The sequence below is a fragment of the Acartia tonsa genome, chromosome 3, assembly GCF_053477335.1.
Source record: "Acartia tonsa isolate MP-2025a chromosome 3, ASM5347733v1, whole genome shotgun sequence".
Lineage (NCBI taxonomy): Eukaryota > Metazoa > Arthropoda > Copepoda > Calanoida > Acartiidae > Acartia > Acartia tonsa.
Window position 1 is genome coordinate 17,770,630 of NC_137262.1, and position 67,723 is coordinate 17,838,352.

Genomic DNA, 67,723 nt, shown 5'->3' on the forward strand with positions numbered 1-67,723 from the left:
CCATCCTCCACCACATAGGTCTCCTCCTTGACCAGCAGCCGTCGCTCCTGGAGCACTAATTCGTTGCGGTATAGCTGGCCCTCGAAGTGGACGTCCTCCCCTTCACAACCCACCCCCTCGGGGCTGTTGACGAGGGCGCCCACCATATCGATGGTGAAGAACAGGGGATGGTTCAGCTGGAACGTCAGTGGCTGGGTCTTGCCTGGCAACGTGTAGACTCGGTTCCTGGCCAGGTCTCGGCACGCTTCTGGGTCTATCTTGGTTGGCCTCATGAGGGTGGGGACCGAGGTCACCTTGAGGTGACCCCATACTCCACACCTGAACGTCCACTGGGACACGGTGAGCTGACAACTGTACCCGGTGGTTTCCCTCACCTTGACTTGCTGCAGGACGTGTACTTCATGGCCCAGGGGCACCTCTTGGTGTAGGGGCTCCGTGTTACACATCTTTTCTTTATTGTAGGATGTGACATGGGTGGGGTTGGCACAGTCCCATCCCACCAGGACGTAGCTGGTTGTAGGCCACACGGCTGCCAGCAGGAGGCCCCACAGGACCATCCACCAATGGGAGAGGCTTCCAGGCAACCATCTTCCTCGTACACGCGGCTGGGGATCTTCAGCTCTGGTCACGGCTGCTTCTTGGGACTGGACACGGCTGGGCTGCTCCTGGCTAGATACAAGTTTCCATTGAGCGTTATCTGTATGCGGCCGGGGCACCCCGATACCCTCCCCAATGACAGACTGGCAAGCGACTGGCACTTGCCTGGGTGTCGGCTCCCCTAGCCCCAAGTGCTCCCTTCCCTTGTCCAAAGCATGCCCAGTGGCATGGGGCTGAAGTGCATGTGGCACAGGCTCGCCCTTACTCACTTCCCTCCCCTGCCCTAGGAACTCAGGTGCATGTGGCACAGGCAAGTCCTTATTTTCCCAAATTTCAATCTCCCCAGCCTCTGGTGCAGGGGGCTCAGGCAAGGCTGGGTTTTTACAATATCTTGGATAAAACACATTTAACAAATTCAACTTATCCTGATGTTGAGCAGCTGGGTTCCCTTGGCTGGCAGGGGGCTCTGGATGGCATGTAGCTGGGCTCTCCCTGCAGGCTGGTGGCGCTGGCTGACTGGGGGTGACGGGTGTCACCCCTTCCTCTGGGACCGCTGGCTCGTTCCAGGACTCAGGTCTCTCGGTGGCGGCGACAGTTGTCGCCCCAGACATCAGGTTGGAGGCTGGCTCGTTCCAGGATCCAGGTATCTCGGTGGCGGCGACGGTTGTCGCCCCAGGCACCAGGTGGGAGGCGCTGGATAGCACCCCCCCATCATCCCAGGTGGCGACGCCGGGTGGCGTCCCATACATCGATGCAGAGGCGCTGGCTAGCACCTCCTGCCTCTCTCGTTCGGCGGCTGCCAGGGCCTCCCCGTACACCGTCTCAGGGACGCTGGGCAGCGCCCCTCCACTCTTGCTGGGTAGGCTCAGTCGGGCAGGTTCCATCATGTTGAGGCTAAAAGGCTGGGGCCTCAGAATCTCTGGCTCGGCGACATTGTTGGGTTGTATCAGCTCTGGCCCCAGATGGTTGAGGCTGAAGCCTAGGCCAACCCGGTTGGGTTCAGCCGCGCCGCCCAGTACGTTGATCCTAGCTGGGACAGTCCCAAACTGCGGCATCCCATCGGCTCGGTCCACAGCTTTGGGCACGGCTGCTTGCTGCGGTGGTGCTGGTGGCGCGCTCCCTTCCATGTGGGCCACTCTGCTGGGCTTCCCTGGAGGGGCGCCCTTGTCGGCGGTGCGCCTGCGGCTGGCTACCTGGGCCCAGTCAGCTCTACAGTCGGCCGCCGTGTGACCGTCATAGTGACAACGCTCACACTTGGCAGAACGGTCACGGCGTGGCTGGGTACGTCTCTCCTCTAGGCTAACTTCCACAGGCGTTGGGCAGTCTCGAGCTCGGTGGCCTCTCCCCTGGCAGCGGAAGCAGCGTCCTGGAACCTTGTCATCTGGAGTGACCTTCCCCATCTGGTGGAGACCCGGAGCCAATGCGCCAATCTCCATTGGCTCCGAATCATCATACTGGGGCAACTGGATGCTGGCGGATCCAGTCAGCCCGTCGGTAGAGTCCACTAGGCACACACCTTCCTTCAGCTGCTTTGTGATCATGGTGACGGTAAACATGGCCTTACGAGTGTACTCAGGTACACTCGTAATTTCATGACCCATCATGATGCGTTTTACATTGGCGTTACGAATTCCACGATTTAATTCGTCCACCAACAACTCAAGATCCTCATGGCTATAGGCGTCCCGATACAGGGCACATTTAGTGGATATGTACGCCTGTATCGGTTCTGTCGAGTGTTGCTTGTAATCCCTAAACGCTTGTTTAAGCGTTTGGGATTCAAAAGCAGGACGAAATAACATTTCACACTCGGCCTTGACCTGCTCGTAGGTCAAGGCTTGGCCTGCCTCGCCAAACAGATGGGACGCCATTTCCGCCGCTTGCCCTACCAGTGACAGTAGGAGGGCGTTGCGGCGGTTGAGGGAATCATGAGGTGGCACGCGGTAAGCCGCCCATGACATCTCGAGTCTGCGGATATGTGACGACCAGGATTGCTTGGGCGGCCCTCTATACTCCGGCAGATTGCTCAGCATCAGCTTGCGGTACTCGGCTGGGGCCGGCTGAGGGTCATCCTGGAGCCATCCTGGGGCTTGGTCACCTCCTGGGGCTTGCGGCTGGTCCATTGGGTCAACGGTTCAACGGCGGGGCACAAAGTTATACAGTACTAAGATGAATGGTTTGTCACTGGAGGCTTTCTAGCCTAACAGCCAACACTGTTTGTATCACTAGGTTGGTAGTTTAGTTGCAAAGATATAACTTAGCTGTACTTATCACTAGTTAGGTGCTGAGGTTGTAGGGTAGGCTGGTAGGGGTAGATAGATGTTGAGGGTCTGAACTGCTGTCAGGAACTGATTGGGTTTTCCTTTATCACACTAGAGCTAGAAGGAGAGAAGCTTGTAATTTCTTTATTTGCTAAAAATACCCCTGTTAAATGCTATGGAGTAGCTCCGCTCCGGTGTGTGTGTGTGTGCGTGTGTGTGCGTGAAATCTCCTGTCCTTGCAACGCGCGTCCGCACCGTCAAATCCGCGCACACGGGGAAAACGCGCTCTCACCCCTCAACTCGCTCTCTCATTGGTCCGCTTCGTCCGTTGAATTTATGATATTTTCCGCACTCTGTTGCGCTACCCGTGAATGGCGCTCTGTGTGTCCGATCGCTAGCCCCACACTACAGACGGACTTAGTCTAGTGTGGGTAGGAAGGGGGAAGCGCGTGAGGGGACGGGGGTAACTCCGTCCGTTTCCCCTGTGAGGGAGGGAGGTAACTGTGTGCTGGTGTAATAGTGCCTTTTCTTCTTAATCCTAGGCTTATCTATTATATCACCCTGATTGTATTTGCCTTCAATGGAGAGGGGCTCCTCCCTTTCCCTTGGAATAAGGGGTGTATTGTTGTTGTGCTGTGGGCTTGAGGTGTTTTGATTGTATATCAGGGTCTTTATTATATTACATCTAGCTTCTATTTTTGTCCTTATCACAATTGCATAACAGATTTGTTTACCAACCCTGTTCTATTTTTAGCTGTTATCACAATACACAATAAATCCAAGCCTGTTCTATTCTTAGATTTATCACAACACAACAATTTGTTTGCCAAGCTTTGCTCATAAATCTATTGTTTAGCCATCACACCAGGGTGGTAATCCCTGCAATGTAACATAATATCTGTTTTTCTAGATGGGTGGCTGCGTTGTAGCCTCTCAGGATACTTGGAGTTGACGTAGTTTTTCTCTGTTCTGGTGCACTACACTCGTATGTTGGCTCGCAGCTTGCAGCTATGTGGCATGTTTCAGCCTATCGGCGGCAGGGAATGTCCCGTCCTGCTAGCGCCGCTGATCCAAATCCGGCTGATGGCGGCAGGGAATGTCCCGTCCTGCTAGCGCCACTGGTTCGGATCCTGCTATTTCTTGCAGTAAAGTTGGCCTATTTCCAGCCGTTTACACTTATTTTGCTTGTTTCAGCCGGTCCGCAGGCCTGTTTCAGCCCTTTGAGCGCTCAATTCTCCGTTAGATATCGGCGCTGCTCGCGGTTATTCGTCAAATTTCGCTGTCTCGCTTCCACAACTGCCGGATGCAGAGTTAAACTTTGCTGTCCAGGGTGGGTAATTCAGGTTGCTTGCGTCAGTTTTGCCAGTTTCACTGCTGGGAGTACCTTAGCCTCAGATGCGCGTCTGCTCTACACTTGTGGTTCGCCGTAATCTCACACAGCTGTCACCATAAGTTGTGGTATCCGCCGAGGATAAATGGCAGACACCGGAGTTCAATTAGATTACGGCAGTGTGACAGACGTGGACACCTTACTATAGAGAAGCTACGCTTCTCTAGCATTCACTAGATAATGATCAACATCTATTTCAGTTGTCACTTTATTGAAGGTTTAAAGGATACTAAAGCTATATACAACAAACAATAATTACATGGATAGGAATAAATAATCATAACATAAAAGCAGCATAATACATATACAATGGTCAGTTTGGGCAATAATGATCCCCCATCCCTGAAAAGGGTGGGGGAGAATTAAGAATACAGTTAACCATAATAAACATGACAGATTCAATCATTAATTTTAAGCACAGGGAGGGGGTCGCTAGACCCCTTCCCCAGGACTCGGGGGAGGGCCATTGACCCTCCACCGAACCCTAGATCAGGGGTGCCATAGGCATGGCTCACGGTTGCCGAATACCACATTAGAAGAAGAAACAAGGATGAAAGCATTTATAAACGCGAATTAGGACAAACGATCATTAACACCTGCTTAAATACACATGAGATTTTAAAACTTGATTATAGAGATGCTTCACTTAAAATATTTTACCTTGTTGTCCTAGGAATCATGGCTCCAAAAATCAGATGAAATTGTTTTAAAATCAGCATATGTTAGATGGACGTACAGAGTTGCCGTGGTTTCTAAATCGTACCCATCTGTTAAAGGAATCATCTTGAAATTACAAAGTTTAAAACGACCGAACAATTCTAACATGCCTAGATTTATGTACGAACGGACTTGCCTTTTTGTTCACTTCTGTCTTTCGTAATGCATATTCAATACTACATAAAAAGAGCATTTTTAAAGATGGCTTACTATGCATTTTTAATGTACGTTGTCTAATGTAATTCTAATCTAAATGTTAATCAATAAAATAATTGTTTTAAAAAAACTATTACGATTACGATCAATAGTAGCGAAGCAATTGCCAAATATATAAGCATGTTTTTGTAAAGTCAGAACTAGTACTTCTTTGGGGAAAATTCTAAAAGTTGCAAGATTTTTTAAAAAGGGTTGACCATGACGATGCAATGTAAGAAGGAGGAAAAAAATGGCCATATTAAAAGAAAAAAGTTAACGGTATGTTATATGTATAGACACGGGTTTAAATAAATAAATCTTTAAGCCAAACAAGCCAACTTATTCATTGACTTATAGAGTAGCGTTGCTCTAAATAATCAAATAATTTTTCCATACTAAAATGGGTGCAGTAAACAACGATATTTTTCTTGTTAATTTCTAATCCCTTTCAGTAAAAGATTAAAATGAATATTGAATAAATGAGAACAAATATATCCAAGGAAATCAATTAATGAAAATAAATATTTTTAAAGCTTTTTTAGAAAGCTTTCTTAAACAGTAAAATTTACCAGTTTCATAGATATGTGAAATTAAAGGTTGTCTTGAGGTCTGTATGTGTGTACCGATGGATCTCGCAAGCTACTAGACCGATATGGTTCTCCTTTGCAGTGAAGCTACTTAGGTCCTGGGAAGGTGTATAACTATTTTGGAGGAGGGTACCTCCACATTTCCAATCGCCCAAATATAAAAATAAAGCATATGGTCGACCCCCTTCCTCTCAAGTAACTGATAGTTAATAGTTATAGAGTAATTATAGAATTTATAGAGTAGCTGCTTATGAAAGAATTAAAATAAAATTGAATAAATATGATATAAAATAAAATTGATCAAAGAACGCGGATTTTGATAACAGTGTCATGAAGCAAGATTTAAAAGCTGTTTGAAATTCAGAGAAAACTCTCCTTAATTCAGTAGAATAGTGCCATGACTTATAAATTGCACCATTTTTAAGCAATTCTTTAAACAGTCTTTAGAGTTTTTTTGGATGAAATAATGTTTTAGGATTTTTGATAGGGTTGGTATTATTGAATAAAACATTTACGATATTTTCATGTTTAGCGCTTCAATGACAAGCAGAAGTAAAATGAAGAATTTTGCTAAATTTCTGGCGAACGTACGGGCATAAGCTTTTTATAGAGTAGCTGATCTTCTAACTACAGATAAGATTTATTTATTAAAACTTTAAATAAAAAAAAATAAAAAATCTTCAAAACTTTATAAATATATCCCAATTTTTAGCTAAAATATAAAAAAAATGGACATCTATTATACCTTGTAAATGTCTTATTTTGGACTAAATTTTATTCAATCTTATTCCACAAAGAAAGATAAGTTACAAGCTTTGCGAATTCAAACAAGTCAAATTTGCATAGATAAGGGTCAATCATGGCTAGGCGGGGGTTAGGGACAAAATTATATAACAATGATATTTTTTGCACATTAGTGGCAAATTAAAAACACGCTATAGATATCTTATTTTAGAAAAAAAACAGTAAATTGTATTCACTGATAATATACCCCCTACTGAGAGATCCCCTAACTCTTATCTTGAAGAATCTGGCAACCTATTTAACATTCCCCCAATCACACCTGCAATTATAACTGAAATTGTTAATAATTTTGACCTAAAAAAATCCTGTGACTACCTTGGAATATCATCTTTTTTATTGAAAAAAGTCGTTTCACAAATTCTAGATCCTTTAGTCATATTTTCAATAAATCAATTGAACTTGGCTCTGTACCTGAACAATTCAAAATGGCTAAAGTAACAGCTGTCTTCAAAAAAGGCGGAGATCCTTTCAATCTTAATGATTACAGGCCAATTTCTCTACTTCTTATTTTTTCAAAAATTCTAGAAAAGTTCATTGCCATTAATTTGCAAGCTTATCTTTCTGATAATAATCTTATTGATGAACTTCAATTTGGATTCCAGGCAAATAATTCAACATATCATTTTATGATTCATTTACTCAATCATGTAAGTAAAGCTATGAATAATAAGGAGTATACTATTGGAATTTTTTGTGATATTCGCAAAGCATTTGATTGTGTGCCTAAAAATACTCTTCTTATGAAGCTACAGAAATTTGGTATTAATGGGAACTTGCTTAATTGGTTTGAATCATATTTAACAGATAAAAATCAATTTGTTAAATTTGGCCTTTTTGACTCTGATCCATTAGAGATAGATAGTGGAGTGCCTCAAGGTAGCATATTAGGTCCTATTTTGTTTCTTATATTTTTTAATGACTTGCCTAAGTCAACACTTTTAAAAGTCCTACTTTTCTGTGATGACACTACTATATTAGCCTCTGGTAAAAACCTAAATGAGCTTGTTGAATTTGTTAATGCAGAACTCAAAAATATTTCCCAGTGGTTTAGGGCTAATCAAATGTCTTTACATCCCAACAAAACAAAATTCACTATATTTTATCCTACTCCCTCCCTTATTCCATGGAATGAAATCAATCTATATTTTGATGATAATGATCCAAATACCCTTAACCCTAACCCTTTACTTAGACATAGAATTGACTTTGTCAACCATGAAAGTGATATTCCAGCTATAAAATTCTTGGGTATTTATTTGGATCCAGCCTTGAATTTTAAGGTTCATATAAATGAATTAAACAAAAAGCTCTCTAAATCATTATTTTGTCTCCGAAAATGTCAAGGTCTACTTACTGAAAAAGCTCTCAAAGCTCTATATTACTCTATTTTTCATTGTCATTTAGTTTATGGAATCCTTATCTACTCATGTGCATCACCCACAAATCTTACTGGCATAATCACTAAACAAAAAATGGCTGTGAGATGTATTAAGCAAGCAACCTACTATAGCCATTCTAGTCCTTTATTTAAAAATCTCAATATTTTACCCTTTGAATCTCTAGCTCATTACTTCAAACTAAAATTTATGTATGAGTACAAAAATAATTTGTTGCCAAGGTCTTTTAATAATATGTGGCCTAGACGAGGTGAATTAAATGGTAACTTCGTTTTGAGAAACAATAATAATTTAACTATCCCCTTTTCTCGAATTAACTTAGTAGAGAGGCTTCCTATTTGTTCATTTCCAAAGATATGGAACAGTTTTGACGACCGTGATAATATAAAAAATGCCTTAAACCTAAATCAATTTAAGAGTAAGCTAAAAAAAATGCCTTCTAGCAAAAATAGACATAACATGTTATAGACTTCTTTGCCGTTCTTGCCACCTAAGAATGTAAAACATTTATTCTGTCTGTTCTACAAGTCTTCACTGATTTACCCCTCATATTAATTATAAATGTTTTTAGTCAATATTACAAACACACATCATTTTACTTTCCCCTCCAATTCCCTTCCTTACAATTCCACATTATAATCCCCATCATATATAATGCGTAAGTTCTTATTTTAAATAATTAAGCTTCATGTTATCTAATATATTTTTTTATCATTTTTTTCTTATCTGCAAAGGCTACTTAATATTACCTCGAGAGAGATTAATTAGTCCTTTGACACGAATTTTGAATGTGAATACTATTATCTTTATTATTAAACTATAAGTAATCATGATCAATTTTATTGTTTGTTTGTGATTATACCATGTAATGTATATATATTTTTTTGTATGTGTCATAAAATAAATATTTCATTTCATTTCATTTCATATAAATGGTGGATGGTGGAACATAAGAGTCTAGTCTATTTAGATACATTATTACTAACAATTATTTCAACCAATGCAATTTTTTGATTGTAAACCTTTGTCTTAGTGTCTTCATCTGACAAACCCAATCCTGACGTGGAGTGGAACGTGGAAAAATCCTGGCTAACACCTACAGGTAGGATAAACCTTAAGGTTTTTTTGTGGGCCTCCTATCTTGAACTGTATATGTTGGTGAGTGTCCAGGTGTCATGTCATTCCCCCTTACTTAAACTAACAACGTTATGCTCATGCCATAGCAGCAATGGGAACCATTTTGAATGCTGTGGAATTTAAAACTTAAAACTTTTTTTCAGAGTCCATATCCCTGACAGTGAACAGGTTAGGCTGAAATTCTGAATAATGCACAACAAAAATAGAACCATTCATATCTAGAGAAAAAAGTTGAAATTCTAGAAAACAACACAATAAGAATAAATTTGGTCAACTATATTCAAAGAAAGTTGCATAAAATCATTACTTTTAACAGCTTAGCGTATACATACACAGTATCGTTTTATATTTGCCTTTTAAATCAAACTTAAAATAATATGATTTTTAGTTTTATTGCTTATAATAGCCTCATTTTGAACATTTGTTAAAAGTATTAACAATGAAAAATCGTCGAATCTCTATATTAAATGCTAATACAACAAGGAATAAACGGATTGTCAAAAATTAATTAAGGGGTGGTTTTCCTCAAAATTTCAAGTCGAGCACAATCAGATTAGTTTATATTGTGTACTGGGTAGCCTCCTTTTTTAAAATGTATTTAAGAAATAATGAGAGGTTTCAATTTTCGACAGACACTTGGAGGAAAAGCACCAGGACTTTAATGTATATGCATATATGAATGGCAATAAATGATTTTTAGATTTTAAAATAGATAGAGTTTTCTATCTTCTGGAGTATCCCTTTACCCCTAAAAACCGCATAAGGGGCCAGGGCACCTGTCCTAGGTTTTATAATATTGTTTTCTTTTCAAATAGGGAACACATTTTAATGAAATTGAGGAATATGTAATTACAAAATTTTTTGATGAATAGTTTTAAAACTTAGTTACTAAATGTCCTAACTTTTAAAGAAATAGATTAATAAATAAACTTAAATTCAAGCTAATTTGTTTTCTAGATTTTACTTTATCGTTACAGGAACATCTATACATGAATAAATGACAACTGTTACATTTTTCTTAGAGAGCCAACCAATTAGCTAAATGATAACTAACAACAGACGGTCACGTGCTAAATCTAAAAAAATTAAATATTAAAATTTATATTTTGAATCTATTTACTTATCTATTTCTCCCCAGTAATTTAAAAGCTTACAGACACCAATTAAACGCCATATTCACACTAAGAAAATATTAAAATATTCAATATAAAAATTATAAAGAGGGAAATTGCACTCGAAGAAAAAATACTTCCATTGTGTTTAGATTTTTATCAATTCTCTATAAAAGTAACAGGTTCTGTGCTGTTTGTCTGTGGGGGAGGATACCACCACACTCCCAAAAAGAAATTGCTACTAGAACAAAAATACCCCATTTTCATTTTTTTCTAACTAAAATTAAAAGGGGGGGGGGGTTCTTCTTTCCCTTCACCCCGCCTCAGGTGCTAGTAAATATTAAGAATTGAAGAAACGAGAATGTTTTCTTTTTCAAGTACCATATCCCTACTTAACTAGTACTTGCGTATAGACAAACAGTCAGACAAAATTGAGAATTTAAACAATTTTTCTGTCATCGAATTACATACTTATTGATGTAAATTACATCATTCTGATCGTCTAAATTTATAGATTTAAAGGCCAAATATGATTTATAATGCTTAGCCTCCCTCAGTTAATTTACGTTATACTATTATTGATTTAGGGGATCTATTCATTTTGAGAGGAAGAAAAGTCTAGAAATATAGCCTGAAATCATATCAAGACTTGAAACTAAAAATAAAGTATCCCAACACTACCCTGGGACCTGTGTAAAGTTACAATTAAATGGAAAACTCAATCGGATCGGTAGTAATCGGAATCTTAAGCTACAGACAAAAAACGGGTATTGTGCCTTTCGTAACATCGCACCTTATATGGGGCGATTCTTCGTATTTTTCACAGTAGCTTTTCTCCTATTTCTAGCCCCTGCAGGGGGCTCTAACCCTGCGGGGCCAATTACCTAACCCTGTGGGGCAATCACCTAACCCAAAATAACCTAATATAACCTAAACTAACCTATAAAAAGCCATTTTAAAAATATGACGAATCGCCCCTTATGTTATGAAAGGGACTATTCCAAAAAAAAACTTATCAAGAACCGACTTGTGCACACAACTGGATTTAATTTATGCGTGTATAAAGAGTAGAAATATGTTTGCAAATTTTTATCAGCAATATCAAATCTATGCTAATTTTTAAAACTTTCAAACTTTGATTCAAAGGACTTTCCAAAATAATTTTTTTACTTACAAATATTTAATGAATTATATAAAGATAAGTATCATTATATGAAAGAAATAGGATGACCTCCCACCCAACCTCAAATCGTCCTTCAGGCCTCTAGGGGCTTAGTGTATGAAAACAGAGAGCTAACATCTATAAATAACGGAGATTAATAATTAAACAGCCAGGTAAAATTATTATATTATTTTATTATCTTATATTAAATTATCATAAGTTATGAAAATCTGACATATATCTTTAATAGCAACAGAGAAAATAACATTTCCCCCATATCGCTTCGCTGTACTTTAAATCAGTTTAACCTTAATCTCAAGCACTCTCGGCTAGAAATTTGGGGTCAACTAGTAAATTTAGATTTATTCAAAGTTCTCTTGAAAATTTTAAGTTGACTGTCTTTTTACAGAAACGAAATATTTATACATTTATGATATCTTAATGAACAACACTTTATTTAAAATTTACGTCAAAGTCAGCTTTCAAAACTTTTATATCACTTTTTATTGTTTGGTCTATTGCCCTAAAAAAAACTAAGAGGTTCCACTGTCCACACATCTATGGAAAACCCAATTTTTTATCCGTTTAAAATATGCTAAATTAAATAACAACAAATAACAATTATAAAATGAGAAAAAAAATTCTGTATTATTTTTTGGCTGTCAGATTTGCAGGCAGATATGTACATATTTACTGATTTACATACAATAAACATTAGATTGGATCAAAAAAAAATTTAATTTCAAAGATTGTTTCCTCTCATTTTTTTGAATTGTTATTAAATCTAGTTTTCATTATAGTAACGTCAAGTCGATACTCGATAATAAGTAAGTAAAGAAAACTTATTGAAAGTTTCTTATTGTCGACATTTATAATAATTTCAGTAAAATAACGTCAGTTCGACAATATTACAACCATACATAAATAGTTTTATTCTAATTAGTTGTAAAATTTGTGACACACTAAAGTAATAGGGTGTTTGCCTGTGTGTATGTCAAAAATGTCTAGTAAGATCCCGTGAATGGCTAATTAGATCATTCTACAATTTCTAAAATGTTTCCTTCGATTAAGAATAAGTTTTTAGTAGATAAAGCCTCCAAAATGTATTTCAATTTTGAGCTAGTCTACAAAAAAAAACATTTTATATTCAGACCAATCTTACAATCTTGACCAAGTTACACCTATGACAGCATGCTAGCAAACCATGTAAAAGTTATAATAGTTCTGTAATACAAAGAAAAGCAAAAATCTTCGAAACCGTCAATAAAAATATGCAAATAGGTCAGTTAGTAAAAGTATTTATCCGTCAGTCTAGCTGACGTCTAGAATTTAAGACCATGGTATAATATACATGGTATATGCATAAATGTGATTTACATATGTAAGGATAGTTGCATACATAAGTAGCGAAATAAAAACATAAGATTTCAATTATTTTTTTTAATAAATTGTAATACAAATCTCCTAAATAGAAATATTACTCTTACTTTCAAAGGACTATGTAAGATTAATATGCAAAGTCAAAGAACTAGGCCAAATAGGCTTTGTGTATGACAGAGAGTAAGATATTAAATGTGCTTTATTCGGTTAGGAAGATAAAAATGTATTGCCTTTCTTGAAAATCTTAATTTATTGGTCAATTCCTTTCGGTTGGAAGTTATCTTGAATTTAAGAATGGAAGAAAGGAAGCAACCCAACATTGTTTCTTTTGGAAATTTCTTTTTTTATTTTAATGAACTTACTTTTACTCTTAAACAAAGAATTTTTATGGTGGGGGGAGAATTGACCACCCCACAAAAACATCTTTGAAACCAACATTAAAATCCATAGTTTGAAGACCTTCATTTTTACAAATCAGGTGAAAAAAAGCTTGGATGTTTTTCAAGGGAAATTATTTTTAGCTGTTGACATAGATATTAATTACATAAAATATATCAAGAATAATATTATTCACCCAACTATTATATATGACACAGTCCTAGATATAAATCATGTACAATGTATCAACAATGTAATCCTTCTTTGCGAAGAGGGTACCACAAAATAAACAAGGACAATATTATTATTTATAGCATTACGCAACAATAGAATGTGTTTTGGAGGCGAACCTACTTTAAACGTGTTTGTGTCTGCCTGTCTGTCCGTAATTTGTCTGATTTTTATTATTATCAGCTTAGATACTAATCGCTGTCGTTCTTGTTTTTTTATATAAATTAAAGTTGCAAAATTTTATTTTTGTATCACCATAGACAACCAAATAGTCATTTATAATTCTTAGTTAGGTAAGAGGAATGTACAAATATAATGAAAAATAAAATGTGGTGGATACAAGGATGGCAACGTCCATAAGTAGCGAAACATAAAAAATGTATAAACAGACATAATAAATATAAAGTGATTTATAGCGCAGATGTTCAGTTCTCATAATAAAAGAGAGAGAGAGAGAATATGCAAAACTTATAAAAATCACGAAACCTTTGAAAAATAAGGTTTATGTATTTTAAAGCATGATCGACAGACAGACAGACAAAACAATGTATATATTAGATGCGCATTTTCTATAGTGTTTATAAAACTTAAGATCAATCTAATGTTCTCTTCCTCCCTGTGAGAATCAGATATTAAGAGTCACATACTTGCTAAAAGGTTCTTTCTTACAAGAATATTTATATTTGTCATCATAAAATGATTTATTATTTTTGGCAAAAGCATCCTTATGTACTCTTGGCATAAAACTGGTAGTTTTACTCATAGAGAGAGACAAGTATGATGAAAAGTAGTAAGAAAACATGAGCCATAAATTAAAAGTACTCCAAATCCTAAAAATGAAATTTTGTAATTTGGCTTTCACTATATTATTCTATCTAGGTTCCAAAATTAGAATATCCGTCTTTGCGTATAATACATTTAATCGATGAATATCGCATTGCTTTTGCCAGTGGTTTCCCTCAAGGTGCCTGGTCGGACATAAAGACAGCCCCCCCCCCCCCCTGATTTGAAATAAATTGAAAATAAAGGGGAGCGAGGTAATTTTTCTTGTGTTTTACTTTAGGTCAGGTTATGTTTTGTTATAAGGGTTAGGGCCGCCTCAACGGATAGACATACAGAGAAAAAATAACCCTCTCATATATTTTCAATTTATTTTAAAGATAAAGATGTTATCAAATTGTCTGATTGTTTATCATACAATCATTCTTAAATTGTTTTTATGACTCTCGTTACTTTTTTCAGTTATTTCTGCTTTACTTTCCTTTTCATAAAAAAGTAAGAGTTTTTAGTTTTGTTTTCATTTTGCTGACAAACAAACATTTACAAACATAAATTATTATGTGGAAAACATTTGACAAATTTTAAGAATTTTCCTAAATTGATATTCAAGTTTAACATGACAGCCAAAAATTTAAGTTATAAATTTAAAAATTAACTATTTTTATTTTATCCTATATAATGTGTTTAACTTAAAGTGAGTTATCTAGCTGATCTTATCATGAAGAACAAATTATATAGTTTTAACTCAGTGAGTGCAATAGAATTTTAAAATAGAAGATTTTTTATGTGTAATGTTAACATTCTTTACAGATAATATTTGTGTGTTTCAAAGCTACTCAATAACTTATTTTGTAAACTTTGCTGTACCTCCTTTAAATATAATTCTTCTTGTTTATTTTCTAAATATATTTGGAGGTTCCTTAGCATTTCTTGAAAGCTTTATATTTGTACTCTGTCTATAGACTTTATTTTTCTTGTTTAGGGTTAAAGAGTTTTTAAAATCAGACTTTATACACCATAAAGTAATTTTGGATCATGGAAAGAAAACGAAGTATCGGGTTTCGTCGTATTTTCAAAGTACCTTTTCTCCTATTTCTAACCCCTGCGGGAAACTCATTAACATTTACCTAACCTGACCTTAAATAACCATTAAAAGCTACTGTGAAAATACGACGAAGCCTTCTACTTCGTTTTCCTTCCATGATCCGTAATTCTTAAAACGTAACAAAAAAAGACATTGTTATCCTTGTTTCCTAGACATGTAACCTCAAGGTGTAATCTTTAAGACCATCAAAGAAATTTTAAAACGATGTCTAATTTAGCCAAAGTTGTTTATCTCTAAGTTTGTCAGATATTAAATGTTTTAATTTCTAAAGTGCTTGGATGTATGTTAAATTTTTAAGTGCCCATAGAAATCATCTAAACAGTAGCAACTATTTTTCAGAAAATCTTAATATTTGTTTTTTTTGACAGATTTTAGACTATAAGTAGAGATGTTCGTAGAAGTACAAAGTTACTTAGAAAACAAGTACCCTTCCAAAATATTATTTTCTAAACAAAAAAATCCAACTTTGACAATTTTGCACCTTGTTTGATAAATATTAATCAAGTTGTAATTTTATAGACCGTAAATTCATGAAATTTAAGAAGAATTTGCACACCAAACATACTTGCAATGACCAATAGTCACTATAAGCGTTGTGTACAATTAATTTATATTTTACATTTCAACAATTATAGTCAAAATATTGTAGTTTGTCTGTCCATCCTTTTGAAAGCCACTGAAAAAATTTCCTCTTTTATTATTAAAGTATATAAAAATACATGTCTAATTCAGTAATCTATTTGCAATTCTTACCAAAATAGGAAATTCTAACCAAGAAAATCATTAAATCTTAATTTAAACACTCAACGGTTTTTTTACCAATTGTATATTTGTAATATAAAGTAGAACAGTGTCTGTCCTTCCTTCTTTCTATCTTGTTTAAGCTTATGAACTCGGTAACCGCTGAACCAATTGGGCTCTACTCTCCTGGAATATATGAAGATACTGGTCAGTCAAGCTATTTTCTTATTGGGCTAGCCCCCCCCCCACCCCTTTTATCCCCAGAGTAAGGTACAAATCGTTTTTAATATTTATCTAATGCTCTTCGCCTGTACATCCTGAGCCAAAACAAAAATCAGAAGGTATTATTGTATATTATTGGTCCTCCTACTCGCCTACTTTGAAATAAAATCTTAATTCAGTTAATATGTCTTGTTAGATGTGAGTGTAGGTTGTCTAATTTAATCATATCTATATAGGTCAATTTTATTAGGGGTCAAGTATAGCTCTACATTTTGAGGGGTTTCAGTAGTGGCAGAAAACCAAAGCCGAACCTGTAACATATATGCATTTCTACAATACAACATTACAACCATTGAGACCAATAATTTCCGAGATCTTTCACCTTAGACCAAAAAAACTTACTACTCTATATTACAGAATAAATATATATATAGAGAAAAGTCAGTCTTTGTACTTTTAAGCGGAAAAAAACTATTCTATTTTCCTCTTTTAAACTTTTTTAAGAAGTGAATTTTTGACTGTGTATGTCTAAAATATCTGTAGAGTAGTTTTGCTCCCATAAGTGCAAAATTTAACCTCCAAATTAAAGTGAACTTGGTGCTAATTTTAGACCTTAATTAAAAGTCTGCAAATAGGGAGCAAATTTTACTGCTAATTCTAAAAACATATTAAATCTTATTTTTTAAGATAATTAGCGGCTGAACCCCTAGCATCTATAGACTCTTCATTTAAACAGGTAGAGAGTAGGTAGAACAACAGTCTATACCATCTAAAGGCTTACATCTAAAAATAAAATAGCCTTAAATACCGGAACCTATGTAAATCTTCCCTGAAATGGAGAACACAATTGGTTTTAGTTGATTTAAAGTTTATGTCATAAATAAAGATTGATATATTAAAAACTTATTACTGAATCAAATCTAGAAGATACTTTGATATAATAAAAAATATCTATTACAAGTAATCTAAAATTTGCAAATATTAAAAATGTTTGCAAGAGAAAATTCTGTTTCTCATTGGCTTCTTTTTAATAAATATTGTTAATTACACCTAGCACCCTTGTAATATAGAACTTACAAGAAAAAGTATAAGATTAGTCCCATCTTAAAGTTGTTGAAATCTTTTTAATATCACATCATTTTAAATATGATTCCTAGGACGTTTTGGTACAGTATAATAAGCGAACCATCTTTATATTCAAGTCGTAGCATGTAAGTATGTCCTCGAATTTTCGTTAAGATTTCCACGTAATTTTGGGTATCAAAAGCGTTGTTACTCTACATTTGATTATGGCAGCATGTCTATAAATATACCAAAAAAGTGAATGCAATTTGTTGTTTCTCTAGGTAATGTCCAATACCTTTACAATATACATACTTACATACAGGAATAGTGTGCAAATCTTTGCATAAATTAGCAACACCAGAGCAGATTATTTGCAACAATTTTTGCAGTATGGAACTTGAGATGATTTTAGATAAAATTAAGCAGCGGACAAGCCGGTGAACTTTTTCGACAGACAATTTCATTGGTTCACAACATACATCTTACATTTAAAGAAAGTGACTATGACTGACAAACTATCGATAAGTAGAAGTAAGAACTAATTTGGCTGAAACGTTGATATTATAACATGTAGAAATAACAAAATGGCTGTAGTTTAATGTCGAAATGATAACAGTAATGGAATAATGAAGTGATGAAATTCACTCTCTTTTATCTAAATCATTTCTAGGACCTTACTGCTATAGGATCTACTCTCATACAATTACTTAACAAAATTTGCACGAAAGTCTGTTAAAAATATTTGATTATGAACTTTCTAAATATGGGTGCAAAGCTACTTTATCAATCTGTATGTTTATCCTTCTAGTATACATTTCATGTTTTAGAAAGTAATTTGATAACCAAAAATAAGTAATGTGTATAAAACACCGATATTTATTTTTTTCAAAACATTTTTCATTTTTCTAGTCCATGCAGGGAACCTACCTTGCAAAGCAGTTTGATACGCGCAACGCGGGGGCTTTCAGAAACATAATTATGTTATAATTAGCATTATTTAATATTTGATCGCTGGCAAAAAATTTTTAGTTATCTTTACGTTCCCCGTGAATTTTTCTTCCTTGTTTTTTTTTGATAGAATGTGACATCTTCCATATAAAAAGATGTACTTTCTCATTATTTTTGCAACGTTGTATTATTATCAATATTTATTTAAATAGCAAAAAAAAACATTATTAGAATCCAATGATGAATAGAAATATACACAAATTTTTAAACTAATCAGAATTGGGAAGAAGATAATTTTGTATTCCATTTGACACATCCTTTTATCCCTGGTTATATGACACAGAGAAAAAAAATACCATACATTAAAAAATTTGACAAAGTAGAAACTAGGGTCAGAGGGATTATTAGTGGTCCACAAGTCGATAAAAGGGTTCTTTTCCATGTTTTGGAAACTGAAAGAAAATTTGAGGTCAAAATGCTGTTATTGTTATGCAAATTATAAAAATGTTGGTACACTAAATTTTGCAAATTAACTAAAATTTTAGAGAAAAAACTTACAAACTAAAAATGGTTGGATGTGTTTTTGTCTGAAATATTTGTATAGTATTTTCAGGTTTTAGGCTATTTTCTTATAGATTTCTATTACTTATCTACTACTTGAAACATATTAGAAATTTTTCTATTTTATTACTAGTGACTAAGTTTGCAGCCAATAGTAAACAATATTATCAAGCTATAATAAGCTACTTAGCATATAGAAATTGGTATCCTTGTTATAATTTGATAAAAAAAATATTATGTTTGACTCTCTATAAATTATATTATTATCGGTACACCATGATTTGAAATATGATATTATCCTAACTTAATAGTAGAACAGGAATGGAAAAGATTAAGGCACTCCGTTATTTATAATCATTAGAGTTTGCCTTATTCGTTTTCAATGGCTTTAAAAAAATATCAAATATACAATAAGGGACATTTTTAGCTAACTATTGATTGATTTAGAATTTGATGGACCAAAAAGATTTTTAAAAAGACTTTTATACTTGTAAGAAGTTAGGTAAAATTAAGTAATGGTTAGGTGAGCTAAACAAGGCATGGAGGTTTCAATGATTCAGTTATATAGGTATGAATGAAAGCACCGATATGTAAGAATATTAAAAACTCTGCAAAATATAATTTTCAATTGGGAACTAATTATTTCATTGAATAAATATCTTCTCTCTGACTTTATCACTTTGCTAATAGCAAGGATATCAACTATAATATCAATTGATGGATCAAATTTACAACTTATTGTTCCAATTCAAAGTAATCGCTTATCTGTACTTAATTATTATTTATAAATGTTAGATTATTAATATTGGGGTCAAAGTATTATAATTTCTATAATTAAAACTATGATTTAACAAATTATTTTGATACAAATATTAATATCTAGCAAATATTATGCACGGTGGTCCGCGATTTTTTTTGTATGTATGGGGGAATAACCCCACACCCCTCCCCTTGGCAGTCACTAAGGCTTATTTGTTTGCCTTAATATTTTCCTTATTTTCATAGAAGCATTCTTTTTTTCACAAGTTTCTTAAATTTTAGTTTTGATTCTAAAACAATTGATTACTCATTAAATATTGTTGTATTCATGTCTGATTTAAATAAAGATTTTGACATCATCAATCATCACTTCAATAATCTGCCAAAAAAAGATGAGGGATTTAGCATTTAAATAAAATTTTGTTATCGCAAATATGTATTCCAGTAAAATTGTCCTTTAGAATAAATCTTTACAATGATTTTTTTAATGACCTAATATACTTATATAGATAATAATAAAAGAAAATTTGTTAGTAAGACAGTTTATCTTCATGCGCTGATCCTCCTTTTGCAAATTTACTATTGAAAGAATAAATAAGTCTTTCATTTTTAGAGAAACAAGGATGTCAACATCCATAGTAACAAAGCATTAAAATCAAACGACAAAACGAACAAACATTAACACTTGCAGAGTGTCAGAACTTAATAAGAAGGATATAAATTTATAAGCATAAACAAAATTGTATCGAAATTTGTTGAAACATTGCTTAAATACCAGATACTGTTTAAGGATATATACTTGCATTTCTAGGACTTCGTTGTAGAGATGATTTGCCTAAAATGTTGTATCTTGTTGTCCTAGAAATCATTTTTCCAAATATCAGGAATTATCAGGAAAAAAACATACTCAAATAAATGACAAGAGCTATCCTTTAAGTACGGACGGACCAAACCTATTTATAGAAAAGCTTTGCCTGTATAAAGGAGTGTACAAAATACTTTTTTCCCTTTTTTCCCACTTATTAACTAAATAATAATAATGTTTTATTATTTTTTGTCATTGGCATTTAGAATTAGAAAAAGTTATATGTAGAGTATCTGCACTCCTACAAAAAGAGAAAATAGGATGAGTTAGTGAAATAAATAAACAAACACGAGGCATATTTAATATATTTATCTGTTTAAAAAATCTTTGCGGCACAAATGTTTTCATTCCGAGCACAGTTTTTATCTTTTATATTTGAGCATATGCTTTTTGCATCAGTGTTTATGTTTTCCAACGAATATTTTAAATTAAAAAAGCAAGGTTACATAGGTAGTAGGCTTATGGGAATGCCTAACTGCTTAAACATACGCATGAAAGGTAGGACTTGTAGATAAGGTTTTCACCATCAAAATGAATATAAGTTCCAACTTAACTATGAATAAATTTGGATTTTGAACAGAAACGAAGACACAGACGCAGTTTCCCATAATAATACTAGAAAATGGACATGACGTTTCACTTTGAAAACCTCAAAAGACTGATAACTACCAAAAAAAAAACTATTTCTCTTTGTACTACTCGTAGAAAAGAAGGGTATTGAATTCATCTTACGCTTAACTAAGACAGAAAAGTCATAAACAGGCTATTCTATAAAATCTGCGCTTTATTAGGAACACCATTTTCGTTACTTTCAACACTCTTTTGATGATTTCCCTTAGACATGAGTGTGGCTTATTTCAAGCAAGCAAAACCCTAAACAAAAAGTTAAAATCTAATTCTTATTTCATTTTGGGTCTTCAGGCAAAAATTTAGAAATTTGATGGTTTTTCTTGCTATGTTAGAACATCACTATATTATTTAGAATGATATTTATATTCTAGGTGTTTTTTTTCTTGCTATGGTAGAGCATCACTCTATTATTTAGATTGATATTTAGATTTTGGATGGTTTTTCTTGCTATGCTAGGGCATCACTATATTATTTAGATTTGGATAGTTTTTCTTGCTATGGTAGAGCATCACTATATTATTTAGAATTATATTTAGATTTTGAATGTTTTTTCTTGCTATGTTAGGGCATCACTATTATATTTAGAATGATATTTAGATTTTGGATGGTTAATCTTGCTATGTTAGAGCATCATTATGTTATTTAGAATGATATTTAGATTTTGAATGTTTTTTCTTGCTATGTTAGAGCATCACTATATTATTTAGAATGATATTTGGATTTTGGATAGTTTTTCTTGCTATGCTAGTGCAAAACTATATTATTTAGAATGATATTTGGATTTTTGATAGTTTTTCTTGCTATGCTAGTGCATCACTATATTATTTAGAATTATATTTAGATTTTGGATGGTTTTTCTTGCTTTGTTAGAGCATCACTATATTATTTAGAATGATATTTAGATTTTGGATGGTTTTTCTTGCTATGTTAGACCATCACTATATTATTTAGAATTATATTTAGATTTTGGATGGTTTTTTCTTGCTATGTTAGAGCATCACTATATTATTTAGATTGATATTTAGATTTTGGATGGTTTTTCTTGCTATGTTAGAGTATCACTATATTATTTAGAATGATATTTAGATTTTGGATGGTTTTTCTTGATATGTTAGAGCATCGCATCACTATATTATTTAGAATTATATTTAGATTTTGGATGGTTTTTCTTTGCTATGTTAGGGCATCACTATTATATTTAGAATGATATTTAGATTTTGGATGGTTATTTTTGCTATGTTAGAGCACCATTATGTTATTTAGAATGATATTTAGATTTTGAATGGTTTTTCTTGCTATGTTAGAGCATCACTATATTGTTTAGAATAATATTTAAGATTTTGGATAGTTCTTCTTTCTATGTTAGAGCATCACTATATTATTTAGAATGATATTAAGATTTTGAATGGTTTTATCTTGCTATGTTAGGGCATGTTATTTAGAATGATATTTCGATTTTGGATTGGTTTTTTGCTATGTTAGGGCATCACTATATTATTTAGAATTATATTTAGATTTTGGATGGTTTTTCTTGCTATGTTAGAGCATCACTATATTATTTAGAATGATATTTGGATTTTGGATGTTTTTTCTTGCTATGTTAGAGCATCACTATATTATTTAGAATTATATTTAGATTATGGATGGTTATTTTTGCTATGTTAGAGCATCACTATATTATTTAGAATGATATTTCGATTTTGGATTGGTTTTTTGCTATGTTAGAGCATCATTATATTGTTTAGAATAATATTTAAGATTTTGGATGGTTTTATCTTGCTATGTTAAGGCATCACTATATTATTTAGAATGATATTTAGATTTTGGATTGTTTTTTTGCTATGTTAGGGCATTACTATATTATTTAGAATTATATTTAGATTTTGGATGGTTTTTCTTGCTATGTTAGAGCATCATTATATTGTTTAGAATAATATTTAAGATTTTGGATGGTTTTATCTAGCTATGCAAGGTTTGGGATGGTTTTTCTTTCTATGTTAGAGCATCACTATATTATTTAGAATGATATTAAGGTTTTGAATGGTTTTATCTAGCTATGCTAGGTTTGGGATGGTTTTTCTTTCTATGTTAGGGCATCACTTTATTATTTAGAATGATATTAAGGTTTTGAATGGTTTTGTCTTGCTATGTTAGAGCATCACTATATTATTTAGAATGATATTTAGATTTTGGATGGTTATTTTGGCTATGTTAGGGCATCACTTTATTATTATAATGATATTAAGATTTTGGATGGTTTTATCTTGCTATGTTAGGGCATCACTCTATTATTTAGAATGATATTTAGATTTTGGATGGTTTTTCTTGCTATGTTAGAGCATCACTATATTGATTAGAATGATATTTAGATTTTTGAGGGTTTTTCTTGCTAAGTTAGGGCATCACTATATTGTTTAGAATTATATTAAGATTTTGGATGTTTTTTCTTGCTATGTTAGGGCATCACTATATTATTTAGAATGATATTAAGATTTTGAATGGTTTTATCTTGCTATGTTAGAGCATCACTATAATATTTAGAATGATATTTAGATTTTGGATGGTTTTTCTTGCTATGTTAGAGCATCACTATATTATTTAGAATGATATTTAGATTTTAAATGGTTTTATCTTGCTATGTTAGAGCATCACTATATTATTTAGAATGATATTTAGATTTTGGATGGTTTTTCTTGCTATAGTAGAGCATCACTATATTATTTAGAATGATATTAAGATCTTGGATGGTTTTTCTTGCTATGCTAGTGCATCACTATATTATTTAGAATGATATTTAGATTTTGGATGGTTTTTGCCTGGGTCATAGTTTAGACTTTATGCAAGCTCAACATTCAGGAATATAGAAACTCTGTGTAATTATTATCCGTGCCTTCGGCACCTCGGGGCTAAAAAAACTGGTTTTAATCTTATGATTGTACATTATATATCCGCGGAAAGCTGTTTATAATACGAATCGATAAATAACTATTAATGCCTTTTGTCTTCTTATTTTTACTGGATGAAAATTTAGAAAATTGCAATTTGCACCGAGCCTTTAGAGAGGATGGCTGAGATCAGGAAAAGGCAAAAATCCATCCAAACGCATTCATAAAGCATCCCTGAAAAGTACAACCTACTAAGACTAGCAGTTTCCGAGGTCTTTAGCTTAAGATAAAAAAAACCTTAATACTTTATATTCTAGGATTATCAATGAAATAAATAATATTTCTATAAACATTTAAATATTTTGACAAATGTATTTAGAGGATTTTTAAAGAGTTTCCTAATATCCCTACTATACTGTAAAGGATATTATTATATCCCACCCACTATATGTGGGCAGACAGAGATATTATTATACAGGCTAAATTTTACTAATTCTCCAATCAAATCAACTAAAGAACCTATTTTTAACAGTAAAAAAAAAATAAGTTTGACATGATATATGTACATGACTTTCCTGTCGTTTATTTTCAAGGCTTCTTGGATGCAATTATGGTATTTTTTTTAATGTTTTGTTTATCTATTTCTTTTTAACATTAAGTTTTGTATATTTGAAAGAACATCTGAATATCTGTCACCTACATTATTATTTCACTTTCTCATATTTGGTGCCATATGATCATTTAGCGAATGTTTAACCTTTTGAAACAAAAATTTAAAATTGAAACAAGAATTATTTTAACCAATGTTTTTTTTTCTCTGAGTTGCTTCTTCAAAGAGATAGATTAAGTGAAACTACAACCTTCTTATATAGTTCTTCTTTGGATTCTTGAATTTATCCAACCATAATCCAAGAACGAATTCCTCTATATCTGCACTGTAACTAATTTTCAGCTACATCTATTATTCAACTGTTTCTTTATATTTTTTATTTTCATTACCTCCATATTTAAGGATTTTGTCATCAAGCTCTTATTTATTTTGCTAATATTAAACAAAATATTGTAAATTAGGGTTTTTACGTTATTTTTGCAACTGATTAAAAAGCCAATATTTTCTTTGGTGTTATAATTTTTAACTTATATTTTTAAACATTGATACATGAAATGATTTTCAAACAAATGTATAAATCTAAAATTGACATAGAATTACCTTCTATAATGACAAGAAAAAGAGACAAACTGTTCTTTCCTGACAAGGAACTTTTTGAAATTACTATTAAGAAACTATTTAATTTACCAATTATATTACATTTCAAAAACTTTTATCTAGAACAATTGAATCGAACACTACCAAGCAAAAATAAACTATTTAAATTCAAATTAGTCGATTCAAATATTTGCAACAAATGTAATACAGAAAGCAATACAGATCATGCATTATTCTTTTGTATATTTCCTTCTTATTTTATTCATAAATTAGCTGTCTTTTTAGATATTAAGTATAATAATGGACAACCTCAATTTATTTTTCTAAAAGAAAGCTTTTACCTATTTAATATGTATTATGATGATTTCTCGTTAAATATATATACTCAACTATCCAATCTTATTTTAGCTGCAAAAGACAAATCACACAAATTAAGCAAAGAAGACTGTATTTCAAATTGGAATAAAGATAACATGCATGCCCATACAATTGTCCTAACCCAATTTTCCTTTAAACTGTTACAAAATGCAGGGCAAGAAACTAATTTTATCTCTGATTTTCTTGATTTTTTTTATAACACAGTGATTACTTTTTTTTCTGATTAATTTCTAGCTACTAAGCTTTGTTGATGTAAATAAAAGTCTCGTACTATAATATGTAATTCTGTATGTATATGTCTTTTCTTTATGAAATACATATCTTTAAAACAAACAAACGTTATTTTTGCAACTGATTAAAAAGCCAATATTTTCTTTGGTGTTATAATTTTTAACTTATATTTTAAAACATTAATACATAAAATGATTTTAATCGTTGATTCTAATTTAAACTTTTAATGTAAATTCAAGAATTATATTTAAAATGTAATATAAATCAATTTTTATAATCAAAGCTACCCTACAATCCTTGCTTCTACAAGATATCATTTTTTTGTTTCTTGACAAAAATTGGCTTCTAATCTTTGGTGATATTATAACACCAAGAAGATTGTGATTATTAGATAACGTTAAATTGTCTATATAAAAATGTTGTACTTAAATGAACTCTTACCGCTTATATATCTTAGGTGCCTTGAATTTTTATATGAGACAAATTTCAACCCAGAGTCAAAAAAGGTAAATTTTTAAATTAAACTATATGTCCTTTATGAAAATAGTTGTACTTGTTCCTATGCAAAATATGTGATTGATGATAATATTTTTGATGAATTAAATGATTCATTACATTTCCATCTTAATATCAATAAACTCCACATATGGCCTTCTTGTAAATTATTAGTATCGCAACTACTCTTTAATTCAAAAATATGTGTATATCCTTACTTTTGCAATAATAATTTATAACAAGGATGACAACATCCATAAGTAGCGAAGCACATAAAATCATAGATGGGAATACGTACAGGTAGATTTAAAAGGTTTTTACTGAAATCAAGAATAGATTTATTGGATAAAATAAATATGAAACTTGTTTTATTTTGTATGATGACGATGGTCACAGTAAATTATATTAAAGATGCTCATAACAATGGGAAAAATAATTTTGATACTGATATCCCATAAAAGTTTGAAAATTGGATAAAAATAAACAAAGATATTGGGAAATATAAAAAACATATAAAAATAGCCAAAAACCTGATAAAAGGCAGTCTGGCCGCCATGGTTGTTTTCTTAAAACGACAAAAAATTTAATTTTTAAATCCTTAAAAATTTGGAAAATCGGACCATATACACTGAAGATATGGAAAAAAGTGTTAAATATATTTATAAATAGCCTAAAACCTGCCAAAAAGGCAGTCTGGCCGTCATGGTTATTTCCTATAAAGACGGGAAATTTAATTTTGATATCTACAACTGAAAAAATTTTGAAAATCGAACTATAAACACTGAAGATATGGAGAAAAATGTTAAAAATATAAAAAAAAATAGCCTAAAACCTGCTGAAAAGGCAGTCTGGCCGTCATGGTTGTCTTCTTTAAAAGACGGGAAATTAAATTTTGATATCTATAACTGAAAAAATTTTGAAAATCGGACCATACACTGAAGATATGGAGAAAAATGTGAAAAATATAAAAATAGCCTAAAACCTGCTAAAAAGGCAGTCTGGCCTTTATGATTGTTTCTTTAAACGACAGAAAATTTAATTTTGATATCTGTAACTGAAAAAATTTTGAAAATCGGACCATAAACACTGAAGATATGGAGAAAAATGTGAAAAATATAAAAATAGCCTAAAACCTGCTAAAAATCGGTCCGACCGCAAATGATGTTTTATAGTCAATTGTGCTCCTTAATAATGGGAATGTTGTCAAAAAATTTCAGCATTCTATCTTTTATAGGAGCTGAGTAAATCCCATTTCCCCCATAGCGTTACGGACTGACGGACTGACGGACTGACGGACTGACTGACGGACGGACAAAGTGAATTATAGATTAGCTTCGCTACTAAAAATGGTTGTACGTGTAATAGTCTGTTTGTACCGTCGGTCTCGCTTAATTATATAGTCTCTTTTACTATTTTAAAAAATTTGAAAATTTAACAATATAAAAAGATATAAAAAATCTAAAAGTATATATAAAACAAGGATGACAACATCCATAAGTAGCGAAGCACAAAATTTCGTGAATGGGACTGACGGTCATTGTTGTTTTTTTCAAATGACGGGAAATTTAATTTTGATATCTTTAACTGAAAAAATTTTGAAAATCGATTAATAAACACCAAAGATATGGGGGAAAATGTAAAAAATATAAAAATAGCCAAAAACCTGCAAAAAGGCAGTCTGACCGTCATTGTTGATTTCTTCAAATGACCGGAAATTAAATTTTTATATCTTTAACTGAAAAAATTTTGAAAATCGGTCCATAAACACCAAAGATATGGGGGAAAATGTAAAAAATATAAAAATAGCCAAAAACCTGCAAAAAGGCAGTCTGACTGTCATTGTTGTTTTCTTCAAACGATGGGAAATTTAATTTTGATATCTTTAACTGAAAAAAGTTTGAAAATCGGACCATAAACACAAAAGATATGGGGGAAAATGTAAAAAAATATAAAAATAGCCAAAAACCTGCAAAAAGGCAGTCTGACCGTCATTGTTGGGTCTCTAAACGACGGAAAATTTAATTTTGATATTCTAACTGAAAAAATTTTGAAAATCGGACCATAAACACCAAAGATATGAGGAAAAATGTGGAAAATAAAAAAATAGCCTAAAACCTGCTAAAAAGCCGTCCGACCGCCATTGATGTTTTATAGTTAATTGTGCTCCTTAATGATGGGAATGTTGTCAAAAAATTTCAGCTTTCTATCTTTTATAGGGGCTGAGTAAATCCCATTTCCCCCATAGCGTTACGGACTGACGGACTGACTGACGGACTGACGGACGGACAAAGCGAATTATAGAGTAGCTTCGCTACTAAAAACAAAGAATATAGCTTAAAGCCACCACAGGACCAATAGATATATTACCTGAAGAGTAGAATCCAATCGGTTCGGTTAGTGTCATACAATTTTCAATGGATTATGTCGAATACTGGGATTAAATGATAAAAAAAGTATTATGTCGATATAATAATAACACGACAAAGCAGTGTGATTTGCAATAAAATGAAAGATAAACATCATATGTGATGTTTTATTCACCTCAAACCATCCCCTACAACAAACAAACTTCCCTGATAAATAGAATAATAAACCACAACCCCTCCATCATAAAAGCTAGTCACCCTAAAAACAAATAAACTGTATTTGCCAAGAGATAAAAAAGAGAAATCATTATTTTTATATATTTTATTATTGTTTCTTATCTATAAAACAAGGACGGCATCTTTGCTGGTCAGTGTATCTCATTATTTTGATATCAAGAGTGTTCCTAAAATTCAGTGGTAGATAACTTACGAACCATTTTATTTTTTTTTGTATGGATTTTTTAGTATCTGAAGAATCAGGAATAAGGTATAACAACAAGCGAAATAAATCTGAAATAATATTTGGGGGGCAGATGTAGAGGTCGCTAATTCTACAATGTGTTGACCCCCAACGACAGCTGAAATTATGAAACTATTATTAAACTATGTTGCGCCTTTTCAGTTGCTAAGACATTTCCAAGACAATCCATGTCATACACAAGGATGACAACATCCATAAGTAGCGAAGCACAAAATTTCGTGGATGGGAATGACCGTTATGGTTGTTTTCTTCAAACAACGGGAAATTTAATTTTGATATCTAAAACAGAAAAAATTTTGAAAATCGGATCATAAACACCAAAGATATGGGGAAAAATTAAAAATTTAAAAATAGCCAAAACCCTGCAAAAAGGCAGTCTGACCATTATTGTTGTTTTCTTTAAACGACGGGAAATTTGATTTTGATATCTATAACTGAAAAAATTTTGAAAATCGGTTCATAAACACCAAAGATATGGTGGAAAATATAAAAAATGTAAAAATAGCTAAAAACCTGCAAAAAGGCAGTCTGACCGTTATTGTTGTTTTCTCCAAACGACGGAAAATTTTATTTTGATATCTTTAACTGAAAAAATTTTGAAAATCGGACCATAAACACCAAAGATATGGGGGAAAATGTGGAAAATTTAAAAATAGCCTAAAACCTGCTAAAAAGCTGTCCGAACGCCAGTGATGTTTTATAGTTAATTGTGCTCCTTAATGATGGGAATGTTGTCAAAAAATTTCAGAATTCTATCTTTTATAGGAGCTGAGTAAATCCCATTTCCCCCATAGCGTTACGGACTGACTGACGGACTGACGGACTGACGGACTGACGGACGGACAAAGTGAATTATAGAGTAGCTTCGCTACTAAAAATTGACAAACATAATAGCATTGACGTCCAAACTTTGAAACTCTCCATTAACCCCCCCCCCCCTCCCCCCACAAAAATTTCAAGTAATAAATTTGATTACCCCCCTTAAACTTTTGAAACTCTTCATTTTACGTACTTTTACGTCATATTACGCTACGACAAACGTACTAGGGGAGAAACGTATCGTCGCATTAGTACGATTGTCTGCTAGCACGTTTGTCGGTGTATCAATTTTAGTCATTAAATAGCTACTATGTAATTTTTGTTTGTACTCTAAAATAAAGTATTAGATTATTAAAAGTTACGAAAAAAAATAGATAAATGGGTTCGGCAGCCGCGCGTTAGCGGCCTGTAAGCCTCATGGAAAAGAATCTTTTTCAAGTTAAAAATCAACTGAAAGTCTAAACCTGACCAAAAATATGGCAATCTCTCTTTTCAAAAATTTTTTAATGCATCTAAACGGATTTAAATTTGTGGCTTAGTCTCTTCTGACGCGCGGCTGCCGAGCCCTGATTTATACCTTTTAATAGGGTAGCGTTCACACTAACCTCATTCCAAATAGCCCGAAACTTGCCCTGACCCAATATTAAGCTTCTATTAGAGATTCGTTCTATATATAGTATATTTGTGTAAATCTCATACTCTTGGTCACTATCATTGCTAAATTGTAAAAGAAAATATGAAAAACAATATTTGTTTCTGAATGAGAAACTTAATATATTTGTGAGAACTCAATACTCAATATTTTTGAAAAGTAATCTGTTTTAAAATATATTATGACAAATTTTTAAGGATTTTCATCCGCCTAGTTTTTAGGTCCATTGGCAAAAGCTGCGAAATATTGAAAAGGGTTGCTAAACAAACAATAAAAGACAGCTTTGTTTGCAGCTTGTCAGAAATCGAAGTTTAGATTATCAACTTATTTGGCTATCTGCGGCTGTATTTTGTTAAATGATTTGCCAGGTGTGACTTTCTAAACAGGATGCTATTGGTGAATATGGCAGCGGCTGCATAGACCTTCAACTATTTTTTACTTTGTTTACACTTTCAATATTATAACTCTCTCTTTCTAGACTTCAAAGCAAAAATATTTGAGATAGGTACAATTATTAAAGAAATATATATTTAAATTTTCAATAGAAAAAAAATAATAAATTTTAGAATATTTGAAAGGGTGTGTGGAAGGTGAAAATCTTTCCTTAAAACTTATTATTTACTATCAATAAAACAACATTTTGTCAGGGAGGAAATGGACATTGGGCTGTAAATCAAACAGGTACCCAAAGTTCTATAACAACGATAATTAATAGGTTATCTTGAAATCTTTGGGTACTTTTATCGAATTCCAAATGGTTGGTTCCCAATTAGTAGTGTGCAAACTTTTCAACCATTAAATTTATTCTACAGAGAGGGTAATTTTGTTGATCATCATGGTTAGGGGATGTATTTCAATTTATCTTCCATTGTCTTATTCATTATCTTATCACTTAAGATCTCAGAAAACTATTTTACTTTTCATTTAAGCTTTGTTTGTGGATTAAAATTGTTTAGGTCAATGAGGGGTTTTTCTAAATTCTTTTCTGGTGACTACAGGAAAGTAACATAAAATTATCCCCTGTTATTTTGATTTTTGACTTGAAACTTCAAATCTTTATAATAATTTTTCTGTGCCCTTGAAATTGTGAACAAAAAGCTTATTCATCTCTATCTGTTTATGTTTTTTTTTAGGAGCGGAGCTACCCTACATTTCTCTACGAAGTTTTATATTTTTGTTGTTGTTTTTTGTCTGTAATCATTATATTACGATGCCTATATTTGTGTCAGTCTGTACTGAGGGATCTTACTAACTGCTGATCCGATGACGTTCTCCTTTACAATGTAGTCCTGAGCAGGTTTATAACTATTTTTTGGGTTACCATCACCCTCAAAAGAAAAATCGACCCTAGAAAAAATGTATCTTGTTATAAGCTTATTTATTATTATTTTCCTAACATCCTTATTCTGATAATATTTTAAATCTTTAATTTCTGGACTTTTTGTACTTGTTTTTGTTTCTACGTTTTTGAATTATGTTATAAACTTGCTTTTTACAGTCATATAAAGCCGACAAAGTCACGGAGATAGAAATAATATTTATTTGTAAAACATCTTATGAATAATTTTATTTAAAAATGAGTAAAAAATGTTGAAGGAATTTTTGGAAAAGGAAAAAGGCATGAAGAAGCATTCATATATAATTCAATTATGCAAGAAATAGAAAGAATTAGGAACAAAGTGGTGAGTAAATTTGCCAATATAAATCACGATTTTAAGGCAAGCAACTTTTTTTTTCATTTTTAAAGTGAGGAGCAAAATTAGGAGAATTTTTTTTTGATCATAAAACCTAACCTGAAAATTTTACAGGGGTTGGTTTTAAAAACCAAATAGGAAAGCGGGTGGGGAATATCTCACATCCCTGTCAAAGTCATATGCACGCACTCGATTACTTGATATTCCAACAACAAAGAGGAGTTCTATTGGTATTTCTCACTAAATTGTATTAATTTTTAGGTGAGGATGGCCTGTGCCTTTATCTTTATCAAATGACCTTTGTTTGGTGGTCCTTAACTTAATTGTCTATTGTTATTATAGCGCCTGTTCGTAGGTCATGACATTACCCTCTTGTTTTACAATTAATATTACAAAATACAAATTGAACAAGGATCATTAGGAAGCCTAATATATTTTCGTGCATTAACCTTTCCCGTTTTCCCTGACAGAAATATACAGTATACATACATATATGCGGATTACTAGGTATTCTTTGCAGAATTATACATCCATAAAGTCTATTCATTATCATTACCTTCTCCCTTCCTCCAGTCACATGGAAAGGTAGTTTTCTTCGAGATAGGAAGAGATTATATAGATTGTCAACCGTGTTTGTAAATTCAAGGCATTTTTTACAAAGCATAGCATCTCTATAAACATAATCATAAGGTCATAATGTCCAGTAGGGAATTATGCATTATAACTATACTAGCGGCTACGCCCCCTAGAAGCCGGGCACTTAAGGTAGGAGGGGGAAAAGTCGACCTCATCCTATTTTAAATTCAAATGTGTTCAAAAGAGTACAAAACAAAATATTTTTTGGGGGGGGGAGCTTTAAAGCGATTCTACGACGATTTTACATTCAAAACTTAAATAATATTTTTCTGATTACTTTTCCATATCCTTGGTTTCCGAAGAAATAAAAAAACAATCTGCATAAAAATTAAAATTTTCATATTATCCTAAAATCTTGTCTACGACATTTCTGAATAAAATGATAATTTTGTCTAAACATTTTTGTGAGTATATTGTACTTGTGTTCATGGGCGTGCGTGAGTTGGTGGTGGTAAGGGGGATTTCCTTTCCGTTTTTTCATCCTATTGTGATTCTCACGCTGCTGTAAGGACGGCCAGGCTATTTTTGAGGTGGTTAAAATGAGGGGTTTTAAAGATTTGTGGTGGGTAATCTAATGTATTTTTATATATCTAGAATTTTAAGGTTATAGGGGGGTAAACAAAACACCCTTTTACCTCCACCCATGATGTTTACCATTCCAGTTTTGTAGACAACCTCGACTCGCTTAAAGATACATTCTTTAATTTGTCATCAAATAACCTTACAAGTAGACCATTGCAAATCTGTTACAAGTTCTAAAAGTTTGTTCCTATGGACTTAATCGTAACCTTGTACTAGAAAACTATTGGTAAATCTATTTTTTGCTGAATATGACTCCTTGAATAATGATTGAAATATGATAATTTAATTGCATTACATTAGTGATTTTATTTTAAAAATTCGATTCTTGAAAAAAAATTGTGATTGTTTGACACTATTTTTATATAAGTAGCGCAGCAACTTCTTTTATTTGTAACGAAGCTACTCTATAAAAATAGTGTCATTCTATCTGTCCTTCCGTAATGAAAGGGTGTTCGCTATTTTAATCTTTAGAGAATAAACGATTTTTTCCCTCTTAACTTACTCTGCCCTTCCAATTTTAGTTTTCTTCCCATTCCCATTTCTTTTCGTGTCTACTTATTTAACAAGAACGGTAGAAAATTGTATTTATGAGTTGCGCAGCTACTATTGGTAAAAGGAAATATAACCACAGGTAAAAATTAATCCTTTTATAAAAGTAACAGGATTTCTGTCTGTGTGTACCAAAGGATCTCGCTTATCCGCTGATATGATTCTCCATTATATTGTAGCTTCTCATAGGTCCTGAGAATGTTTATAATTTTTTTAGGGGGGAGAGTACTACTATCCTCAAGAAAATCACCTCCTCACAAACAAATAAACAAATGTTTAGTTTACTTTTCCTTTTAAAAACTAACATTAAAAGGGTTTAATGGTCGACTCACTACCCCCCCCCCCCCCCCAAAGACCTCTAGGGGCCTTGCCACTAGCTTTTAAATAAAGTGACAAATTTTGAGAAAAAGATTATGGTTAGCTATAGTTATAATCATAGAGTGTCTGCGCTCTTAAATAGTAACAGTGAGACTAAATCTGTCACCCAACATGTCAATTTTCTTTTTAACACTAAATACAAAACTTAGCAAATCACACACACACACACACACAAACACAAACAAACACATACACACACGCAAAAACATACATAAAAAATAACAAAGAAAGACCTAGGTTATACATTATTTTAACGTTTTGTAAATAGATAAATTTTTCTTAAGTCTGTCTATTCTTTGAATTTGTTTTCATTGGGTAGGAAGGGGACATTGAGCTGTTCATTGCACTAGTACTCAAAGTTTTATGATAACGTTTTCTTGTTCGTTGGCTTAACAACTTTCGATCTATTGAATTTTGATAGGTTGGTTCTTTGAATTAAGTGTCCAAACGTTTCAATAACAAATTGTAATCTACAGAAGAGGTAATTTTGTGTATCCTCATTGGGGATGTACATCAATTTATATGCCATTGTCTCATCCCTTAAGGTCTCTTCATTTTACTCTGTAAAATTGTTACTTGTATTTAACTTATTTATTAATCATGCTTTCATAGACACTACCTGAAAAGCTTTTAAATTTTTGAATTTTTCCTCAAAAAATGGTTTTTCCGTGATTAATAATCACATAATTGAATTAAGGCATATACAGTAAGATATATAAGTTTTCCGGAATTTTAAAGTTAGGGGGAGATTTAAAATCTGCATCAAATTTTGAGGATTTTTTTTATAAAATTCGTTTTTTCTATAATTCTTTATCTAAAAGCGGAAATGCAATTTAAGTTAATTAATTTTGGCATCTGTGATTGATGGATTTAAAAAATCTGCGCTCTGATTGGATGGCGTACATCATTCAACCAATTAGAGCGCAGGTAGTTTAAAATCCACCTATCCTATTGGTCAAAATTAATTAACTTAAAATGCATTTCCGCTTTTAGATAAAGAATTATACAAAAAACGAATTTTATAAAAAATCCTTAAAATTTGATGCAGATTTCAAATCTCCCCCTAACATTAAAATTCCGGAAAACTTATATATCTTAATATACAGGTCAAAGGAACTATTTTAATACTGATTCCTTGGAATGAAATGTACTTGTTAATGCACAAATATATAACTTTGCAATGTGAAGTAGGTGCAAAGCATAGTTATTATTAATGTATTATAGCCTGGATTTACCAATGAATAGGTAAATACATATTTTTTTCGGCTGCTTTCCAAGATTCTAAAATAAAAGGTTGTAATATGTATGAATATTTCTCTGAATAATTGTTGATTTCTTGTCTGCTGTAAGGACTGGGCTTCAGAAATTTCTTGCGAAGATTGCATTGACCAATCTATATTTAATTTAGTTTGTCCGTCTGTCTATTTTGTTAAATATCTTGATCTAATAGTTTTTAATTATCAGCGGAAGTTTTAACATTTCATACACAAAAAAAGTATAATTTTTACTCCCGTTAAAATTTTTTGTGGAGGGTGGGGGGGGGGGTTGGTAAATGGGTAAAATGCAATGCTTTAACGTCCCTGCCTGACTACAATCTCATTTATTTATTCCTTTATTTCTGATTTTATTACAAGGAGTTAAGGTATCGTATTACCATTTTAATCTTATGAATATGCTAATTAATCAAGGATCTTAATCAGGAATGCTGGGATATTCTTTTCCTCAATTAAATTCTTAGATTTATGGTAGCTTAAAAAAAACACTGTACACTTTATATCCAGTCCCTGTAGGAGGCTCAACCTGCTGGGCCAAATTACTACGTAAGACTAATCCTAATTAAACTAATAATTATGATCTTTTAATTACCTTCAATATTTCATAAATTCAAGGGAGGGAGGGGACTAGTCCTCAAAGTTTTAAATTAACGTTTTCTTGGTCGTTGGCTTACCATCTCTGCGGACTTTTTATTGAATTTTGATTGTTTTTATTTCATTAAGTTGAGTGTATCAATCTATTGGCCCTTGTCTTATCCATTTAGATCCCTTATAAAACCTTTTTCTGTTATCATTGTTTAAGAAAAAAAACAAAAAAAGACAAAAAAAAAATTATTTTACTATAATTAATATTATTTAGTCCTAAGCCCTTATTATTAGTTACTTTTAGGGATATCTTTGGAAGATAATTTGTCAAAAAATATATTATGAACCTTATTACAATAAGTAAACTAAGTAAAGTAAGCTACATATACTAAAAACATTTATTTTCTATACACAAATACAAATTATCACAAAATTAACAAAAATAAAAAATTATGACTTAAGAAATGTTACAAAATGAAAACCAATTCAAGATTTAAAAATATTAGTTGCATTATTGATTTGATTTGATTATTTTGAAAGGTAACTATCTGAAAATAATTTACTAGCCTAGTTTAGAAAAGAAATAAGTACATTTTATCACATCTAAGTTTAAACATACGTATTATAATATTTTATGTACAAAAAGGACAACACACTAACAAAACTGAGAAAAAAGTTAATACAATATTTCTAGAAAATATTTTAATTCCTTAATTTACAAGTGAGCTTTCTATAACCTACATTTCTTTTTAATTGGTTTTTTAAGGTCTACATGGGGACAAGGGCGTCCAAGCTTTTTCATTGGGGGGGGGGCGAAGGTAAAAATTCAAAATCTATTTGAGAGAGGGGGGGGGGGTTAATCTTTATATCATATAAACACCTTTCCGGGATATAATTAATTCTTATGATTTTTATTTTAATATTCGTGGCAGTAAAAAAGGCTAGGAGTCTTTAGGAGGCTGACTTGCAAAATAAGTAATTCTACCAAATTGTTTTGAGAAGAATAAATAGGAAATGCCCAAAATTAAATTAAAAAACCAGGCACTTATGGTTTCTTGCCTACCAAGATAAAAAAAAACGATGGTCTAAACCAAAAACATTTTAGTACAAAAAAACATTAGATATTTGAAAAGTAAAAAACTATCTCTATACATTAAGATCTTCAGTTTTAGTCTTCAGAAATTTTTAAGCATTGGACGTTTCTTTTGGAAGCCTTTTAGATTCTTTCAATATTTACAAATAATTCATTTTTACAGTAGTTGAAGTAAAAAGTAGGAACTTTCATTTTGTTTTAGAACATATCCAAGAATTTTTATGCTTTCAATTTTTCCACTGGCCAAAAATCACATTTTATATCAAGTATCAAGTGATAATTTTTGCAAGCAGAAAAGTTGGTGGCAAAAAAGATGTGGAGCTAAATTCTACCATGAACATAATAAGACAAGAGTTTTGTCATGTTATTTAAACTACAAAAAATAATGCAGGTAATATCAATAAAACCACCATGTTTATCCGCACCGTTGCCACGGACGCCGACAATGACTCAGCAACATCCGGACTACTGCGCTTTTGCGTGTCCGGATCCGGTGTCGGCTGGCCGCCGGATATGACTAGAGGCGTCCGACCTTCGTTGTTGTGATACAACGCGTTTGTGTCGGCTGTGTAGTGACTGTCCTTGGCATCAAAATCATAATCACTAATCTCAACATGGATATCAACACCTAGAGTGCCTGTCTCAGAATTAGTGTCATCAAAAGGAGTCACATTTCTGACCTCTTTATCAGCGGGACTAGCAGCTATAGTAGTTGTAGTTTGAGTAGTTTCAATTGTATGAGTGTCTGTAACTGGTATAATAGAGGATTTATCCTTGTCACTTTGGAAAAAGTCACTGTCAAATAGTTCCTCATTATTATTGTTAATGTCAATAGCTTTAAAGCTACTTTGTGTTGGAAGATTTACTTCGTTGTCGTCTAATTCGTCAGAATAAACCTCTTCCTAAATAAAATATGTTGTTTGAAATAAACTTTTCTTTTAACTGGCGCCATATATGAAATGATCTGTTGATAACTTATTCTGTTATATACTACTAGCGGCTACGCCCCAAGAGGCCTCTATGAGGTGGGGGGTGGCAGAAAGTCGACCCCTCCCCCAATTTTAAATTTTAGGCTGGGTATTTTTTTCTAGTAGCTATTTCTCTAAGGACAACCATATAGGTTCAGCGAGATCCTTTGATAAGACAGACAGACAGATACACACACACACAGACATCCTGTTAATTTTATATAAGGACATAATATGTAAAAAAAAGTTTTAAAATCTTCTTACCTCTTGAATAATACCCTGTGTGGTTGCTATGGCATCCAAATCAATATCAACATAGTCATTGGCTTCTACTGAATATACTGTATCAGCAAGATCATTAACAATGTTAGATTCATGATTTTCTTTCATTGGTGACATTGTTGTTAAATCATCATGTAATTGTTCATCATTGTACATTACAATGTTATTATTAGCACCAATTTTACGAGGATTTATAATATCAAGGATTGTTGTGGTAGTTTCTGAGTTTAGAGTGTAAATAGAATCTTGGGGCACTGTTGAAGTTTTTGGTATGTCTGCTGCTGCAATGGTGGAAGTTTCTGTTGTCATTGATGATGTTGTTGTTGCAATTTTTGCTGTTTCTGTTGCTACTCTTGAAGTAGTTGTTGCTAATGGTGCTGATGGTGTTTTTGTTTCTAATGATGGTAATGTAGTTTGTTGTGTTGAACTTATTGGTGCTTCTGATTCTAAAGTTGACATTTCTGTTGTTGAAAATATGGCAGTGGATTGTTGCAATGTTGTTGAAGCGGTTTCTATGGCTTTACTTGTAGCAGGTGTAGTTGTACTTGCAGTAGTTGATGTATTTGTACTTGTTGTTGCTGATTCAGAGTTTTTACAATTTTTCAGTGAATCTTCTGTAATACCATCAATTTGAAAGCTCATGAACATCTATAAACAAACATTTTTATATTTTTTAAGTTGTGAAAAATAAGACATTAATTTTATCCTTATATAAAAGTAAAAGCGTATCTCACTTTAAGTAGGTAATGGTATTCAAATAGGTTTAAAAACTACCTCAATCATTTGTTGTTTGCTCATCTGGACCATTTGCAGCTGTTCTCCAGGATAAAAGCAGGTCGTCAACAGCTGACCACAATCAGCTGTCATATTGCTCAGTGCTGTAAAATAATAAGATTAAAACAGCGGATCTTCATAATTTAAAGAGTTTCCTAACTGATGACTAGAAACAGCTGTCATGTTGCTTAAAGCTAGCACCAAATATCAAAAGAATAACAGTTTTCTGTGCAGCTTTATTGCTAATAAATATTTCCATTTGAGACGAATTACATTTGATTGCAAGCTTTTGGTATGGAAAAAGTAAGACTACTAATTGGCCAAAAAATTGCCCTGAATGTAATGTAGATCCTAACGACATACCATAAGCAATATTTTTAAAGATATTTAGTTTACATGCGGTATCAGCTTGCTTGATACATGATGGCTTAAAGTTTACCTTGGCACATACTGTAAATAAGTTGATCAGCTGGAAATTGATCATCATGGAGGTTGGAGCTGACCATTGTTGCATAGTTATACATACAATCACTATACGAGGTTTGGACACTGAAATATAGACATTGATCAATTCTGTTTTAGTAATAATCATTTTTACTTACAAAAATATTGGACGATATTTTCTACTGGAAAGGGTATTGACGTACAAGAAATACATTGATACCCCCTTTAAACCTTTCAAGCCATTTAACCTCTCTCAAAAAAGCTTGAACGTTCTTGGAAAATTATTTTACCTGGATTTAGTTGATTGTTTACAAAGCTCTTCTGTTTCAATCTCATTAGCAGACGTTGCTTCACTTCTAAACAAAAAAGAAAGGATAGTTTTATTTAAATTAATTTTAACTTTTTATTTGTATTTATTGCCGGGCAATTGGTCATTATAAGATCTTTAAATCTGCAAATATTTGTCGGAAAATTTTTTTAGTGCTGTTAATTTAAATCTGGAGGAATCTTATTTGATGTGAAAAAGTAACGTCAACACATCTTTGAACAAAGGCGAAAAAAATTTATTGCGTTTTTTAAAAATTCAAAAATGAGGACAAATAAGAAAGAAAGGCCAACAGAAACACTATTTTGTCTAGTTTTAATTATTTTACAATAAATTTCATGAAAGTAATATATATTACATATAAAATTATACAATAACGGGGTCAGAAAAATTAGGCAGAAATTTATAGGGTGGTGAAAGAGAAATTTAATAATGTGCCTAACCCAATCCTAATCTAGTGATTCTAGAGTTATGCTTTTAACTGGCATGACATTTACTTTCTAGCATAATAATCATGTTATATTGTACTGTTAAAGGGGTGATAGGATGACTATGGGAATAACTATCACAGGAGGGGGGGATCACATTTCATTGATAAGTTATTGTTTTGTTAACACTATTAAATGGGATTAGGTATGCTTAAATCATGATCATAGGGTTGTGACGGGACTAAACATTATTGGTTAGAGAATGAGGGAACAATGGGCTGTTCATTACACTAGTCTCCAAAGTTTTATAATAAAGTTTTCTTTTTTGTTGGCTTAACAACTTTGGTAACTTTAGTGAACTTAAATTGGTTGATTCATTAATTTGAGTGTTCATCACTAATTTTAATGTGCAGAAGGGGTTGTTTTGTGTATCATCCTTGGAGATGTAGATTAGTTTTTCAGCCACTATCTTATCCCTTAAAATAAATAAACTAATTTTAAGGAAAGATTTGTACCAGCCATGAATAAATTTAAAGCCACATTAACTTTTTAATAGATTTCAGATAAAAATATCTTGCCTATTTCCACCTCCCCCTTTTTTCTCACAAGAAAACTTAATAACTTCAGTTTCAAAATAATTTAACAAAAAATGGCCAATCTTGTGAAATTTTTAGCAATTATAGAAATTAATACTTGAAATATAGTTTAGTATGTTTCAAGTACCTCTATAACCTATATTAAATAAACATTTGACATCCTATTACAGTTACAGAGTAATGGTATACCAATACATATTTATTTATTTTCATGATTTTACTTATACATATTAACAAATATACTTTGTTTACTAAGTATTATATCAAATATATTTGTAGTTTATACATACATAAATATAATTTAACGAACTTAAGACAAATATTCAAATATATATTTTCTCCTGCGCCCCTAGCCACTAAATCTTACCCATAACATTCTCTATTACAAAAAAAATGGGAACGAAATTTCTTGCTTTTTAGAAGTGAACTAAGACCGAAACATGACTAATCTAAAGCTTCCCCAAAGTTTGAAGATCTAAGATATCCTAGTTCTTACTTAATGCACACATATGTACATCCAATTACTTCAATATATCCTAATGATTTTTTGTCAATATAGTTTTATCGCCATAACTCTATTAGCATATAAATAAAGGGGGATGAATGGGGGAGTTATTTATTACAAGCAAAACAATACATATCATAATCATGATAGATAGATAGATAGATAGATAGATAGATAGATATATAGATAGATAGATAGATAGATAGATAGATAGATAGATAGATAGATAGATAGATAGATAGATAGATAGATAGATAGATAGATAGATAGATAGATAGATAGATAGATAGATAGATAGATAGATAGATAGATAGATAGATAGATAGATAGATAGATAGATAGATAGATAGATAGATAGACAGATAGATAGATAGATAGATAGATAGATAGATAGATAGACAGATAGATAGATAGATAGATATATAGACATAAAGTTAGGTACCTGAATGGATCAATGTAAGGACAGTTAGGTGAAGATAAGCTCTCATCAGAATATCTACCAAGGAATTGCTGAAATACAAAATTAAAATTTTTATAGGTAGGCTTCTAACATTTTAATGTTTTATTTTTAAATAAATAAATAATAATTTTGCCTGATATTTAAACAATTTTTTATACTGAAAACCTATATCTATCATGAAACAAACTTTTATAAAAAGATTCCAATTTTAAGTTGATAGAATCACAGTACCAAAACTCAGCTGATCAGCTAACTTGTAAAATTTAACCTAATACTTAATTTTTATTTTTTCTACTTACAAAGCAAGTTTTGAATTTGAAAGAAAAAAGATTGTTTTAAACTTAACCTTGACCAAAGAAAACTTTAAAAAGAAATTTTGACACTTGAACTAGTCTTGTAAAAGTATTTTTAAGGTTATTTCGAAATTTTTATTTAACAGCTAGTCAACTAAATTGGAATTAATCTTTTTATTTTACTATCCACGGAAGGCTGTCTATGTATAATACTATAAAACTAGTATTCATTTTATGATTTTTATTTTACTATTCGTGGAAAATTTAATACATTTAAATTAATACATGACCCTTAAGGCTTAAAGTATGGCTCAGAACCGGTTCTAATCCAGCGGATATTAATCGGTTTCGAAGTCATACTGGAAAAATACTAAACCTCGTGGCAACCCTTTTTTAAAGTCAATTTTTGTTCCACAAAAAAAGTTTACTTAAAGGTAATATGTCTTTGTGAAAAACGTGTAAAAAATTAGTGAAATATGTAGAAAATTTTTACTAAAATGTGGAAGATTAATTATTATATAGTTTACACTATGGACATGGGAAAAAATGTGTGTAAAATTTTGGTGAGTAAAAATAGTCATTGATTTCAATAACACGATATTTGTTTGAACTCAATATTGCCCAACCCCTCCCTCCCCATTTCCTATTATTGGTGAAGAGATAGGTTTCTTGTAACATTATCTAGTCATTGAGAATCTCACATAAAATTTTACACTTTTTTTTAAGTAACAAATTAAGTTAAAAGGAAATCACTAAAAAATAGTGATGTCATGTTTTTATATTTTACTGCATAAATCTTACTCATCTGTATATGTATTTTCTTTAAAATTGTAATTTTTATTAAAATTTTGTTTATTTACATTTTTCTCAAATAGAAAATATTGAATCATTTTGATAACAGTGATGAAATCTAAAATAAATCTTAATTATGATTAATGAGGGTGGGAAGTTTTAGTTTGTCAATTTTTTAGATAAATTACAATTTTCCATAGTGGATCAAGGGAAGTAAAACGTGATGTTTCTAAGTTGACATACAATTTCAATGGAGTTAAACGACTATATGTATTTATAATAACGAACATTAAACAAGATAAAAAAAGTTTAATAATATACAGCTGGTTGCTTTAATCAACAAATTTTGACGTATGCATGGAAAGATTGGTAAAAAATCTGTATATGCAGCTATGCCCTGATTTTAAAAAAACTGTATTGAAAACGTTTTGTTAAAGTCAAATTTTTGATACTTTGTCAAATATATATTACTAAACCACCGATAGCTCACCCCTTTGTTTTCGAATAGAAAAATATCTTAGCCCCTGCGGAAGAAACTAGCCTTGTGGGGCCTTATGCCTACAGAGCTCTTCTAACCTTTACTTAACCTACGCTAAATAAATAAGCATAAGAAATGGCTTTTTAAAAGTTTGTTTGTTGTTCATATACAATAACCTCCAAACTGCCAAACTATGAAATGAAATGTTACCTTGACATAAATAGCCTTCCTCTCAATGACTTCATATTGGTTGGCCGCACAGAAATACCACATACTGTTGCACGTCTCTATAATATTCTCCACCAGCTGACATTTTGTACCTCCCTGAGTTATAGTTGAACTTATTTTTTTCTGGCGCTTCGCGCTGCTTTGTAAAATTTATAAATTCATAAGAATTACATATTTTCTTTTATTTAAACACAACCTGATACTCATATTGACATATAAAAGAGTTGATTTAGGTTATTTTCCATAATTTGAAATTTGTGCGCCACATATTGATAAAATGGTCCTTATTCTTTGTTTTAGTCACAGTTATTAAGTCAACTTCCCTGTGTTCTATGAGCATTAATTTCTTTTCTTTGGCAAATAGCAAATTTTTCTTGTCGGGATTTTATCTCGTCATAATTGCAATCCTAAAACACAAAAAACGTAATTTTGTATCAAATTTACAACGGCCATCAGCAGCCTTGTAAAGCATCAGCTGCCAATTTTTTTAGATGGTCGTGGCAATTAATTACTCAACATTATATACATCTGCAGCCAAGTTTCACCTTGTTTAGAAACGAATCCGCATATTAAGCCACAGCCGCAAATCATTCAAAATTAACCAGCTTTAGGAACTTTGTCAACAAGAAGCAAATGCATATCCATATGTTTTTTTATTTCAAGAAAGTTTTTCTTAACAATTTAATTAATTTAAAACATACTATTTGTCGCATTTGTAGATTTGTTTCAAAGTAACAGCATTGGTCTGAGTTTTTTACTTTGCCTCTAAATTCTAGGTAAAAATTTATCGGGGATGAGTGGAGGGTGGTTTTTATTTCGTGGCAATTTTGAATAAAGAGGTCGACAAGCCATGCACGTAAATAGTTAAAAAACCTGACCTAGACCAATAAATTTCCTTACAATTATACTAATCGGTCTTGATGTTCCTGAAATCTTAATTGACATATATACATAGGCATGTATACAGCTCCTTTTGATAAATTTAATGCATTTATGCATCCTTTTAGACCTTGTCATTATGCATTCTTCTTTAGAATTGTTCTAAATAAACTAAACTGGGACATTGTCCTATAAATCCAGCAGAGCAATTTCCTTAGAATTGCATCTGTATTCTACATACATATATACATAAGAAGCGAAGCTTTTCTATTATTAGGGTCGGTCCTTCCGTACGTCTGTAACGGATGGCTCTTGTCGTTAATTTAGGAATTGTCCTATCGATTTCAAACTTGACGTGGTGATTCCTGTAGTTGTTAGATTTAGAAAGCGTAACAACTCTATAACCGTTACCACAATGTCTGTACATCCATTTACAACATGTAGATTTTTATCTTTTTTAACGTCAAAGTGTAAATGTTCGTTTGGCCAACCGTTTTATCATCCTTGTGTTTATATATGTCTATTGAGATTAATTTGAGAGACAAATAGTTGAAGCCTGCTTAATGCTAATGCTTCTGTGTTGCAAAATTGTTTTGTCAATACTGCTAAAATATATTTAGAATATTCGGGTATAGTCATTTTCGTGACAACGCCTCTTTAGGTACGTTTCCTCGTTTTTCACAGAAGATTATCTCCTATTTCTAGGGGGGGGGGGGGCTATAACCCTGCAGGACCAATTGCCTAATCCTGCGGGGCAATCACCTAGCCTTACATAATCTAACCTAAAATAACCTATCAAAAGCTACTGTAAAAATACGAGGAAACGCCCCTTAAGATGTGTTGTTACAAAATGGACTATACCAAATTATTCTTCTTAAAAATGGTGAATAAGTTTAATCCAGAGTGATTGATTGAAATTTACGAACAAAACCTGACCATATATAAAGTAGTTTTGATTCAAATAATATTTTTGGCTGTATTACATGATAGGCCATGCAAGGTTTTTTCTGCTCCTCTAGACAAGACATGTCATTACTTATTATTCATCATGTGTTATATTTTTACTAAAATCATTAAAAAAAATTCTAGATAAAAATGGGAAAAGTGCTAAATTTAGCGGGTAAATTCTCCGAGTTTAGAGAATCCATAGCCCTCAAAAATTTCTTTTTTTGGTAGGTTTTTAAGCTTTTATTTTTGGATGTTGCAGCGCGTCTGTTCATAACTAAATGTTTTCGTCTGTGCGTCTGGCTGAGCATGATATATGTTACCTCTGCATTGACTATGGAGTTAGTCCACACTAGCACTGGCATAAAAATGAGCCACATATTTAAATTCCTTTTCATCTTTCCCTCATTCGCCACATTTTAAGGTCTGTAATTAATCAAAATTTTAAAATTTTAACTTCCAATGATTTACTATAATCCGGCTTTTCTGTTTATTGGTATAACGCAGACCTGTTCAGCTTTAAGCATGAAAGAATTATCTGATTGTTTTAAAACTTGATGAAAGAATTTATAATTTTTACAAAATGAAGTTGAGGGAGGGGGATTGGATTTTTTTCTCTTATGGTAGAGTCGCAACCTACTAAAATATGGCCTAAATCCTTCCCTAGACCCTAACTATACTGCCCTAAAAATTATAGAAACTTTAGGTGCAAACACAAACAAATATACCAACTAACTAAAAGCATAACTGAGAGTAAGACTTAAAAAATGCATTACCAGACACAAAAATATAATAAATTTTGCTCCTTTGTTATTGGATTATAGGAATGTAGCTCTATAAATCTAATTATATTAATGTTCATTTATTAGTAAGCAAAGCAATCTTAATTATTACGGGACAGGGATAATGCAACCCAAGAAAAAAGATTTCCCTCCAACATTTTTGAAAAGTAAAAGACCTCCTTATAAATGTTTTTTCTTATTAGGTTAGCTACTCTATAAATATTATATTTATGTAAAAAATGGTTATTTTATATGTTCTAAAAGCTTTGCCATTCAGTGACTAATTGTCATCCTATTTACTAAATATGTCATAAGATTTTTATTTTACTATATTACATGTTCAGCGTTTCTTTTCACTTCAAAATAGCTCTTTTTTCTTGGCTACTAATAATTCAATTTTAGAACTATATAAAGCCCAAACATTAACTAACTAATCACTTTGGCAACAGAAAGTTGGAGGCAAAAGTTTTTTCTCCATATGCTTATCCATGTTTTTGACCTTGAAGTCATATTACTATACAAAAAATATGATGATTTAGTAATCAGTACATTATGATTTAATTAAAGTGATAGTATCGTGTTAGTAAGTTCAAGAAGTTAATGAAGTCAGCAAAAACATTACTACAATGACAGAATCAAAGCATTATTTTTAAAAGCGAAGCTTTTCTATAATTAGGGTTGGTCCGTACGTACGGACCACAAAACTTTTTGGGTTATTTTATGCATGTTAGAATTGTCCTAATAATTTGCATGGTGATTCCTGTAATAGTTAGGTACGATAAAAGTAAAGAAACTCTTTAATCGTTACCAGAATGTCCGTACGTCCATTTTATATAAACATGTTTATTTTTAATCGTTTTGACAACAAATTTTTGCGTGATATAATTACTGATCTGATTTTTGGAATACTAATTCCTAAGACAACAAAGTACAATGCTATAAGCAAAGCATCTCTATAATAAAGTACTAAAAATGTAAGTATGTCATAAATATAAACATGTATTTTAACCCGTTTTAAAACAAATTTACATACAATTTAGTTTTATACATTTTTATTCTGATTATTTAGTTCTGGCACTCTACAAGTGTTAATGTTCGTTTCAGAGCTTCGCTTGTACGGATGTTGTCATCCTTGTTTATGCAACATAAAAAAATATTCGTTTTTCAAAAATAGTTCATAACCGTATAAGCATTAATATATCTTCGCTTCTTATGGATATATTCATCACTGTTAATAGTTTTTTTTTGTAAAAATTACAAATTAACTAAAAATTATTCATGACTAAAGAATGGGAGGGAGTGGACAATACAGATTAAATTTATTTACAACCCTCTTTCCTCTTCAAATCTGCCAGCTATCAAAGGCATATTTGTGTAAATAAAACTTTAAGGGGAGATCCTTCATCGTCTAACGTCCTATCCCTTAATACTCGAGTGCTTTTGTAACAAATTGAACTTAAAACCAATACAAGCATTTTTTTATGAAAAGTTTTGATAAACTAGGGGTGAAAAAATGCTTTCTATTTGTATTATGGTTTTGTTGATTGAATTGATAAAATTTTTCCAATAGTCATGTTAACAGGAATAAAGGGGTTTGGAAAAAAATATTTGAATATAATAGTTATTTTAAAGTTTTGGTATGTCCTATTATATAAAGTAGTTGGTTTTTTCGTCATTATAGCTTAAGATTTCGAGATCTACTAAACTGAATGAGTTCTTCTATCTTAGAAAGCTTCGGGATGGTTTTAGGCTATTTTTCTGTCTCTCCCTAACCTTTGAATAAGGAACCCTAATGTCATAAAAGCAGCCGTGAAAAGTGAATAATTTTTGTAAGGTATTTTATCCCTAACAAATATGTGTTAACATAAAGAATTAAAGCTTGTTAGCATAATTTATATATAAACACCCATACAAAAATACAGGGATAATAAAATAAATAATTTATACATAGAAGAAAAGTAAAAAGCTTTAGTAATTATTAGGGTTGGGCCGGATACTTTTTTGGCCGGATACCGGATATCCGGCTGATTTCAAATACCGGATATCCGGCCAAATTACCATATATTAAAGTAGCAAAATAATTTTTTTTCAGAAATCTTATATAAATTTACATAAAGATAAACATAAAGATAAAAAATGTTCTTCTAGCTTCAACAATAAGAAAGGATATTGAAAATGGCCGGATATCCGGCCACACCGGATATCCGGCCCAACCCTAGTAATTATATATATGTTACATTTACCCCCTCGCCCTCCCAAAAGCTGTGATAATAATTGGTTGTTAAATTTTCCAGCAATTTTAAAGGTAAAAAAAATAGGCTATGAACCTTGGACCAGTATTTTTGTAAATTACATGTATTACATAATACATATTTATTCAAAGTGCACGTAAATATTATTTTTATTTATTTTAGCCTGATCCAAGTTTAAGATGTGTATATTGATATAGTCTTTCAAAGGTCTATATATGTGATTCTTTAGAAAACGGTAAAATTAAAACAGAAATAAATATACACCCTGTGTATACCTTTCACTATAAAATAACATATTTATTGCTATGAAGTTTGTAATCATTAAATATTCAAAATAAAAATTAATGTTCAAATGGATTAAATGTTTATGATATTATCTAGTTCTATATTGTTATGCTTTGATTAACAACATGCTTAAATTTGAGGGATATTTTAATTTAACATGAAGAAAAACTATTACCTACTTAAAATCAAAAATATAAAACCATATTACTGAGTTTTATTTTAATAAAAAACTTAAGAGATAAGAAAATGAATGATAAATTGATGGACAGCCATAATTATGAAATTCAAATTTATCATTTCTAAATATTAAAATTACTGGTTTAAAAGTTTGGTCGCTGCTAGTTTGTACAACCTAATTTAGGCCAACGAATGAAAAAAGGTGTTTATAGAACTTTAGGGACCAATATAATTTATAGTCCATTGGTCCCTCTCTCCCTTAATTTTAGTTTAACTTGTAGCATAGCTAATCTTTAACTTGGGTCTTTCCTACTGAACGTCCGACCTTCAACCACTTTTAAGAAATGCTATTAGGTTTTGAGCTTTTTACATTTTTATAACTTTAGTTCAACTTTTTAATTTGTAAAAAAATAACACATTTTTCTAAGAAATGACGTTTAGGTTGTTTCTGCTTCACACTTCTTATGGTAATCATTGCCCTTGTTAAAAAAAAAACACCAAAATAACCTTCTCATAAAAGCTATATTGCTTCGTTGTATCACAAAAGATGTTTTAGAGTAAATTTATTTTAAAAAAGCTTTGCTCTTAGTTATATTTTCTGGTTATATGACTTTTTTAACTTAACTTATTATCACTTATTACAATTTTTGTATTTATTTTTTATAGTGTTTTTTATGGGGTCAGAGGCCCATTTTATGTAATTTATTTGCCTCTTTCTATGCATAAGGGAGGCATGTACGAATAAGACTAACCAAATATATCTTTGTTAGTAATTTACGCAAATAAAAATTACCCCATAAGAGATTATTGATGTCCCGGCCCGGCACAATTAATTTCGTACCGGCACGGATGATGACGTAACTTCTAGGCAGAGGCTCTGCTACATGCACCGGCCTGGGACGTGATAACATTGGGTTGTTTTCGAAGATTTATTATTCTTCGCGAAATATAATCATTAGGCAAAATAATGCCATTCATTTTAGACGCTCAGATTCTCTATAAGTCATTTTTACTTTTTAAATCTATCAAAGACCCTTATTCTAACATTTTTTGTGTCTACACAAGGACAAAAGCTTTCAAACAGGTTAAAACTAGCTAAAATAGCTTACCCAATCTCTTGGTATCTTAGATTATAGAATAAATTACAATATGAAATGTAAATTTCAATAAAGTTGAATGTTATGCTGTGTCCCATAATATCTCTTAAACGGCACGGCTGTAATAATAAAAACAAGATATTGATATGTATTAACTTCTTTTAAAATAATTTCAGACAACAGATAAAAAGAAAAGGCAATCAAGCTAATTTATCAAAAGTACTGAGAAATAAATTTTCGCACTTTATATGAAGCAGTTTTAGTAGTGTCGGTACTGCATACCTGATGCATGTATTTCTGTAAGTTTGTCTAACAGTTCCATGTATAACAGAAATATATTTTTATTGACAAATCTTAAAAATGTAAAGACAATTAATTAAACTAATAATCACCACAGTGTTCAAAATTTCAAAATATAAATTAAAGAACCCAATCTCTATTTATACTGTACAATACTTTACTTTTTTTATAAGAGCTGTTTTATCATACTAAATTTACCCACAAAAAAAATAACAAAAAAATATTATATGTTAAAACAAATAGGTAAATAAACCTATTCTCAGTTAATTTACAGATAAATGCAACATAGATAAATGAATATAAAAACCTGGGTATATGCTACAACCAGCATGTTCAATAAGGTACATTTATAAAGGCGTGCACTATACCCCCCTCGGGCCCACCTCTGTTAAAAATTTCTATGGTGGAGTTCAAATTTAAAAACTATTTTTTTCTGTGCTCCCCCTCCTCTACCACCAAAAAATCATGTGCACGCCATGAACTACATAGGATATTAAATAAAGAAATCTACGGACATTTATTCCTATTAAAAAGCTTATTAAGCTTTATTGGGGTTAAGCTGTTTTTATTTTTTATATTATCAGCTGAAAACTACCAAGGAACACGCAAAGATTATACGCAAATCAGTTTTGTGATTTCAGAGATCATACAGGACACACATCCTCCTATTTTGGATAGTTAAACAAGAAGTTCTGTACTTTTATGATTCTATTTTCTACTGAAACATTAAATCATAACCCTAACATATGAACAATGGAAGGTGTGGACAAAAATTGTTTAGAGAAGCTACTCTACAAGTTATGTGCACTTTTCAATTCTACCGTATAACTTGTATTAAAAAGCTCTGTCTTTATAAATCTTTCTCGTCTTCATTCGAATCCGGTGGATAGGAACCGGTTCTCATCCATACGAAAAAAACTATGTCTAGCATCGTATTATATCCAGCTTTCTACGAATATAGAATTGTACAATCATAAGATTAAAACCAGTTTTTTTAGCCGGTGCCTTTGGCACCTCGGGGCTAAAAAAAAACTAGTTTAAATCTCATAATTGTACTTTCTATATCCGCGGAAAGCCGTTTATAATAAGAAACGAGAAATAACTATTATCCTATTCTATAAAGTAGTAAGGATTTTAAATCTTTTGAAGCTTAATTCTGAACCGATTCAGTTCTCCATTTTAGGGAGGCATCACATAGGTCCCGTGATGGTTTACATCGGATTTATATAAGTCTTAGGATGGTTTTATGCTATTTTTCTATCCTCCCAAATCCCTTCTGATACAAATCCCTTAGATGCTTGTGTTGGAATGTATTTCTTGTATTCCCTGGCAAGTCCGAACCCATTAATTCCCTTTTCCTTACACCAGAGAATGAGTGTGTTACGCGGCATTCCTAACTATCTCCGCGCGTCGCTTGTAAACAAACAAAAAAGACGCGCACTTTTCCTTTGATGATTCCCATGTGAGGAGCTACGTGAATGAAAATAATGTATTGGTTGAATATACATGCGCTCTAATCCGTGGAAGATCTCAAATAAGCCTTCCTGCTTAGTTTGACATCATATGTGGTAAGAATTTATCTTTTAATTCTTAATAATAAGCGTAGAATGGTACAATTTTATGAAGAAATTTAAATCATTAATTTTTCAACAAATAGACCATTTAACTGCTAAGTTTTATCATACGAATATTTTCCTTTATTTTATTGATCATTTGAATCTAAAATTATCAATTTCTGATGCGATTTAATATGTTTCGTGCCAATTTAAAGTTTTTTAGAAATTTTATATTTTTAATTAAATTGAAATCACGCAACCTCGATCTTACAAAAATAATAACCATTAATTTTATGTAATTAATTCTTATATTTTTGTTTTAGACTTACTGTTTTCATGGTAATAAATACACATTCGTAAACTTCACTATGTTGGTCATTCGGAGGGCTTGGAGATAAGATTTCGAGAACGGCTAGGCATTGCGTTCCGAAACAATGAAAACAAGACAGAACAGATGCGGCTAAGAAGAATCTGTGAAGTTTTGTGAATGTGTTGGTTGTGATACCTTACCACACATTATTATAGTCGTAATCAGTACAGTTAACTCTAGTGACAATCATGGGTCCTAAAAAGAATAAAGGCGCTCAATTGGGATTGCGGCTGCGCCCAGCCGTCGAGGCCCTAACCAGTGAACTAAGTAAAGTGATGAAGTTGGTCAGTGAATCTTCAGAGCTTGACGTTAGACATTTCACTAAGGAGTCAATCCTTGTCCATGACAAGTTCGAGACATTCGATAGCATCATGGTCGGTTTTAGCAAGCTTGGTGTGAGAATCCAAGAGCTTGAGGAGTTTAGTGACATTTATTCTGATATAGTTACTGTGCAAAAAGACTATAGTGCTCTGAAGGATGCTCTAGATGCTATAGAAGAGCTTAGTGACATTCAAAGTGTTGTTGATTTAGTTGGTGATAATTTGCCTGACCATAAGGCTGAACTATATGATCGATGTTTAAAGATTGTGAAAGTTATTAAAGGGTCATACTTTCCCTTACCTGAACCAATTATAAACACTTTGTCTGCTTTGATGAAACGGCTGGCTGAGGTTAAGCTTGAACCTGTGAAGCCGCCCACAACGACGGCGGGTGCCTCGACAGCATCGCCATTTGTGTCACCGTTTGGCACACCACAGTTCGGCACCGGTTCTATGTTCACGCCAGGATATATGAATCGTGTCGACGAACGTCTTCTTCCCAGCTTTGACGGCCAAGAGGCAGCCTACGTAAGTTTCAAGGACAATTTTAAAAAGCTTACTGTAGGACAGGACCCGTCATATTTACAGTTATTGTTGAGCAGTGAAAAGGTCTGTAAAAATAAAGAGTTGAGACTTCAGTTAATTCAGATTCAATCGCATGAATCTCAATGGGCTTACCTTGATGCACGTTTTAAGTCCAAAACACGTCAGATGCTCTGCCTTTTCAACCAATGGGAGAAGAAGTCTAAACCGTCGGACTCCAACCAGATTGTGACTGTGTTAGCAGAGTTTGGTGGTGCAGTTAGCCAGCTCGAGCAGCTGACTAAAGATGATGATGATGATGAGGTTACCACAAGCCAGTGGTTGACCGTGATCCTTCTGGAGATGTTATCCAAGAAGTTGCCACGTGATTTTCAAGATAAGCTCAACCTAGCGTTGGGCTCGATGGATACCCCAGATGTTCCAAAGCTGTTGAAGATTATAGAGGAACAGAGGGGCGCCATTTTGATGAGGTGCTCGACTGATGTAGACACCCCCTCCAAGAAGAAAGGTAATCCTGCGGCCGCAGCTACAGCCGTTGGTAAACCTGGGTCTCCAGCTAAGACCAAGAAGAAACAGCCTTGCCCGTCGGAAGGTTGTAGTTCTGATCACCTGTTGTTTAAGTGTTCCAAGTTTAGGGATATGTCTGTTCCTGAACGTAAAAACTTCATCAAGAAGATAGGAGCCTGTTTGCTTTGCTTGCAAAAAGGGCATAGGGTTGCCGACTGTCCTAGGGCCGATAAACTTGGCAGCTGTACCATAGACAGCTGCAATCAACCCCATAATAGTTTGATTCATGAGACTGTGGCTGGACAAGTTGCGGCAGTTTATGAATCACAGTTGTTTAGCAAGAACAATTTTATGCTGATGTTGCAGCAGCTCCCAGCATTGGCGGCTGACAAACGTCAAGTCACCGTCAATGCTATGTGGGACTCTGGAGCAAATCTGACATTGATTTCAAGAAGTATCGCCAAGAAGTTAGAGTTGCCATCAACTGGTCGCACAGCTACTATTTCTCTGGCAGATGGAAAGAGCCAAGCATGTCCTACAGTTAAAATTTGCTTGGTTGACCGCAACCGGAATTCCCATATTCTGGAGGCGGCGGTAGTGCCCAGCATTGGTACTGAAGAAGGGTTACGTTCTATTGATCCTGCAGCCGCCACCGAAATTTTCAACATGAAGCCTGATAATTTTTCTATGGTCGATGGTAAGATTGATATTCTTATCGGCCATCTAACACCAGCTATGTTCCCGTGTGCAGATAAAATGGTTGGTGATTCTAGACTGTACAGAAGCTTATTTGGTACAGGCTATTTAGTTGTGTCTGCAGACGGCAGGACTGTTACTAATCCTGTCGCTTGTAAAGCTGTTAAGTTGGAGGTCAGCAAGATGGAGTTCCTGAGTACAGAAAGTTTGGGGATACAGCCGCCATCAATGTGCAGCGTTTGTAAGAACTGCCGTCATTGCGCCGCCATTGCCGCCGGGCAGTCCGCCTTGGACGTGCGTAAGCGGCAGCTGATTGAAGAAGGGTTGACGTTGGATCTTGAGAACCGTATCTGGACGGCCTCATATCCTTACAAGCAGCCGCCAAGTGTGTTGTTTGATAACTCAGAGCAGGCGTACAAGATCTGCTTACGTGACCGGCAGAGGATAGTCAAAAAAGGTGAATATGACACCTTCTGCCAAGTGTTCCAAGAAGCTGTTTCTCGTGGAGTGTACACAAAAGCTTCGCCAGAAGATCTAGCTTATACTAAGCCCGTGTATTATTCGAGCCTAGTCTGCGCATATAAAGAATCTATTTCCACGCCGTTGAGGATATGCGCCAATTCTAGCCTCTGCTGCAAGGGGCTAAGCCTCAATAGTATTATGATGGACGGGCCAGTTCCATTATATTCTCTGGTGCACAATCTTATTCGGTTCAGAAGTTACAAGTGTGCATTCGTGGCTGACATTCAGAAGTTCTACAATTCATTGTTAGCTACCTATGAAGATTCTCAGCTGAAACGTGTTTTTTTCGCTGATACAGTTGATGGAGAGCCGGAGGTTTATCTCACCAAAACCATCAACTTTGGTGAAGCCTTGGCCGGCGATATGGCCGTGACCGCCCTCAGACTCACTGGTCGTATTTTTGGTGGACGTTCCCTGCAGGATGTTCAAGATGTTTATGGATCTGAGAAGATTAGAGGTTCTGATGTTGTAGCCCAGCAAGATGTGTGGAGAGATGTTCAGCAACCACTCAGATCTGAATTTGTTTTGTATCAAGATCCTCCTTTGGTCAAATTGGAGACTTGTACTTACGTGGATGACTGTTTAAGCGGTCATAACAGTAAACCTGAAGCTGTCCAGCTGGTCCAAGAGCTGGAAGATATGATTGCACCTGGAAATTTCAGATTTAAATCTGTTGTTTATTCTGGAGATGATGTTGACAGTGTGAAAGTTTTGGGCCTTGTTTGGGACCCTAAACAGGATAAATTGTTCCTGCCTGTCAGAGCCAACCATGGCGAGAAGATTAAGGGTAGAAAGCTACTAGAAGACCTGGATCTGGAGGATCTCTGGAGAAGTCTACCTGAGTTGATAACTAAACGAGAAGTTTGGAGAATTGTGCAACAATTATACGACCCGATGGGTCTTGCAGCACCTTTGCTGCTTAAATCCAAGCTTTGTCTGCGCTCAGTTTACATACATGGATGCAACTGGGATGATGTCATACCTGGAGAGTTGAGGTCAGAGCTCGTGAGCAGCCTCCAGGACCGGGCGGCACTTGGAAATGTGTCGTTCAGACGCTCGATGGTTCCTGATAAGCCGTTGGGGCTTCCAATGGTTGTTGGTTTCTGTGATGCATCAAACCAGGCCTATGCAGCCATCACCTACCTGAGATGGCCAGTTTCTGGAGGATTTGATGTAGTTTTGTGTTGCGCCAAGTCACGTGTCGCACCAGTGAAGATAGAGTCTATACCAAGGTTAGAAATGCTTAGTTGTTTAATCTTGGCAAGGCTTGTGGATACAGTTGTCAGAGCTTTACCTTTCAACATTTCTGGCAAAGTATTTTTTAGTGATAGCAGCTGTGCCCTGGCTCAGCTATCCAGTGACAGTGTTATGCTAAACGTTTTCAACAGTCATCGTGTTTCTGAGATACAACAGTTGACGAGCCCTGAAGATTGGAGATGGGTTCCAACACAACACAACATCGCCGATCTGGCGACGCGAGGTTTGTGTACGATTGAGGATGTACAACCTGGATCTACATACCAGGAAGGTCCAAGCTGGTTGCGCCTGGAACAGGACCAGTGGCCCGTTAAAACGGCGGGTGAGGTTAATGCATCCATTCCCGAGAGCGAGCTAAATCCCAAGATGGCGAAGCTCAAGGTAATGTTCACACAGGTGGTGGACAATGATTTCTGGAGGTCCCTGGCAAGAAGGACCTACAGGCAGGCAAGGAGGACTGTGGCCGCAGTTCTTAAGGCTGCCAACTGCTTTAAAATGTTGCTTGTCAAGAAACGTGGTGTTGCAACAAATGAGGATGGTGTTAGCAACAATGATAGTTCTAGGTATTATGAGAACTATACTTTCACAAACACATACATGGATTCTGTTTGTGACCTGTTTTTGACATCCTTCAACCAAGAGAAGGAGATGACCATGGACGCCGAAGGGAAATTCGACTCCCTTCAACCCTATCATCACAAGGTCCAGGTTTGTTGGCCCATAGTGGGTCATGATGGATGTTTTCCTCTTAGGTCATTCACAATATTGAAAATGGCCGGAAGAGGAGATGAAGCCCTTGAGGCCGCAGCTGGAGGCCCCAGGAAAGTTATGAAGGACAGCCCAGGTGTTGTCTTGCTCAGCCGCCACAACAGGCTGGCGAAGCTCATCCTTCAACAGTCTCACGATGAATTGGGACATGGAGGTCATCGTAAAACATTGGCGCAAAGCCGAAGGTATGCTTGGATCACACATGGCCGCATGGAGGCTATGAAAGTGGTCAAAAATTGTGCTGCATGTTCCATTGAATATGCCAAGCGTTCGAGTCCCGCAATGGCCAATATTCTGCCAGACCGTGTTGAACCCTCAGTGCCCTTCCAAGAGGTGCATATGGACCTTGCGGGGCCGATAGAAGTTGTGAAGCCTGGCGTTGGCACCAGGAGTTCCAAGACTAAGTACAAAGTCTGGTTGTTGATTGTAGCCTGTAGATTTACACAGGCTGTGTTTGTTGATGTGTTGACCGATTATTCAACTGAAGCCGTGCTGGTCGGCTTAAGAAAACTTCAGGCGTTTTATAATATGCCTAGAAGGGTTACTACAGATAGAGGCACCAATATGGCTGGTGCCAAACGCATTCTAGATGAACTTTTGAAGGATACCAGGATGCATTTTGAATGGCATCTTGTGCCCACCGCAGCACACTCGTTCGTAGGTACTGTGGAGAGGCAGGTTGGGCTGGTCAAGCGTGTGTTGAACAAGAAGTTGGCTGGTGCTACTGTAACCTTCAATGATTTATTGGTGTTGTGTGCTGAGACCGCTAGAGTCTTAAATTCTAAACCATTGACGTATGCCACCCAAGGAGATGACGTCAATAGCTGGAGGATAATTTCACCTGCTGATCTGTTAGGCGGCAGGACCAATGATGCAATCTGCACCTTCGAAACAGGTTGCAAGGAGCCCATTACCAGGAGGCTGGAGAACTTGGAGGAGTTGACCCGTCAGTTCCATCAGGTGTACAAGGAGCAGCTCATGCCCGAGCTACTCAAGTCCGTCAAGTGGCGCCGCAACGAGGTGCTGCTCGAGCCGGGAGACGTGGTGCTGATCGACGATAGCACAAGTTTGATGAAGAAGTTCAGATTGGGACGTGTAGAAGAAGTGCGCCCAGGTGGAAGGACCGTGGTTTGCAAGTATAAATTATCAGATGACGCAGCCGCCACGAGTAACGAGACTTCCGCAAGACGTCTGCTCAAGATCAATCTACCCAAAGTTTAGTATAAGTATCGTTCTTGTTTAACTTTGAATTTTATTTTTTACGGTAGATTTATCAGATATTTTTTTCGAAAGACAAAAAACGCAATTTTTGACACAATTTCGTTTAAACTTTCAAATTGACGCAAGATTTTTTCATTTGAAATGCAAACTTAAGTTTTTTATACGTTTACGCAAGTTTTTTTCAATGATTTAAGTCTTTCCGGGACCAGGGATTTTTCGCGGAAATTTTCCTAGGTACCTACGCAAATACGAACATTTTTATCCTTGTTGGATTGAAATTTAATATGATAAGAAATTAACACAATGAGATTTTTTACATCATTTAAATATTTCTTTAAGATTTATTATAATCACATAAATAATTTAATATTACATGCATATTAAAATTATTACTATTTACCTTTGAACTGATGTACCTAAAGAAAAAACGCAGATTTTTTTCGCCGATGAATTAAGTAGATTCTTTGAATATCGTAGAATTAAGCTTAATAAGACCGCTCTACGGTGTATCTTAGCTCTGTTTCCTCGGCCAGACATACCGCAGAACGGCAAAACTAAAGCATAAGATAATTTGTTTTAATTTCGATTGCTTTGATTGATGAATTAAAAGTGTCTTTGAATTATTTCATGATTCTTTTTATTTAATTTGATTAAAACATCACTAATTATGTTTATTTTCAGTTGATGCAGCCCTGTGCCAGAAATCCTGTTGGAAATTATGCAGTATCAAAAGTTGTGATGGAAAGACATAACGTCCGACAGGATAGCTGGAACATGGCAATTATTTATATTTGATGGATTTGTTAGTTTGTATCTTGAGGGATTCATTCTGACTGAGGCCCCAAATTGCCTTAATTATGACTGTTTGAATATGTGTAAGTTGCTTTCTTCTCAAAACAGAGAGAAATTGCAAACTCAGCATTTAGAGAAGTTCTTTTCTTATACTGAGCTTTTGTTTTATTTTGGTAAATTTAATTTGCATATTTCAGTTGCAATTTTATTTTTATGCAATTTTGATTCACGAAGATTTAAAATTATGAAATTTTAATTTTCCGATGTTTGATGATTTTTTACAGTCATATTTATTTAGATTTAAGTGTCTATTTTATTAAAACATGTTTAGATTTAAGGATCTTACCTATCTTATCTGAAAAATGTTTAGATGTAAGCAAGTATTTTTCCGTCGGAGAAAAATTCTAATTATTGAGAAGTTTTTTTATGAAATTTTACTTTTCTTTTCTAGCAAAAAGATTTAGTAGAAAAAATGTCATTATTTAATCTTTCTTTCTTTTGATGAAAAAAGTTTGAGTTGATTATTTAATTATTGATGCGATTTTTAATATAAAAATCATTTGCCTATTTTATTATATAGGTACCTAATCAAAGTTTAGGTACTATTGATTATTAATTCATGTATTCGCAATTACATGGTCTGTAATTCTAATTTTATTGAGATTATGAGGCCATGATATAATGAGATGTGTGAGTGGTAAATGTGCATTTCATGAATGTTGAATGCTTTTCCCATTCCTTATTCCTATCCTTATGTGGTAGTGGAGTCGGTTTGAGTTATTGTGGTGTTCGTAAGTTACCATAATCAATTTAGGCCTGATGGCCATGACATTTAAACTCTTGTAATTTATGCGTTATGAGATTGTGATTTTGTGGACACTGTCTGCACGCATGATGCTAATCAAAGACCCTTATTCTAACATTTTTTGTGTCTACACAAGGACAAAAGCTTTCAAACAGGTTAAAACTAGCTAAAATAGCTTACCCAATCTCTTGGTATCTTAGATTATAGAATAAATTACAATATGAAATGTAAATTTCAATAAAGTTGAATGTTATGCTGTGTCCCATAATATCTCTTAAACGGCACGGCTGTAATAATAAAAACAAGATATTGATATGTATTAACTTCTTTTAAAATAATTTCAGACAACAGATAAAAAGAAAAGGCAATCAAGCTAATTTATCAAAAGTACTGAGAAATAAATTTTCGCACTTTATATGAAGCAGTTTTAGTAGTGTCGGTACTGCATACCTGATGCATGTATTTCTGTAAGTTTGTCTAACAGTTCCATGTATAACAGAAATATATTTTTATTGACAAATCTTAAAAATGTAAAGACAATTAATTAAACTAATAATCACCACAGTGTTCAAAATTTCAAAATATAAATTAAAGAACCCAATCTCTATTTATACTGTACAATACTTTACTTTTTTTTATAAGAGCTGTTTTATCATACTAAATTTACCCACAAAAAAAATAACAAAAAAATATTATATGTTAAAACAAATAGGTAAATAAACCTATTCTCAGTTAATTTACAGATAAATGCAACATAGATAAATGAATATAAAAACCTGGGTATATGCTACAACCAGCATGTTCAATAAGGTACATTTATAAAGGCGTGCACTATACCCCCCTCGGGCCCACCTCTGTTAAAAATTTCTATGGTGGAGTTCAAATTTAAAAACTATTTTTTTCTGTGCTCCCCCTCCTCTACCACCAAAAAATCATGTGCACGCCATGAACTACATAGGATATTAAATAAAGAAATCTACGGACATTTATTCCTATTAAAAAGCTTATTAAGCTTTATTGGGGTTAAGCTGTTTTTATTTTTTATATTATCAGCTGAAAACTACCAAGGAACACGCAAAGATTATACGCAAATCAGTTTTGTGATTTCAGAGATCATACAGGACACACATCCTCCTATTTTGGATAGTTAAACAAGAAGTTCTGTACTTTTATGATTCTATTTTCTACTGAAACATTAAATCATAACCCTAACATATGAACAATGGAAGGTGTGGACAAAAATTGTTTAGAGAAGCTACTCTACAAGTTATGTGCACTTTTCAATTCTACCGTATAACTTGTATTAAAAAGCTCTGTCTTTATAAATCTTTCTCGTCTTCATTCGAATCCGGTGGATAGGAACCGGTTCTCATCCATACGAAAAAAACTATGTCTAGCATCGTATTATATCCAGCTTTCTACGAATATAGAATTGTACAATCATAAGATTAAAACCAGTTTTTTTAGCCGGTGCCTTTGGCACCTCGGGGCTAAAAAAAAACTAGTTTAAATCTCATAATTGTACTTTCTATATCCGCGGAAAGCCGTTTATAATAAGAAACGAGAAATAACTATTATCCTATTCTATAAAGTAGTAAGGATTTTAAATCTTTTGAAGCTTAATTCTGAACCGATTCAGTTCTCCATTTTAGGGAGGCATCACATAGGTCCCGTGATGGTTTACATCGGATTTATATAAGTCTTAGGATGGTTTTATGCTATTTTTCTATCCTCCCAAATCCCTTCTGATACAAATCCCTTAGATGCTTGTGTTGGAATGTATTTCTTGTATTCCCTGGCAAGTCCGAACCCATTAATTCCCTTTTCCTTACACCAGAGAATGAGTGTGTTACGCGGCATTCCTAACTATCTCCGCGCGTCGCTTGTAAACAAACAAAAAAGACGCGCACTTTTCCTTTGATGATTCCCATGTGAGGAGCTACGTGAATGAAAATAATGTATTGGTTGAATATACATGCGCTCTAATCCGTGGAAGATCTCAAATAAGCCTTCCTGCTTAGTTTGACATCATATGTGGTAAGAATTTATCTTTTAATTCTTAATAATAAGCGTAGAATGGTACAATTTTATGAAGAAATTTAAATCATTAATTTTTCAACAAATAGACCATTTAACTGCTAAGTTTTATCATACGAATATTTTCCTTTATTTTATTGATCATTTGAATCTAAAATTATCAATTTCTGATGCGATTTAATATGTTTCGTGCCAATTTAAAGTTTTTTAGAAATTTTATATTTTTAATTAAATTGAAATCACGCAACCTCGATCTTACAAAAATAATAACCATTAATTTTATGTAATTAATTCTTATATTTTTGTTTTAGACTTACTGTTTTCATGGTAATAAATACACATTGGTAAACTTCACTATGTTGGTCATTCGGAGGGCTTGGAGATAAGATTTCGAGAACGGCTAGGCATTGCGTTCCGAAACAATGCTAAAGGCACAGCCGCTTGTTTTCTAATAAAACATTAAATCAACAAATTTTATACAAACAACTAGAAGGAGGGTACAAAAGTTTTTGCAGAGAGGCTACTCTACTGTCAGCCAAGTAATCCGTTAGCTTTTCTGATAGTTCTTGTCATAATTCCTTTTTATTTACGGGGTAGTTAAAATTTACTAACGTCCCTTCATAATTAACTTTAGAATGTGTTTTAAATTTTTCTTTTATCTCAGGTTAGTCTAACCATATAAAACATTAATGGATATAGAATACTTGGATATATTGGCAGGGGAAAATTTGTCGTCAATTTATGAACCTCATTTATTGGTCAGTACGTTTATCCAGCAATGGGGGTATCGTTATTTTAACCAGCTGCGAGTATCACTTTATAAGTTTACTAGCGGCTATGCCCCTAGAGGCATCTAGTGGCAATTTAAATATTTGTTTTTTTCATTTCAAATATATAATTACTAACGGCTACGCCCCTAGAAGCATCTAGCGGCACTTTACTTAAGGTAGGAGGAGGAAAAGTCGACCTCATCCCATTTAAAATTTGAGTTTCAAAAAGATAAAAAAAATATTTTGGGGGAAAGGGGGTGAGGATACCCACCCCCAAATTAGTTTAAAACCTTCGCAGGACCTATAAGAAGCTTCACTGTGAAGGAGAACAAAATCGGTTCAGCAGTTAGCGAGATCCTTTGGTACAGACAAAAAAACGCTTACTACTTTATATAAAAGGATTAAAGTACATGAAAATCTGGTGCAACATTCAAGTAATTATATATAGATTAAAACATTCTAAGCTTTGAATAATCTGCAATTAACTGTTAATATTGACCAAACCACATCTGAAAATTGAATGCTACGCTACTATTGTGTTGATCGTCCTTGTTGTATTTTTTCTAAGTTGGTGGTTCCTAGATGTAAGAATAAAGGGAGGAATAATATTAATATGTTTCTTTATGTGTGTTGTGTCAACAAAAAATGTTCAAGACATCTATTAAATTCTCACTAATGCAATAGAAATTAAGATTTTATTTTTGGAACTTTACAAAGATACAGTTGCCGAAAAAAAAGTTATTCATCGCATTGTATTATAGACAGCTTTCCATGGATATTAAAATGAAAAAAAATATTATATTAAAACCAGCTTTTTTAAGGTGTTATAACAGGTATAAATTCACAAACACTATTATCATTTAAAGTAAACCAAAGAGATTCATTATTTTTTATCATAAAATGAGATTAGACACCCCACTTACTAAAATTGACGAAATTGTTGCTCTACTTTTAAAAAATAACGAATTTACCGAAAAACTATATTAAATTTTTGCATGTTATTTTTGACCATTGTTTTAAAATTTTAATTACTACTCAACCTAAAAACCATGGTTACACAATAAACCATTCAAAACACCTTTTTTGCCTTAAAAAATGTTTAGCAAATTTGCGCTAAAATGCTAATTTTCCTAAATAACTATTGTTTTACTTTACACCAAACTTGACAAAAATTTGCAAAAATAGTTTTTGTACTCAAGCAAAAAAAAGAAACAATTTGTTTTCAAAGTTATTGAATAAAAGTTTTTTTTGGTTTGTGATTGATTTAAAAAAAACATTTTTTGGGGAACTACAAATTTGTCTTTTTTAAGAAAGACAATTGAAGACTTTACAAATAAATTTGAAACGTGTCTTTAATTTGGTAACTTCCAAAAACAACCTTTTTCTTTCTAAATTAATCTAACTATCTTGGACAAAAAATTTCTTAAGTGATTGAAAAAGTTTATTAATTCTTAACTTCAAAAAAATTTTAGTTAAGGTAATTAACTTATTCGTAATGTATTGTAAACAGCTTTCCGTGGATATAAAAAATACAATGATAAGATTAAAACCAGTTTTGTTATACCAGAGATAAGGCACGGGCTAACAAAACTGGTTTAAATTCGTAGAAAATTGGATATAAGCAGTATGGCTTAGAACCGGTAATAATCCGGCAGTATATTAATCGGTTTCGGAGCCATACTGGAAAATAAAGTATATAAAACATATTTTAATACAGAACTAAATTTATGGGTTTGATTCGCTAAGGATCAAGCAACCAAGCTATAAATTATTTGTAGTGCTGCTATTATAAAACTAAATAAAGTCCATCTGTCTGCCAACTATAGAGCTACGGGGAATGAATTTAATTGTGTATATTTAAACGATGTCGTACGCTTGCAGCAAAGATAAATAATTTAATTTAATAATAATTTCATTAAATTTGTTCAGAAAAGAACACTCTTACTTAGTTTAAGTGTTATTTTCTCAATTTATTCTATGTTAAACTTTTTATTTGAAATATTTTTGTATTGTTATTGCTTCACTTCACATGGACATATTTTGCTTGTCTAAATAAAGTTGCAGTCATATTTTTCATGACATTATCCACATGCCTACTTCTGAACAAGATAACTGAAACTAACATAAATTTTAGTTTTAAAAGGAATTAAATAATAGTTCATTTTTTCGTTCATGGCATTTTGGAGCAGATTATTTTTAGAAATAGTCCTAAAAAATATCTGAGTTCTATAACATAGACCTGGCCTTGGTCAAAGTAAGTCATTCCTCTGATTACAAATTATTGCAACAAAAAAATGACAACTTTTTCAGGGTTAAAGGAATAGGTCATGAGAACATAAATAATTCAAGTCCATAAAAAAGCTTGTCAATTGCTTTCTGTGTGCTAGTAGATGATTTATGAATTTTAAAAAAGTTAACTTTAGGGTAAGATGAATTTATCTTCCATTTACTCTTCCCATGGTCCCTGAATCTCTTCACAACTTGGGTTGCAATTTTGTCTCATAATTTGTAATAAAATAATCAAGTTATTGCAAATCTAATTATAAAGTAAAAGAAATCAGTGATAGTTCAGTAGATGGAAAAATCCTCCACCTTTTCCTTTGCATAAAGTGTTGCTTTTTATGGCCTTATAAATAGAATGTTTTTTTGTTAAACAACTACGAATACGTCTAAGATTTGTGGGGCGCAAGTGCACTGTATTCCAGAAATCCCGAAAAATGACAAAAAATCATAGAGAGTGTATATTTGAAAATTTGGATGAAATTTTATTTAAATAGCAATAAGTATACATATATCTTTGAAAATAATGGTGAAAATACTTATAATAAGGGTTTTACACGAGGGGCGTCAAGGGGGGGGGGGGATGTAAAGCTGGTCTAATAGGCACATTTCAGAACTTCCTTTGTTTCTAAGCAACATTGACGGGAATCATATCAAAAGATATTACACAACCCAACTAACAATGTTTGTTAACCCTTAATAGTCGGGGGGGGGGGGGGAGGCGACCCTCCCCCCTTTTAGTATTTTCTATCTCATTTTCTTTGTGTGAAAGATAGAGAGCTATAACTGAGTGACTTGTTTAAAATGGGTACGACACATAACTGAAAGTTGAATATCTCCATCCTGGTGGGCACAGGATGCCAGGATACCTGGCAGGATCATACAGGTAAAGAGCAAAAATATTTTTTTTATGACTTAAACTTAACATTTCATCTTACCAAAATACTAAAATATCCTATATTACTACATACAGGTGTTCAAGTCAATTTCCGGTTCCAGGTATGATCCTGCAGGTCTCCAGAAATCTTTAATTAACTCCTTTTACCTCAATTTTTTACTTAGAGACCTTAAATTTTAAACTTAAGCTATTCTAACAACTATACACGACCAACTAAAATTTCATTAAAATCTGCCGCTATTTTCCTGCCGACTGCCGTCGCTGAAATTTATATTTTGAGATTTCTAATAAATACAGATGAGTAAATTTCTTACTCATTTTCTGTGTGTATATTTAAGCAGGGAGGAAGGGAACAATGGACTGTTTATTATACTAGTCCACAAAGTTTTATAATAGTTTTTTCTTATTTGTAGGCATAAAAACTTTTGGGACTTTTGAATTTGATTGGTTGGTTTATTAGTTGAGTGTCCAAACATTTCAACAACTAATTGTAATTTATAGAAGGGGCAATTTTGTTTATTACCATTGGGGATGTACATTAATTTACCAGCCATTGTCTTATCCCTTTAGATAATAGATATGTAAGACTCTAATTTTTATTTTCATTTATTTTAAAGGAAACATTTTCTATCTTAATCAACATAAGTTCTACTCTTCTTTGTTAATATGAAAGAACCTTTTGTGAAAGGTTGCTCAATAAAAGGGTAAAGGGAGTAGATAATGTTAAACATATAAAATCATAATATTTTTTGTTGATTAAGGAAACCACATACAAATTTTTAGACTTTTAGCTTTAATGGGATCCAAGATTGTCATGAATCGAGCCCCCCCCCCCCCCCCCCCCCAATAAAAGGTATGATGGTTCAGATAAGACCTTAGACATAAATGGATAATCTTTTATTTGTTTTTAAAACTTTTCTTTATTTTTAGTTTTATTGAATATGTGTTTGAAATAAATAACTTTTATATCTTAAAAAATTGTTATTTTTTGATAGACCCAGTATCTTTAGGGCTTAAAAAAACAAACTTCGCATACCTTCGCATACACAGGGTAAAGTTCTCTGATATTATACATACATCTAATATCACCATGTAAGAGGATTTGCTTGGACTTTTTTGGTCTTAAAAGATCTGGAACCAAACGTAAAATTTTCATTAGAAGAAAATTGTCTATTTTACAGAAATCGGGTATGCTAAGAAAACCATCTACAATTACAACAAAAAATGGAGATTTGACTTCTTTTAAAGGCTAAACGTATAAATTATTACATACTGATTCCAAAAATATATAATACTTAAAAATAGCTTTAAAAATAAAGGGTCCACGATGATTTGAAATGTAGTTTAGTTGACCTTAAAAATAGTTGTTTACAATGATGAAAAGGAACTTAATTCCATACCTCTGGTTTAATTACACATAAAATTCTTATTTTTCATAGTAAAGAGCTAATTCTTTCGGCTTTATTTCCAAAAACTTGTGTATATTACTAAACAATTGTTTAAAAGTGTATTTTCCAAAATGTAAAAAACGATTTTTTGTCACCCGTGGAACATAGTGAAGTGGGAACACCAATGGTAGCAAAGAAGACCAGGAGGCCGGAGGGGCAAGTGTGGAAGGAAACTGCGAGAGCAAGAACGACCAGACGCCTCTGTCCTCTCTATAAAAATCTATTGGTGAAGGCCCGAAAGGGCTGGCAAGGAGGATTATGACGTCAGACGATAGAACAGCTAATGAGAGGCCAGTATACATTGTAAATGACCA

General features: G+C 33.1%; 1 protein-coding gene across 1 annotated transcript; it reads right to left on the bottom strand.

Moving 5' to 3' along the window:
• Positions 1–36,620: 36,620 nt before the first annotated feature.
• LOC145313515 (uncharacterized) lies at positions 36,621–46,157 on the bottom strand. Its single transcript, XM_080152951.1, has 9 exons — positions 46,050–46,157; positions 44,222–44,309; positions 43,885–43,994; positions 42,094–42,161; positions 40,088–40,153; positions 39,793–39,902; positions 39,354–39,457; positions 38,562–39,227; positions 36,621–38,231 (listed from the first exon to the last, which is right to left on the bottom strand). Exons 1-9 carry the CDS (start codon positions 46,122–46,124, stop codon positions 37,698–37,700), a joined length of 1,821 nt encoding a protein of 606 aa, XP_080009077.1. The 5' UTR covers positions 46,125–46,157; the 3' UTR covers positions 36,621–37,697.
• Positions 46,158–67,723: the final 21,566 nt, after the last annotated feature.

Bases quoted from the DNA above. Each gene is read 5' to 3' on its own strand.
- LOC145313515 (XM_080152951.1), bottom strand. From the start codon at position 46,124: ATGAAAAGGAATTTAAATATGTGGCTCATTTTTATGCCAGTGCTAGTG. The intron at 43,995-44,221 runs GTTGACTTAATA...TAACTCAGGGAG, and splicing joins TGCTCATAGAACACAGGGAA to GTACAAAATGTCAGCTGGTG. The intron at 39,458-39,792 runs GTAAACTTTAAG...ATTATTTTACAG, and splicing joins TATTTACAGTATGTGCCAAG to CACTGAGCAATATGACAGCT.